The 72089-nt window shown below is 41.1% G+C and overlaps 1 protein-coding gene and 1 non-coding gene across 2 annotated transcripts; one reads left to right on the forward strand and one right to left on the reverse strand.

Annotated features, from left to right (window-relative positions):
* The first annotated feature begins 8398 nt into the window (after positions 1 to 8398).
* On the forward strand, positions 8399 to 8471 carry trnar-acg (transfer RNA arginine (anticodon ACG)). Its single transcript has one exon. It is a non-coding gene; the product is annotated as a tRNA-Arg (tRNA).
* A 9903-nt stretch (positions 8472 to 18374) lies between these two features.
* LOC143137928 (vertebrate ancient opsin-like) lies at positions 18375 to 55243 on the reverse strand. Its single transcript, XM_076298285.1, has 5 exons — positions 54880 to 55243; positions 36493 to 36703; positions 35790 to 35907; positions 35186 to 35425; positions 18375 to 18656 (listed from the first exon to the last, which is right to left on the reverse strand). Exons 1-5 carry the CDS (start codon positions 55241 to 55243, stop codon positions 18375 to 18377), a joined length of 1215 nt encoding a protein of 404 aa, XP_076154400.1.
* Between the last annotated feature and the right edge of the window lie 16846 nt (positions 55244 to 72089).

A 72089-nucleotide genomic window follows, 5' to 3' on the forward strand; every position in this document is an offset into this window, starting at 1 on the left:
TTCAGTTAAGATGTTCAGAACTGCACTAAATGTTATGTGTATGATTGACCTGGCATTCTCTGGGGGTATGCCAAGTTTTGTAGAATTTCATCCATGGGGGGGTCTAAAAAAATTTAGGTTATGTGTACATTTACTGACTGTACACTCATTGGCCTGTAGATGGCGGTGCACACATATACACATTAGAGCTTAGATCGGGCCCAAAAAATCAAGCCCGACCCTACCCGAGCCCGTGCACATTGTGCCCGAGCCCGACCCGACACGTTAACTGTAATTATGAGCCCGAGCCCGATTTAAACCCGACATTTTTTAAATACGTGGGCCATTATAACTGACGTTCTCAACTACAATTCCGAGCTGTTTGAGCTACAGAAATCCGTTTAGAGGACATTGAGATGACAAAAGAGGACATTGAAGGCTGGCTATCATTATTTCTGCCATGGCAAGCCTGCTTCATGTTCATCTTAAAGTATTTTTGCTGTCATAGGTGAACATCGTGCGCACTTAATGCACGCAACAAAGCATACCTGACAAATGCATACCTCCGACTTTTCTCCAAACTTCCTCGAAGTTATTTCTCCTGTTTTCATTTTTTTTCTTTACATCTTCAAGCTTCACGTTGCACTTAAGCTACACAATACAGCACAGCAGGCCCGGTGTGATGTGTGCGAGTGGAGAAGCTGCGCATGACACGTGTTGCGCAGATGACATTACAATTGACATTTTGTAACTCTGAGCCTAACTTGTATAACTTTGTATACACTTGTTACTTAGGCCTACTTTGATAAATATAAAATATTTCTGAGTCTGACTATGGCATAGCTTTAGCTCCCCACCCAAGTAGGCTAATGATTAGAAAGAAAAAAAAAGCAAGCTTGATCAAGGACCCGGCCCGGCCCGGCCCGAGGATAGTGGCTGGAAATATCGGCCAAGTTCGGGCTCGGGCAGAGAATCTAAACTCTAATACACATGCACATACACACAGGTACGCACATACTGTCGGTATTAGAACGGCCGATACATAATTACAAATTCAGTAGGATTAAAAGAAAGCCAAATATTCATCATCATCATCATCATGGCTGCATTTCCAGTATTGGCGATAAGTAGTCGTTTGTCCACTAGATGGCGCATCGTTGCAGTGAGACGTAATTTTGTTGGAAGTTAAAAGTGGGTTGGAAAAACAATGGACGCTTCCTACAAGGACTGTAGTTTACCGCAGAGAATGTCTAATAAGGATAGGACGATGTTCACATGAAATGTAATTCCCATTTCTTCTTAATGCCGAAATAAATCTGAGAATGTTTATCGGACATGCTTGGTTTTTACTGCAGGTACGTTATTCTTATAATATCAATAAGGACCTAGGTACAATAATGTTACCGTTAGCGTTGGTTGAGTGATGGAGGCCAATTTGATTGCATTTGTAGAAAACTATAAATGCGGTTATACCAAGCAAATTGATAGCAGCACTGTAATTGTATCTTTCGACTGTCATTTGTTGCACATGCTACAAAAATCATTCTGTGCAATGGAAGATTTACCAACGTTACACCGGTCTGATACAGTTTTGCCTATACATGCGTGAGACTGAGATGCCTGTTTATTTGTTTGAAGTGCGTGCAGGGTGTGAGAGGGGAATCGATGTGCTTTGATTCCAGCTTGGTAGTTGTAGTCTGTGAGATTAAAAAGCATGTGTGTGTGAAGTATCCAAACAATGACACCTTCATTTCATTATGGCTGCTTTAGCAACACACCTTAAGCTACTGTGTAGTGGGTCCCATTTAGAAGTGGCTACTTCATTCGCGCTTTCCTTGACTCATGGAGCTGCGTGAATTTTATTACAACTTTTCGCACGATATGGCAGTTTAAGTCCACTTGATACTGTAAGGCGTAAGCCATTGGTTTCCAAAGGAGATTTTATTTGTGTCGCCAGCATAGCCTATTGACAATTTATGTTGTAAATAGGCCTACCTTATAGGCCTACCTGTAGCTTAGGGAAGCTAACAGCTTTCTTTTAGGATCTAGTTTGTTAGTTACAGTTTTGTCATAACTCCCTGATGCCTTTTTGCATTTAGAATAGCCAGAGCGTGGATATCTCAATCGTAAAAATTAAACAATATCGGGCGCCTATGGACTAGGCTGGGTGAACCCAGCCTGATCTGCCCGCTATTTATTTTTTGATTTCTTAAAAGATTGAGCTTGGTCTGGTGAAAGCCAGACAAGCCATGGACCTCAGTTACACAATGCAAGGGAACATGAATCAGCCTATATTTGCACGAACAACAACGGACAACAGCTCTTCAACTTTGGCCCGTTAAAATGTGTATGAACAGTCTAGCGACGCATTTCATCAAGGCCCATTTGGACATGTCAGTTATTTGCACCACTGGTTAGATGTAAAACAGCATTTCGTTTCAGACTACTGTTACTTAATTTGTGCATTGACAATAAAGTATCACATGAAATAAAGATGACTAAAATCTTATGCAGAAGAAGAAACATTCACAAAAAATCCATCTATCCAAAAATGACCTTTGTTTTTGATAGTTGTTGAAAATGGCATGGAACTGACAGAGATGTTTTTGTTTATTTAATTTATGAATAAATAAATAAATAAATACATAAATAAATAAATAAAAATATAACATTATGCTGATACCTTTTGCTTTTCCCAAATACGATGTAGCCTACAGGTGTAAGTGACCTTTCATCAATCCAGTTGCAATGGATGAACTGTGATGAACTGCCCTACTTGTGATTGTTTAGAGATTTTAAAGGTTTTATAACAATGCTACAACTTCTTTGGCTATTCTACAATCTATTCACCTTTACAGCGCCAGTAGGCTACTTTCTGTGCAGCCGCACACACACACACACAGGCATGCCAAACAAGCATACACAAAAGTTTCAAGAGTGGGGGATGGAGTAAAAGATGGAGACACATTGATTAGTGTGATTTATTTTCGCGGAAAGGATGTACAGGACTGAGCGGCGGTCATATTTTGTACCGCTATGCGGTACATCTAGTTTATTAGAATTTTGCATTTCTTTCTTGGCTAATGTCAAGTTGTCATGACAACGGTTTACATTTTCTTGGCTAATGTCAAGTTGTCATGACAGAGACCCTCAAATAATGTCATCTTGCCTAATGTCAAGTTGTCATAATGATGACACCCAAACAATGTCAACTTGACATTCCAAAAACCAAATGACACTTAATGACAACAGTCATAAACATCAATACGTCATTAATGTGCATGACATGTGTCATGACATTCTTATGACGGTTACATGTCACCCTTGTGTAGACCCCTTCAAATAAAGTGTTACCGAATGTACTGAGTTATTAAATCTTTTTGCTTTGTTTTGTTTTGTTTTTTAGATGCAAAATGCATTTACTGTATTGAAAAACAATGAAAATTTCTCTTGGAGCTATATGAGCTGCCCTGAACACTGTGTTTTCCATTTTGTGATGTAGTGTCTAATGACTGCTCAGTAGTGTTTTCATGTTGATTGCTTCGTGAGATGATCTGAAGACAGGGTACAACTGAAGACAGGTACAACTGTTTTAGTGCGATTGTTCAGTTTTACAGAGGTTGACAAAGGTTTTGGGAATGTAGTTTGAGATTTGGGATTTGTGTTTATAGTTTTGAGAAAGGGGTGGCAGGTTTCAAAAAATGTGTTTTAGCAATTGTGAAAAACTAACTGTGCAATCGAAAGCATTATTCATTATAGTTTTTCTCGATTGCTTAGATGCGGTTAATGAAACTGGAATCCACTTGATCTTGATCGTCACCTTCTTAGCACAGCAAAAGTAATCTTTTGCAAATTATTTAATTTAATTTAATTTATTTAATTTAATTGTTTTGAAAATGTGATGTAAGAGTTGACACAAGCATTAAAGCGATCAAGAAACTGTCATTTTATCAAGTTGATGAAGAGGCATTATGAATCATGTATCAATATCCAAAAATATTTTACTGCATCTAAAATGCTACCCATCGTTCTACCTGTACTGAAAAACTAACTGTCCGCTTAAGTTAACAATCTTTACAACTCGCTGTGTCCTGAGCAGAGCAAAATATTGCTGAAAGATAAAGACTGGGTTATCATATTTCCCTGTTTTGAGAACTGCACCTTTGAAGCCAAAACCTTGATACAGTTTTCTGTAACCCAGATTCTTTTTTTCTTTCAACTTCGACTAAGCCAGCTGCAGCTGTCAGCACTGCTATCTATTATCTTATTGTAGGCATTAAAGCGCCGCAAAACAACACTCATTCCCAGCGTAAACAACATGCACAACCAAGAAAAAGCACACACACACACACACACACACACACACAACTCTCACACACACACGTACATACACACAGGCAGAAAGTACACACATGCACGAGAAAAATCCTACTTACACACATACACTGGTGGCATACACACACACACACACACACATACGCACAAGAAAACACACACATACAGGGGTGACACGTACACACACACACACACAAGAAAATATACACTTACACGCATACATACACATAGGCTGCAAACGCACACACACACTCACAAGAAAACATAAAAGGGCAGTACATACACACAAGAAGACACACTCTCACATAGTACACCCACACACTCACACAAACAAGAAAACACACTCACTCACGTACACACATACAAAACGACATCTCATAATTGCTTGTCATTTCTGCACATGCCACATGCTTTTTTTTTTGTGGTGCCTTCACTGGAGGGGTGGTGGGCGGAGAAAAGGAGTTGTGGCTATTTAAAATGTCTTAATGTGTTTTTATTTATTTATTTCTCTGCCTGGCTCATGAGCTGTGCAGTCTCTGGGCACTGGTGAGGCCGTGTGATCCTCATGCGCCCTGACTCTTCCTCTTTAAGTGCCTTTCTCAGCCTCCACAGGAAACAAGCCGCTCAGGAGTCACACTGCTCTGTGTGTGTGTGTGTGTGTGTGTGTGTGTGTGCCTGCACGTACCTCACCAACCCCCCACCCCTGCATCCACTGCCTCCCTCAACCCACCAACCCCCTCTCCCACCACCACCCCCGCCTCCACCAGCCCCTGTCACATCACATTGTGTAAACGATTAATTAATAGAGAAACTTCTTGCTGCTGTGGTTTGTTTATTGTCAGTAAATATCTTGGGACATGAGCATTTGACGATGCCAGGTTCTGCCCTACCCTTGGTCATGCCCGCCTGCAGTGCGATGCAGACAGAGGGGAACTAACGCCATTATGCAACGTGGGAGATCGGCCGTTGTTTGCTAAATACGTCCAATTATTTTGGGGGCGGCTTTTCAGTTTGTTGTTGTTGCTGTTGTTGTTGACAGCAAATGTTTTATGGCTTGATGGTGCTGTGTAATTGTTAGGCTCAGACAAATGCCACGCACAAAGATCGTTTCGCCAAATTGAACCGCGTTAATTGAATTGAGAGAGTAACAATGTGCCACTAATGACAATGGTGAGATGGATACACAGGCTGATACATTGTCAACTGTATTGTATGTCATTGCTAGTCTTTAATTGTCTTTAATTTTGCAGCCAAACAAAGCAATTCAGAGATTACTGAAACCTATTAGCTGGTCTGGATCTTCTCACAGTGACTGCAATAGAAATATGTTTTCTTACTTCAGAAAGTCTTCTTGCAATGTGATTTACTTGCATGAATAATAAGTGGCCTTGTGAATCGTATAATAAGACTGGTGATTGTAGCATGCTTTTACCATGTTGTTTGCTAAAAAAAAATAGGAAAAGACAGTGTGCCTTTTATTTTCTGGCCATAACAACTGACCGCTATAGCTGTCAAAGTTGAATTTACCTGAACATACAGCTTTGACAAAATGCAAACAAGGAAAAATGAAATCAAGAATTGAAGGTCAGTGCTTTAAGACGGAGTATTAGGGCCACACATGAAGAAAAAAAATATTTTTGCCATGACGAGATTAAACTCAACATTTCGAGAATAAAGTTGAAATGTCATGTCGACTTTAATCTCGACATTTCGAGAATAAAGTTGAAATATTATATCTACTTTAATCTCGACGTGTCGACTTTAAAGTCGACATGCAGACATTAAACTCGAAATACAGTTTAAACATAGCATGCAGCTTAAGCTATGTAGCCTACACTAACACACAATATGTGGCATGAATAATAGGCCTACTTCAAATAGGTGTTATTTCAGATAGATTGCTAGATTGCAGATATTCAGATAGATTGCGTCTTCTGTTAACTCATTGCCGTCATCGTGAAGCGCTGTATCTCGCGGTTATACTGTACCATGCACTATAGCTAGAATAATACATGTTTCCAATGATATAATGTTTCTATAGTAGGCTACAACATGTTATCTCACTTTGTTTTACGTGGGTAAGGCCACCGCACATCCAAATAACTGCCCTTCATGACCCACAGGCCGTCATTCTCCATAGGTTAACATGGAACTCATTTTTCTAAAACTGCTTTTCCATGTCTCACCTGCATAAGAGGCTATAAACCAACAACAGCACAGTAGATGGAAACTACTGTATATGGTCAATGAGATAGAAAGGATTACATTATTTTTCACTATGACCTACAGCACCTAAATGTGGACTGAGTATATCTTCCTACGCATTGACATGCTTGTCAAGGAATAAGGGATAAAATAAGTCAATGCATGTGAATGTAGATAAAATAAGTCAATGCATGTGAATGTAGGTAGCACAAGTCCAAGTAAAATCAACCCCAGCAAAGTTCCTTTCACTTTCTTTGAAATGCCATTTTCATCATATATACTGTATAGTATATAAAAAGCAGCATTGAAAAAAGTACATGTTCTTTGACCATCGCCACTGGGTCTGAGCATGTGCTGTTGAGGATTGTGGTGGCACATATCATGCCTTATTCTGATTGTATATGGCAAGCTCCCACACACACAATACACCCCCACTGCCATCACTGAGACAAATCTCTGGTTGAAGTGACATGAGTGAATGTGAACACCCCGATGGCTCTTCCCATCTATCCTCTTCCCTCCTCAAATACATTTCTATGAAATTCACAGCAGTGTTATTGTTGTGGTTGTTGTTGTTGTTGTTGTTTTTGGCATGGAGTAATGTGGAGTAAATGATGATTTAGGAGATGCGTAAGGAGGGTGGCATTATGGGTCTCATTTCTCATGTGAAAGTCTGCGTCTCTGAGCCAAACCTATGCCTCGAAGCTGATCAATTCTCTTTCAAGTCTCTTTTTTTCTCCCTCTTTTCAGTATGTTTTTCGTGATGTGTAACAAAACAGGTGACAGGATTTTGACATATTCCGTTGTTTTGTTATTTTTGACAAAACACATGTGCATAGATTTAGGCTTATGCACATGTACACATATATACACCGAAATACTAAGGAGCACACATACACACTCAGATACAAACACACATACAGTACACATCCTTTCAACATCTACAGGCTATGTGCATTCATACCCACACGGCCTGACTCCTCCTCCTGTCTGTGTCTCCTACAGGTGAGTTGGGCACAGGTGAGTCGCGCTAATCACTTCCTGGTCTGGGCCTTTAAAAGCGCTTCGGAGGAGACCGGGTTGTCCACCGCCGCCACTCCATCTCATTAGCACTGTTTTGGATTATGTTTTGCTTATTCACTGCACCACATTATACTGATTGCTTACACTTTTATTTTCCAAATCCAACACCACTACTGACTTTACTTACAGTGATGGCCAAAAGTGTTGGCACCCATGCTAAAGTTGACTGAAAAGAGGAATATAAAATCATCTTTTGGAAATTGATCTTAATGCCTTAAGTGAAAAATGAGGAAATATCTAACCTTTAAGGACACCAATTTTCTTAGTGAATGAATAATGTATCATAAATAAATAAATGTTCTTCCTTACAGGGGTCATAAGTATTGACACCCCTATGTTAAATTCCCATAGAGACAGGCAGATTTTTATTTTTAAAGGCCAGTTATTTCATGGATCCAGAATACTGTGCATCCTGATAAAGTTACCTTGGCCTTTGGAATTAAAATAGTCCCACATCATCACATACCCTTCACCATACCTAGAGATTGGCATGGGTGTTATTTCAGTTAGCCTATTAGCTGGTTTGATTTGCATTGAGCTCAATGAGCATCAAACCAGCTAATAGGCTAACTGAAATAACACCCATGCCAATCTCTAGGTATGGTGAAGGGTATGTGATGATGTGGGGCTATTTTAATTACAAATTTAATTATGATACATTATTCATTCACACCCATCTGACTGCAGCACATTTAAGAAGTATGCAGGAAAGTTTGCAAGAAACTTTTTTATTGTTATTTGGTATTTGTTATGTGGTAGCAAATTATGTTTACTATCAAGGAAATAGACCTTGTCAGGGCCAGTGGCGCAATGGATAACGCGTCTGACTACGGATCAGAAGATTCTAGGTTCGACTCCTGGCTGGCTCGGCAGCAACTTAGGGGCAGCCGTGGCCTACTAGTTAGCGCTTCGGACTTGTAACCGGAGGCCAGACCAGTAGGCATGGCTGAAGTGCCCTTGAGCAAGGCACCTAACCCCTCACTGCTCCCCAAGCGCCGCTGTTGTTGCAGGCTGCTCACTGCGCCGGGATTAGTGTGTGCTTCACCTCACTGTGTGCTGAGTGTGTTTCACTAATTCATGGATTGGGATAAATGCAGAGACTAAATTTCCTTCACGGGAGTAAAAAGAATATATATACTTATACTTACTTATACCTAATGTAGGACTGCACACAGATATTGCAACAGATAATGGTGTAGGCCTATCTGATTAAGACCTGAGTGGTTGAAACATACTTATTAATTTACACTGGGAGCAAAGACTTCACTTTTTTCCCTTTGCAACTGTCAAAGAAAATCCCATAAACACGGGAAGGCCTAGGGTAGCCTACATCAGATGGCCTAAAGATTAGGCTCTTCTGCATAGCATTAAGTGATTTGCATGCAGTAATTTGAACACTGACCTTGATCTAGCCTACTTTGACTATTTAAAGCAACACCTCCAATTTTTCCTCTGTCACACGCACTATTTGTTTATCCAGCACCGGCTTTGCAAATAACAATGTCCACAGACAAGGTAGAATAATTTGCATGATTTTATGAAAGTACGATGTATTGCGACATCAGATGCAAGTCAAATTTGTAGTTTCTCATGTCTCATTCCATCGAACTACAGATCCGCTACCCGATCCGGCAAACTTACATAGTGCGGTTATAGCCGATAGAGGGCCGCGAAGCGAATGCAGAAAGTGCCGTTTACCCTGTTACGAGTTGACGAACCACTGAAACGATTTTGGAAACATTATTTTAAGGTACAAAAAACTCTTTGGTGTTGCTTTAAAGGTAATTTATTGCCAAAACACCACACAATATAAATGAGCTATAACAAACAATAAAGGACTTAATCACACACAAACTACTATTTTACTCTCTACAAAAATAATAATTATGTAGGAAATTTAGAAGTTTAAAACCCAGAATTGACCAAAAGTGCACCAAATTCAACACAAATGACTCAATACAGTTAAAGGAGGCCTGCTTCCTTTCTTTTCCAGATATTTTAGGATTTGGATATTGTTTTAGTATCGAGTATCAAGATATTTATGGCAGGTATTGTATCGAAGTCATAATTTTAGTATGGTGACAACACTATGCCAGAGCCACTCTGTTTTCTAGATGTCTAGGTTTGGAGGCTCTACCACCAACAAGTGATGCTGCTCAATGGCATATTAGAAGAGCACATTATCAAGCTCTAGTATGGAGGCAAGCACACATACCAAATCCAGTGTTACTAGAAGTAAAATGTTTTTTACTTGTCGGTTGTTGTTGACAGTAGATGCAGTTCTGCATTATTCCCGCTATCTAAGATCATATGTACTGTAGGATATATTCTGAGTTAAAGGTTATCTGTGCAACTTGTTATTGTGATGAAATGCATTAAACGGCACATGAGTGCCTCACTATGTTAGCAATAAAAATATGGTTGTGTTTTGATTAGAATTTCTGAGTTTATTACATGTTAACTGTAATCATGTTTCCATTAAATACGTTAATAAACTATAGTATGGCTTCTTCAATGCTCAAACATGTATTTAGAGAACACTTTTATTTGGTTTTAGTGATTACTTTTGAAATCAACCCAAGCAAAATAAATCGCTGTTTTATGTTAAAATGCTGATTATGTGGCTTAGAACTCAGAATTGAGCTTGGTAAACAAAATATTCAGAATCAGCATCCTCTAATTAGGTAAGAAGGGTGGTTTACCAACTTTTCCTCAAATTTGCCATCAGAAGTTCTCTTCTGTGAAGCTGCTCTCCCTCTAAGATGCTCACTCCCCATCTATAAGGGCCACACCCCTCCAGCTCCGGAACATTCTCTTATGTGTCTCTGCATATTTCTCGTACACAAACGGACAGTAACAGACCAAACATATATACACACTCAAACACCAGTGTTGTGCGTGAACGTGCATTGAACACGCTCATTTTTTCGTGAACGTTGAACTGAACGCAACACATTTTTTAATAAAGAACTTGAACGTGAATTAGTTCACATTATGTGTCATGAACGGCAGACATCACTGTGAATGAACGTTGGAATTGGTTTTCCATTTAAAACTGAGTGACATCAGTTTTCTCTTTTATAACGCAACGAGAGAAAGTTCCTCCCTCCTGTATTCTCGCTGGTGCCGCTTAAATCATGTATCACCAGACAGAAATGGTTTTGACATTGTGTGCGCAATGCATTGCGGGCAACGTAGTGTCCGGCTGAGAATAGTTGGATAGCAAACTGGCTTCCGCACAACGTTACCCGTGATGAATTGCAGAAGAGCGGGGTAGGCATAGCAACGCCGCGTAGCAGGCAACGACGAGAGCGCGGAGGGCTGGATTTGCACTAAGTATAGAACTGGTTTACCTTGTCTGTACTGCTGCAAGTTTCATCACCTGGTAAGAAACCCACAATTGCAGTGTCTTGAGCAAATGTCTACAATGAGCAGCTTCAAAGAACGTATTCTAGCTCGTAGTGTGAAAAAAAGTATTTATTTGAATATCTCACGAAAAAAGTAAAATGAACTGAACTTTGAACTAGTTCAGAATTAAAATTGTGAACTTTGAACGTGAACTGTTCACTTTGAGCATGTATGAACTGAACTTGAACTAGTTCAGAAAAGCTGTGAACTGGCACAACACTGTCAAACACACACACACACACACACACAATTACACATGAACATGAGAATGCAGGATAATTTACAAAAGGATACACCCTTTCTCTCTGTGAAGCATATTCTACCCACTTATCTACTGATAGAAATCACATTGGCCTATGCATGCTGATGGCCCCTGCTGGTTTAACCTGCTTTATTGCAGTGCCAGTGCAGTGACATTCAGAGCAATGCCAGAGCAATCTGATGCTTGTCTGTCTAATGTAAACTCAGTCCAGTGAAGATGTGTGCTTGGACATCCCCTAAAACATGACCTGCCTGACACTGGCAAAGTACATATTCCAGGTCAGTTTTTTTAGGACAGGCTAAAGGACAGTACACTCTGTGGAGAAGAGTCCTAAGTGTCACACTTCTGTGCCACACTTCTAATATCTATTAGCACACATGAATCAAATACCAGTGTTGGGGAGTATAGTGAACTACATGTAATTTAATTAGTATTTTAACTACATTTTTATGTAGCTTGTTGGTAGTTCGACTACATTTTTTGTCATTTGTTGTGTAGTTAACTAATGAAACAACAAAGAGTCTGATAATACAATACCCAGCACTAGGCCTGTTGCAAGAAGCATGAAAAATATGTGGTCATTACCTCCCCCAAAAGACTTTGTTTTCAGTGTTGTTTGTTTGTCTGTTTACCTGTCAGCAGAATTACACTAAATACTACCTAACCCATTTTTAATTAAACTTTGTGGAGGGATGTAGCATTGGCTAAGGAAGCACCCATTAAATATTGGATCGAAATCACACAAACCACAAATTATTTCTCACTTTCATCCCAATTAAGGGGAATCAGGCTTTGGCAGAGCTCTGCACTCTCCAAGTGCCCTTGTTTATTTGTATCACATGTACATTGTCAAATGTATCTCTTTTTTCCATAGTTTTAGTTAACCAAGCAAACTTTCTCCCAAAGGTCGCTTTACTGTAGTAGGCCTAACTTCCTCTGGTGTGATGCTACTGGTATCAGCACTGTCAAATGGTGAATGTGTGTGTGTGTGGGGGGGGGGCTGATGTGCTACACCAGGATGCCTCCAGTCATAGCTTCAATATTGCACATCAATAAATCTGCTCTCTGCTCCTTGTAACTGTAACCGTGCAATCCCCACAGGATCAAAATATAACATATGCTTGTCAGTAATAGTCTCATAATAGCAGTATGACCCAGCAAAAAGCTTACACTAGCAAAGCAGCTTTTCCAGTAGTGCTAAAAACAGATTCTACTTCCTGAAATTAAAATATCATGCTCCCTGCAACTAATAATTTCCCTTTTATAATCAGGACATAAAGTTCATACTCTCTCTGCATGAAATACCCTGTTTTCAGTGAATTATTAATGGATTTGCAAGTGGATGAGGGTGATAAAGAGCCAGAGGATGTTCTCATTATATGATGTGCCTGTGTGGCTTCATTGAAAGGCATCAGGGAATCTGTTGCTCGAGAGACAGTGAACGATCGAGAAGAAGCGCATTGTGTAGGCTAGCCGTTTTGATGGCTGGACTTGGACTGGGGTTGTTCTCAGTAGTCATGGCAATCATTCTTAAATCAAGATATGTGAATATCTTATCTCATCCGAATTTCCATCATGTTCTCCCTATCACAAATGTTGACTTGAAACAGAGCATAGGCCTATTGACATCAGGTGACAACAAGGCACGCTGATAAAATCCTTTCAAGACAAAAAAAAAAGATGGCCTTAATAGTCATAAGCTGATAAGAAAGATGAAGAAGGGAAACAGCGCCATCTGCTGTCTAATAATAAAAACCTGGTAAAAGTCGTGTTCCATATGTGCGCCATCAAGTATTCTACCAGAGACAGAATACAGCAGAGGGCAGCAACGTCATTGGGTCAAAATAGGCCTACCGGCCCCCTGTTCTTATCCGCTAATGTAGAGCAATATTGCCTCAGCTTCTGTTTGGAGAAGCCCCTGGCTGCAGCTCTTACTTGTCTGTTTGGGTGGAGCATCTCTTGAACATTTGCTGGTATGGATTATTTGTCTGGTTTTGCCAGGGATAATTAGGCTAAGGCTGTCTCTAAGCAGGGATCCATGAGTAAACGAACAGGAATATTTACTTAGGCTACTGGTTGAAATGAGTCATCTGAAGCAATTCTGAAATAAAGAGTAGGCCTAGATGAAGAGATTAGATAGAGGGAGTATTTTCTGGGAAGGGGTGCGGACGATATTGGCGGGTGTTAATACCCCGAATTTTTTTTAAGTTCTGGTTGCTAAACACACCATTTTAATATGGAACAGTGTGCCTTCCACGGCACACCTCCTCCCTCCCCCCAACATTCTAAATCAATTTTATGCACCATATTGTTATGTAGCATAGTAATATTATACACCATTTGAAAGCTTGGACTTTTGGGAATACATGACAACCTTTTTCATGTACAATTTGTATGGTGCTTTACATCGTCAGATTAATGGGCGGACTGGCCATCTGGCATACCGGGCATTTTCCCGGTGGGTCGACGCACCTTTTGGGCCGATAGAATAGGCTATATATATAATTTAATTATTTTGGCCAACGATCGGCCCAAACGAAGGACAATCAGCGGCCCATTGGTTACATTTCAATATTGACACTGGACTGATCCAATAACAGCTCACGTCAGGCCCCACCCCTCCCATTTTGGCTTAGAGCCAGGATTCTGTGAGCGCATCAAAAGTTAATCGAAGTTGCCTACACGAAATTGCGGCGGGTGCCGGTAGTAACAATTGTGCAAAATGAACACCAATGTAGAAGCTTCAATACAATATAGCAAGTAGGGTAGCATATGTCAGCAACATGTTGAAGTTCGTTGAGTTTGAACGAGGATATACAGAGCAAGGGACAGTGAGCAGGTGGTGGAGAGTGCGAGCCTGAGGCTACATGAGAACTCAGTGGTGGAGCAGGTAGGCTGTGACATGCCATGCTGACTATGATGATTATGATGACTTATTAATTGCGATAATGTAATGATATGGTTGCCTAATGATAACATAGTAAAGCCGTGCTGTGATTATGATAACAAATAGCGCAATTTAAATTTTCTAAATGAATGATTTGCAAACCCGGACAGCAAAATAGTGTCATCGACGTTAATTGTTGGTCAGATTGATCAGTTTCCGTCAGACGCCCAAAATTCAACATCGATGGCATGAGTGGTGGTGGTTCTATCTTGGGAGGGTTATCATGGTAAAGAAGGGACAAAAGACTGTAGACTGACGGAAACGTAGGTTACAAAACGTCACGTCATGCACAAGCCAACTAAGCTACAGTATCCTATAACCTATAGGCCTAGGTCAGACACTAAAGACAATTAGTTCATGTAGCTGTACTGTTCCAAAATGTACCAGCAATGTAGGTAGGAAGTATAGCCTACAGGAATAAAATATTTCCAGCAACAGCCCTGTTTATTTTGTGTTGTTTCAGTTGTCCTACAGTGATAACATGGTATAAATTACATTAATGTCTAAGACAATCTGGGTAATTTAACTCTTTACACATAGGCTTCAGTAATTTTTGGTGCTGCTGTCAATTGTAGCCCATTGAATAATTTGAAATGATACTTTGAATTCAAGCAGAAACTCTTCTTTAATAATTGCTTGTTAGTCTACTTGAATATGGAGATCATATGCTCCATGCCTACCTCTGATCGATCAGTCAGAGAGATAACCAATGAGGCCTATATCACTTTCAGTGCTCCATGACAGTTGAAAAGATATGTATATTTAAGGGTAATGCAAAGATTTTATATTTAATTAGGTGTGCCCGACCGATTTGAGGGCCGCTTGGGCCAAATATGCCAGTGCCGATTTTTGGTGCCAGTCCGCCCCTGGTCAGATTAATCGAACTATGTCTCACTTAAATTTGATAAAAAATGCCCCCCTCCCTCCTCCGCTTTTGGTGCTTCCCTACTTTCTAGCTGCAGTGCAATAAGTAGATGCCACATATTGGGTCTTGACATATTCACAGGAATCCTTAGAAATGGAATATTCATGTTGTTTTATCCAATATTAGTTGTGCAGATGTATAGTCCATCTTATACACACCCATTGAAGCAACAAAGAAAATGCAAAAAAAGAGACTTTTGTGTAATTATTCCATATTTTATGTAGTCATTCTATATCAGAACCCCTGACATACAATCCAAATATTCTACAAGAAACCTCAGAGTGTTACCTTTCATTTGAGAACAGGATTATGCTTCTACACCAAGAGGTTGCCACACAGTAAGCCTTTTATTGTCAGTATGTATGTATTTTGGGAACCCAAAAGTCCTATGGGGAGTTTCCATAGGGCATTTTATAAAACGCATGAGCATACCTTGGCAAATAATGGTCCAAAGCACTCATTTTTTATTCTATATTGATCTACTTTTGCACACAGCTTCACAAGACCTGGTGCTAGGGCTCAGTTGTGTTTCTAAGTCATCTCAAGTGACCTAGAGGGCTGAAATGTGGTCAGTTCAGAGGTACTTGTTATCCGGCAGAAATAGAAAACAGTATTCTAGCCTCTGTGCCAGTACTTCCCACAGCTATTCTGATTGTTCCCTACAAAACTACAGCTTTCTAAAGAGACCAAGCATTTGATGGTAGGCCAAACTAGGTGGGAACAGTGGTCTCTGAAGTAGGCACAGTGCAATTTTGAGGGGGGAAAGTCTAAAAAAAAACCATCCCATATGAAGTTTTAATGCAGTTTGGGTGGGACAGAACAAGCAGTGCCCCTCTTCTGTGTGGCTCATGTGACTTGTAGGCCTACATTATATAGGCCTACCTGCTCTACGGTGTACATTTTAGGACATCCTCAGCTGTCAGACATCAGATGAAAAGGCATCAGGTCTCAGGAAAACCGCTGTCAAGTTTACAGAATTACAGCATGTCTCAGACATCAGATGAAAAGTTATCAGAGTCAGGTTTCAGACATCAGATGAAAAGGAGTCAGGTCCCAGGAAAAGCAGAGTCAGACTAAAAGGTCTCAGATAAAAAGTTACCAGAGTCAGGTTTCATAAATCAGATAAAAAGGAGTCAGGTCTCAGGAAAACCGCTGTCAGAAAAAGGGGAGTCAGACAAAAAGTTCTCAGATGAAAAGTATTCAGTCAGGTTTCAGACATCAGATAAAAATGAGTCAGGTTTCAGGAAAATAGCTATTTCTGTTAACTGGTACAACAAGCAAACTTATTTGTGATATAATAGGCTACAAATAGTTGTTTTCTGAAAGCTATCTATATAGAAATTAAATGGTCAAAAGTAAACTCCATTAGCGGTTTATTATATTAAAGAGTGTTTTTCATCTATAGGTTCGACTTCATGCTTATTCAGTAGACTATTAAGTGCTCTCCCCAATCCCAGACTTTCACATTGCATGTTTGTAATGGATGCAAAACAGCCTAGGCTATAATGCGGAATGTCTAAGGATGGACAAATGAGCGGTTTCATTCGTCTCGACCAAGCAACCCCATATATTCTAAATAAATGCACACATATCTGTTTTAGCTATAGGCTACTATATTATATGCAGGTGAGACATGGAAAAGCAGCTTTAGAAATATGTTAATATATTTGGGGCTATCAGGTAGGGGGTCGAGGTTTGCCATTTTAACCTATGAAGACTGACGGCCTGTGGGTCATTTAGGCTAGTAAAAACAGATTGAACATTTTGTATATATATATAGTATATACAATACATACATATGCTAAAGTTGACTAAAAAGAGGAATAAAAAAATCTTCTTTTGGAAATTGATTTTAATGCCTTGATTTATATTACTTTGTCTACATTACTCTCTTATATGTCCATATTTATTTTATGCTGGCCTCTAGAGTTTTTATTATTAATTCACATCGACCATACCCAACAAGGGAGAATGAGGGACATGTTCTAGACCAATGTCCAGCACTAACGAGACAGCTGCTGCCCTGGTGGTATCCATGTTCTTCCCAAAAAGACTACAAACCCCAGCGTTCACTCTAGCAACTCATTCGTACATGTCGTATGGGTGGGCGTACGAGGATTTGCGATCCAAAAGGAAAGGGCCATTAATTCCCGACGGCGAACAAGACCCCAAGTGCCAGCGGAGGCATCTTGCTTCGTCCTGAAGGGATTTATTTTCCCGAAAATGACCGCGCTCTATACAGTACATACATGGCTATGCCAAAAAGAAAAAATAAACTCCACATGATGACTCTACATGTATTTGTTACCGTTTCATCATGGCTTTTGCTGAGAAACAAATAGTTCCCAACACACACTGAACTTGAACCAAACATTCTTTAGAACTTAGCTGATCAACCGTTTGCTTTCACTTTTGAATGAAGTTCCATTGCAAAAATTGACAGGACTATTTGGGGAGTGATATGAAAGACATGAATAAGAAGCACAAAACCTATTTTCCTTGACAGCAGTCTGTTATACTTAGCGTCTGTTATGGAGAAATATCAGACCTCCTACAACTACTTCACAGAATCCTCCTTTGCCCAAGTAAGGACAGTAGTACTACAAGGAACAACAGTGCTCACTCGAAGAGTGCTCTGTGAACTGAGTAATGAGGATCTTACCACAAACTGCACTCAGACATGTTACAAAGATTGCCTTTAACAATCACAAAGCAGTACAAAATAGCATACAGGATGACGTGACACACATACACATAACCCATAAATAATAATCTGATAATATTCCGAAACAATTAACATTTTAGCTGAAAGACTTTCCCAGATTCAAAAATGTGTAACTCAGTGATAATGTTCCTAGTTAAACACCCAGTGAACCATAGAGACAGAGACAGACATTCGTATAGGACATTCACATATGCTCACATGCACACATGCTGCCACTGGTGGTCCGCAAGCTATCCCAAGCGGTCCGCGAGCAGACGAGGTCAAATATAATATAAATTAGTTGTTTGCAATATTAAACCAACTTGTATGTAAATCCAAACAGTTCTGCAACACTGCCTATGTAAGCTACACCAGTTTAAATCATATGAATCCTATGACACAATAAACAAGGTACAAAGACAATAAGTAGTTCATTAAGTAGGCCTATTGTGTAATATACTGTTGAAGTAGATCTACTGTTTGAAGCAGCGGTCATTAATCTATCGTCTCCCCTCCCTGCCGCAGTTCAGAGAGGGCACACTTTGTTCTCATTGACGTTGACGGGGAGCTTGTTGGTTCCGCCGTTGTTCTGTCCGTGCTTCTCCTCGCCCCTGGCCTCCTCTTCATCCTCCTCCTCATGTGTGCGCTCCATGTTGCAGACGGAGGAGAGTGGCACGCGGGCGGCGATGGTGGACATCTCGCCCATGTGGCTCTCGGCCGTGGTACCGCGGTCTGACGTCTGGTTGATGTGGGTCGAGTCCAGGCTGGCCGTGCCACCCTTGAACATGTGAATGAGGCACTTCCTAAACTGTAAGACAATGGGATAGAATTGATGTAAGTGTGGCAAAGAAAGACAAGATAGACTGTTTGCCAGAAAAAAGTATGTCGCTTAGTATAGGTGGGGAGGGGGGTTAAGCTAGACGCATAGAGCAAGGGAGAAAAACATCCACAGCATGCCAACATGTCTTGCCCTTGGACTTCTTAGAGAAACTCTACAGGCAAACCGATAACACTCCTATTCTCTTTACAACCCCACACTGAATCTATGCAAACACAGATCCTCTTAGTCCAGAGGCCCTGCCAATGAATATTGCTCCAATGTGTCATCCAAGTAAAGGGTGGGGGTGGGGGGGGGGGGGGTTATGTGCTACTCAGATCAATAATTCCCTTATTCTAGCAACCACAACGTGAATTCATTATCTTCAACAATACTGAATTCAGGTGCAGGGCAGCATATGCAAAAGCGCTACATTACAAATCAGAAGGAAAGGTCATTGCACCATATGTATTTTGCACAGACAAAAAAAAGGGCAGTTCTGACCCTAATTAAACAGGAAAAGGTCAGGCTGAGTTTTACACAATTCGTGGCATTTGTATATTTATTTCCTCAAGGTCCGAGCCGAGCCTGGATGGGAATGAGGCACCCTGGGTAATTACCGCGGAAGGTCTTCTACCGCTGCATTCGTGAGGCAAAAAAAAGCAAAGGTTGATGAATAATACCTCACAAGTCTGAATGGAAAAGGCTTTTCTTAATGTACACACACTTCCACTTCAGCACAGAACAGAATTTGTCACACAAGAGCTTCTCCTTTTAAGAATGCTCTATCCCAGGGGTGGGCAACTAATTTCCCCAAGGGGCCACATGACAAACTGGGACTGTTGAGGAGGGCCGGACCCAAAATACCGAATTCAAGTCTGAACTCAATTCTGTTCAATTCTATTCTGTTCTTGTATAACATTAAGTAAATCATATGGTTTTGTTTACTAGTCGTAAGAACAGATAAAAATGTGAGGGAGACAAAGGAAAAACAGCAATATTTAATCTATGTCCAGTATTTAATCCTCATTCTCGAAAATTATTTTTTGACATTGACATTTTTTTCAGTTTTTCAAAGACTGATATAAAAAAGTACTACAATATCTATATAATTAGGCTAGGTCATGAAAATGTGAAGGAGTCAGTACAACCGATAGGCCTGTGCCACCATTTCATCAACACTCAATATTTCATCATTAAATCATTACTATCATTAAATTAACTATATGCAGAATTTGACTACAAAAATGTGGAGCAGACAATAGTAGGCTGTCATTAGTTAATCAACATGCACAAAGAAAACTATTTTAAAAATGTAGGCTATGTTTTTGCTTTAACTTTATGCACATAACTGTGATTGGTCAACTCGCTCTGTGTGTTGAGCCGGCTGCTTCAAGCAACCTGTGGGTAGTAGCATCATACTAGCTCGCTAACATAAGCTTTGCAAATAAACTCAGACATATTTTGGTTACAATTACGGGGTTATCCGATTGTAAAATGTCTATCTGCCAGTAACGTTTTGAAATGAACACTTCCTATCGCCAACGAGCAGCAGTAGGAGTTCGTTCTAACAACCTTTGCGGTGGTGAGCGACGAGACACGGAACTTTAAAAGGTTTACGCCGACGTAAAGGCAACTGCATTGTGTCGACGAAGAAGCATAGGCTACATTCTATTCACCAGCACATCAGTGAGGGTGTTTACGTCGTATGCAACCACGCACAAATGTATGGGCGTACAAATAGCAGTCGCTTTCAAAATAAAAACAACGATATTGATTTGCATGCATTATCTCTATGCTAGGCTCTTGACTATTGTTCTTTCACGGACCTTACGCGGGCCGGTCAGGGAAAGCTCACGGGCCGGATGTGGCCCACGGGCCGTATGTTGCCCATGTATGCTCTATCCATATTGGCTGTTGGTACAGTTCTCAATTTTTTAAAGTTTTTTAAAACACTGGAAATTGAGTGCCTCTCCGATCATTATCACTTGTAACACTACCTTTTTTTTTGGAAGAAAGTACACTGTCTCTCTCTCATCTGGTCTGAACACAGTGCCGTCTAAACATTACCCCAACTTAAGGCTATCCTCCTCTCAGCAAACGTTCACCTTGCTATAATTACTTCCCTGTCCTCTCCACAGTGGTCACCCCTATGTCCAGCCTCCTCCATGTTTCCCCCCCCCCCCCCCTGGTGCCATCATTATAGTATCAACCTCCTGCCATTCAAACCCCTTGGCTGTGTTTCTGATCGGCATGTTGTCACACTGTCATCCTCCCCTTCTATTATCTCGCCGCTTTAAGTTCTGAGAATCCGCTGACCCTGTGACTCTGGTGGCGGTGGCTCTAGAGGAGGGGGGGGGGGTCGAATAGCTGGGCCAGAAATGGGTCAGTCTGGGGAGACGTGAGCAGCTCCAGGGGGCCGACAGCGAGGCACAATCCCACCTGAGACCACGGCCCTTCGGGTGCTCAGAAGCGCTAGCACCACTCCCCCCCATCCCTCCTCCTCCTCCGTAGAGTTAGCGAGCTCCTTGTGACGATTGAGGACTTCTAACATCTGTGGAAGTGGCTGGCAACGCTGTCAAGTTCAGTGACGTGAGAGTCTTCTGCATATGGCTACAGAAAAGTCTGTAAAAATTTGTGCTATAAGCAGGGTAGGAATTTCACGGCGGCCGCGACGGCCATGGCCGTCGTAGCCCCTTGCGTTGGCCGTGATGCCCCTTTGAAAATCAGAGGTTTACAGGCCACGTTGGCCTTGGTGCCCCCTTCTTTCAATATTCTGCTTTGCGTCCTACTAATAGCAGGCGCGGGAACCTATTTTTGACCAGGGGTGCTGAATAACAAAAATAATGGATGTCCGACGATTCCCCCTCCCCTGGACATGTTTCGGATTTTGACTGCTAAACAGCCTACGTCATTTTAGTGTGGTGTGCGGGTGATATCGAGAAGTTTTAGAAAAGTCCTGGGCAGCCACAAATTCCAATGTTCCGCGACAGCACTCCGAGTCCACTGCACCCACCCTAACCCCACAGAAGCGCACTTGACATCATTAGCCTATTTCAGTATAGCTAAGGAAAATTACTTTTCTGATCGTCAAAACCACACCAGAGATGTTAGGTAAGGGATCATGCCCGACGAGGTGCCCATTATCAGAAATAAATGGACGACGCGGATTCGGAGGCGTGAACTGTCCGACGCGAAGCGGAGTCCATTTATTTCTGATAATGGACGAATCGAAGGGCATTATCCCGTTTATACCATGGTCACTTACGAAATAAATAAATATGAAATCAATTATTAATACTAAATGAGTTTTAGAGTTAAAATCGTTAGTTTTTTCAGCTGTTTTTGCAATGCTGTGGAATGTTGATAAGTCACAGAGCGGACTAACTCAGGCATTGTCAAGCAACGTCATAATAATTGTATAGGTGTAGTATATGACTTTTTAAATGACACCCTTTTCAACCTAGACCATGGTATACGCTTTAAATATAGGCTAATAATCAGGCTGCAATGATCTCGCAAATAATTTCTGAATAGCCTATGTGTGTCGTCTCCACAGCAAGTATGTGTCCTAATAATTTCTATCTTAGCGACTAGGATAGTGAAATGATTTCACTAGCTACACATTTATTAGTTTCTTTCAGCTTATCCATGCTTTTTTTGAACGTGTAAATCGCATAGAATATGTAGGCCTATATCAACCGTAGGCCTACACACTTGATCGCTATCACATAGCTGAAACCACGCTACGGTTCTTACAGACTCACGTTCACGTTGATCTCTATAACTGTTAATTTTTAGTAGCCTATATTCGAACCTATCCATAACCCTTTTTTGCTATTTGCAGGGGGTGCTGCAGCACCCTCAGCACCCCCCTTCCCGCGCCCTTGACTAATAGCGATTTTTATTTAGCCTGTGGCCTGTCAAAATAATCTTAGCATTCACAGCGCAAATTAATTTAGTCTTTTACGCAGTGGAGAAAGTGACAGCGCAAGAAAGAAAGTGCGTCCAAATTTACCCAATCTTCTCAGTTGAACTACTCGCGAAGTAGGCTACTCATCATCACACAGATGTGAGTGAGTAGATTCATTTTTGCAGTCTTCTCCAGGTAACAGGTAAGTATAGTAAACTAATTTACTTTAGGCTTCAACAGGTAAATAACTACTTTAGGCTTCAACAGGGAAATAACAGGTAACTCATTTTGGAACAACAGTTGAATTACAGTGATTTTTTAAAAAAATGTTTAGGGCAGCGATCCGCCTACACCCTTTACATTAAAAGACAAGGACTTGTCTTGGCCTGGAGATGCGGCCAAACCTTGTTGTTGGTTTGCTAGTCGCGGGTGGTCCGCAGGTTCAGGGTGCGGGGGCTGTGTGTTGCTGGTGTGTGTGTCTGCATGTATCTTTTGCCTTGTCCAAGAAGCGCTTTGCTGTCTGGACAGTCTTTTCGGCGAGGCCGTTGCTTTGTGGGTAATGCGGACTTGTGGTGGTGTGGGTTAAGTCGCAAACGCGTCTGCAAAGCAGCGGAACTCCTCAGAGCTGTAGCATGCTCTACTGTTGCTTCGATATGTTTGCCCGTCCCGGGCCAGAACAGGAGGTCTCGCGCTCTATGCTTACTTTTCTCCACACCCATGTGTCTTGTGTGTATTAGGGGTGTAACGGTTCATGTATTCGTATTGAACCGAAACGGTACGGGCGTCACGGTTCGGTGCATGAATTTACATGGAGAATACACGGTATAAAAACACATAAAACTCTTGTGCGGATTAATTAATGTCATGCGCAATTACTGTTAAGTAGCGAGAGTTACGCGAGTTCTTTAGCGACACCTAACGCTAATCTGTAGCCTCGCCTTAGCTCTGAAGCTCTGATTGGCGCCTATGTTTTTTTGTCAGGTCGTCGGTCGAGTCAGTCAGTCATTAGCAGCACTAAGGTTAGACCCACAAGAGTTAGAGGATCCGCTAGTCTCTTTAAGATCGCAAGTTTGAGAACTTCAGTTACAGTAACGTTAGTACAGGCGAAAGAGTGGTGGATAAGATGAAACTGTGTGTCGGCGTTGTTCAGCAGTTGTTGGGTATGTGAGTGGAAAAAATGCTACACATATTCGAAGCCATCACCCAGATGATGTAGGCTACCAATCACTGAAACGAGGGGAAAAAACTTCCCCTGCGCTTCAGCAGCCTTTGGATACACATACAAATAGGGCCAAAACCTATGGCTTAAATTAAATTATTTCGTAATGACAGAAAGCTATGTAAATCACGTGGTAATTACCTTTATGTTGGGGTAACTTCTCACATGAGGTTCTGGTAGTGTTAAGTGTATAGAGTAAAATAAAGTGACAACGCTAACCAGGCTAATAAACAAACCATGCTACGGTGAGTTAACGTCAAAGGGCAAAGTCACGTGACTTCTAGTTGTAGTCTGTGTATGAAATGAAAGGAGCAATTTCGTTTTTGTTTTTTTAAAACTGTTGACTGAGTGTGATATTTTCACAGTTAGTAGGCTAGATTATTACTTTACACACAATAAAAAAAATATTGAGGCAAATTGTAGACCCTTCCATATACAACTAAACACAGATGTTGAAGGTCTTGCTTAAGTGGATTTTTAAAAATATTTTTTCTATGTAATTTGCACTTTCAGAAATAAGATATGCTGTAGGCCCAGTTTTATAGCTGATTGTCTTATTTTGTTTACAAGTTACAGATGGAGTCTGGGTACTTATTGTACTGTTTAGCCTACATCTTACACACTTCAGGCTGTTGCAGATAGCTCAGGGAAGAGACTGTATGACACTAGGTGGTACAGCCTGAGACATGTACATTTCTGCATTTTTGTTTTGCTTTTCCCTCCATTGTACCGAACTCGTACCGAACCGTGATGTCCGAACCGAGGTATGAACCGAACCGTGACTTCTGTGTACCGTTACACCCCTAGTGTGTATGCGTTGGTTGAATCATGTCTCCTCTGAGACTCTGGGTGGGCATTTCCTCCTTTCATCAGGCCATCCATTCTGTGTGGCCTCTCTGTGCAGTGAGCTGTACATCCTGTACCGTCACGTCTATGATCTCCAGTAGCTTTCTGTCCTTCCCGGACTCCACAATCACTCTCCGGCCATGCATATACTCATGGAAAAGCTTGCAGCCGAATAAAACTGCTTACACCATTGAATAGTATTCCTTCGATCTCGGAAATCTCGTCTCAGTGATTCCAGTATTCCTGGATGCTGGGCGGGCATTTCCTCCTTTCATCAGGCCATCCATTCTGTGTGGCTTCTCTGTGCAGTGAGCTGTACATCCTTTACCGTCACGTCTATGATCTCCAGTAGCTTTCTGTCCTTCCCGGACTCCACAATCACTCTCCGGCCATGCATATACTCATGGAAACGCTTACAGCCGAATAAAACTGCTTACACCATTGAATAGTATTCCTTAGATCTCGGAAATCTCGTCTCAGTGATTCCAGTATTCCTGGATACTGGGCGGGCATTTCCTCCTTTCATCAGGCCATCCATTCTGTGTGGCTTCTCTGTGCAGTGAGCTGTACATCCTTTACCGTCACGTCTATGATCTCCAGTAGCTTTCTGTCCTTCCCGGACTCCACAATCACTCTCCGGCCATGCATATACTCATGGAAACGCTTACAGCCGAATAAAACTGCTTACACCATTGAATAGTATTCCTTCGATCTCGGAAATCTCGTCTCAGTGATTCCAGTATTCCTGAATGCTGGGCGGGCATTTCCTCCTTTCATCAGGCCATCCATTCTGTGTGGCTTCTCTGTGCAGTGAGCTGTACATCCTGTACCGTCACGTCTATGATCTCCAGTAGCTTTCTGTCCTTCCCGGACTCTACAATCACTCTCCGGCCATGCATATACTTATGGAAACGCTTGCAGCCGAATAAAACTGCTTACAGTTCCTTTTCTATTTGTGCGTAGTTCACTTCAGTGCTGTTGAGTGACTTGGAAGCATAGGCAATGGGCTTTTCATTCTGGAGCATGACTGCACTGAGGCCACATTTTTAAGCGTCTACTTGGAGTCTCAGTTCTTTCTGAGGGTCAAAATATGCGAGCACAGGGTGATGTGTTATCAATTCTTTAATCTGTATGAATGCTTTGTCGTGGTTTTTGTCCCATAGGAACTCACTGTCCTGCTTTAGTAGTTGGCGTAGTGGTGCATTTACCTCGGAGACGTGGTGCGAACCTGGCCAAATAGTTTATTATCCCGCGGATGGTTTCCATCTCCCCTCAGCTTGTGGGTGGCTGCATTTTTCGTATCGCCTTTACCTTCGCCGTGTCTGGCTTGACGCATTCACGCGAGAGCGTGTGGCCGAAGTAGCTGACCTCTGTCACACCTATTTGACATTTGTCTGGATTCAGCCTTACTCCTCTTTCTCTTGTGCGTCTCAGCATGGCCCTGAGGTTGTTGTCATGCCAGGCAGCTTTGTCTGGGGCTTTTCTATGACGACGAGGGCGTTGACCCATTCTGTCTGCTCTGCGTCGTTGTTAAGGTCTCTGCCTCCGACCATCTCTTTGAGCTGGACTTGCGCTAGCTCGTGAGAGCGTGTGATGTCAACGGCTTTGTCTAGCATTAGCTCTGCGCCATGGCTCCATGGCTAAGCAACTTTTCCCACACTCGCGGTAAGTTTGTAGTGAAAACAATGCGGTCTCGTACCATCTCGTCACTGTTTGGGTATCCACAAGCTTCAACAGCTTTGGTTCCGTGACAAAGTGTTCAAAGGTTTCCCCTTCCCCTTGCATTTTTTCGTGGAAATGATATCTTGCGTATATCGGGTTAGACTTTTGTGTGAGATATTCGGTGTACTTATCATAATATGTTTTCAGTATCTTTGGCTCTTCATCTGCTAGTGTCCATGTGTTAAAAACATCCCGTCCTTTCTCCCCGATCCATAAGAGAAGGTAACTGCATTTGTCCTGTTCACGTTTCTCCCATAGGGGTCCGGAGAACATCAACTCTGCATGCTGCTTGAAACTTCAACATGCTTCAGGTAGGTTGGTTGAATCCCAATCCATCTTGGGTGCTGGGATGCCAAAACTATCCATATACTGTCTAAACGTAAGTATTCAAACCTCTACTCTGACACCATGTAATGTTTTCTGGGTTGTCGGCGTTCATTTTGACCGGTTTACGGTGTAATGGCAAGTGTACCCTGTAGCCTCCCTCTGGCCGCCGGGTGAATAAGGCGAATATCGCGCGTGTGTGTGTGTGAGAGTAAGAGAGAGCTGAGATACAGCGGGTCTCGGAGTGTGAGGTTGGTGGTTCAGTGATGGGGGCAGGGGCGCCTGTTGGACCACTCAAACTCTCCGGACTTTATTTTCAATTATTAACCTGCAATCCATTATTGAGCTCGGCAAAAAAGCAAAGCACATCAGCCTCATGGGCCGTCAACTGGAGACTTGTCAGGTGCCTGTCATTTGGTCCTAACCAGTGGTAGGTGGGAGTGAAAGACTCTGTATGAGTACAGGGTAGGAGTGGAAGTGGGGGTGGGGGTTGGGATCAGGATCGGGTGATGTGAGTTTGTTTGATCAATTGAAATCTAAAGAAAGTTTAATTAAAAGCAGCAGCACAGAGAATGTAATGGGATGAAATGGTATTCAGAAAGAGAGAGTGAGTTAATAAAAGAGTTTATGATATAATAAAGAAATGAAAACAGGACACGATAAATTCATATGAAGCAAACAACAGTTACACTCAGTGAATTAAATAAATGAAGGTTACACTTAGTGAATTAAATAAATGTAGGCCACACCCACAAGTACACCAATTACTTTCAGCAATATAGAAATATGGAAAGAATATTCAGTGAGAAAGCATGAATGGCATTTTGAAAACAAGATCATAGCATATAAAATCATGATGTGAGTGTCAACAAAAGCCTTTAGACAGGAGCAACACTTCCCACAGCTGTGTGAAGAATAGCTGCTGCATATTAACATTTATCAAATCCGTTGCATTTCAGACACTCGTATCACATCTTGCATATAAATAAGCAGGCTTATGTAACAGACATCAAATACAGGTTTATTAAAAATGCCAATATGCACCATTCTCAATCATGAATCAATGTCAGGGGCAAGAGATTATGAATATTCGTTTCAAAGCATCATACTGCCACAAATGTCATTCAGATTCAGACTGTTGTTTAGTAATACTAACCCTACCACAAACTAGATGTACCACAAAGTGGTACAAAATATGACCGCCGCTCAGTCCTGTTCATCCTCTCCCGCTTGTCAATTTGTCTCCATCTCCTACTCCACCCCCTACTCTTGCAACTTTTGTGTATGCTTGTATGTGCGTGCCTGTGTGTGTGCTCCTGTGTGCTTGCGCGCACGCGTGTGTGTGTCTAATTGTGTGGATGTGTGTGCATTTGGTGTGTTTATGTCAATTTGTCTCCATCTCCTAGCCTGACCTAGCCTGGGAAAAACCCAGACGTACTTCCAGCAAATTCGAGATTCGCTCTGAAAGTCGGTTTGGCCAAGAACCCATTCTAGCCCATTTCCAATTTTCCTAGATCGAGGCACCAATCAGAACCCTTGAGGCGGGCTTTACACGATGACAATAGCGCACCCTGTTGAAGAAGCCGGGGTTTTAAAAAAAAAAAAACATCAACGATGGCTGCTGCCGCTTGTTGGAAGCTGCTATCACGTTGGTTTAAGAGTTAGAAGTTTCTTAACTGCTTCCTTATGTTGAAATATGCAACATTGTACAAACACGTATGTAAGGAATGTGATCGATCTCTGCAACAGTGGTAGGCTACTGAAAACGGTTTGATATTCTGTTCATTTATAGGCCTACAGTAGCTGGACACGTAGCCGACAGAAAACACATAGGCTAGGCTACTTTTGAATTGGTCTGCTATGCGAGCATAACTCGAATGCTACACTTCAGTGTTTGCCTTAAAACAATTCCGGCATAATTGCTTTGAACGTTTTAGTCTCTCGTCCCCCGTTCCTGCTTTATATGTCCCGGTCAGCCAGAGAGGTCGAATGAAACAAAATGCTCGTTTGAACGTGAACGGTTTTGTTCAAAGCTGAAAATGCAATTGTGTTTGACAGAGGGCAGATGTAAATTGCTAGTGACAAAATATTAGCTTTCAGTGTGGCTCGATGCCTTATAGCCTACGTTTAATTAAAAAGTGGTTAATTCTTCCTACCAGACAGTGTTGTAAATTGTGTTTCCGTCACTCTGTCTCTTTCGTTGCTCTGATTGTTTTTTGGCCTCTCCTATTGCGTCCGAGGCATTTTGATCGGCGTCCGTTTGGGAACGCCCTTTGGAAATGGGCTGTGAACAAACCTTCCCCAGACCCACTTTCAGTTACGACTGAGAAGGGTCTGGTTTCAACTGGGCTAAGCCTGACCAATATGGGATTTTGAAGGCTGATAACCTACCGATTTTGATATTTGAGTTATTAAAAAACTGATAACCGATAGTCGTTTTTAATAAAAATGTTAACATGTGAAAATGTTCTCCCATAACAAGGTTGTAATCAAGGTGGGGCATTATGTATTTGAATAGGCTTAACTATCTAGATTCCTAATGAAAGGCTCTATATATACAGTAATTTGTTTAAAGAAATAAAATGTATAAGAAAGAAAGAAAGTTTATAAGAAATAAAAGAGTGTATAAAATAGAAAGAATAAGAATAAAATAGTTATTTGTTCTGTGATAACCGCATTGCCAAAAACTACATTGTGAGCAGTTTATACTTGCAGTGCCCGTTCAAACATGCTATTCCTGTAGAAAACCAATAGCCTGTAGGTAGGCATGCTTTAAAAATAAGATGATGTGGAAAAGCATCATTACAGCATTCAGAACAACGTAAATTTATATGGTTGTCAAAACGTACCCTAAGCATTAGAGGAGCTGATTACAGGGGTGTGATTGGCAAAGGTAAAAAAAAAAGGAAAATATACGTAGCACGGAGTGACCCCCCCCCCCCCCTGCCTGCCCCCTAACAGTCCTCTGGGCCTACGTACAAAATAGTGAATCATGTGATAGGCCTACTGATATTTTGATGCTGATTGAAGAGGTTGCAACTTGAAGGTTGTTGATATTTCAGTTCCAAAGAGAATCAAATTACATCGATTCCTCTCCTCCCGAAGTAACACTGTAGGTCATACACCTCTCCTCCTAAAATAAATGGTAGGCTCTGTTTTAAGCTACTGCACCAGGATTGTGTAGGCTAAGCGGCTACAACACTAGTTTTACAAGCGCACACACTAAATGGAGAGCTAGGGTTAAAATGCGGACTGCGCCTTTAAATTGGCGACTGGCTAATGTTAACTAGCATTACCAACCTCCCTGCAAAACTCACCACATAACTTCGTTGGTTTGATAGGTCTTGTCCCTCATGCTGGCCCTTACAAAACCCACAAGCTGACCCTCAACACACAACAGTCAATAATGTGACCCGATTTAAAGTGGTTTTCACCCCTTTGGACACTCTTGATTTCGTCCTTGAAACAGTGAAATATTCACGGGGGCATGGACGGTTTGCTAACCATTTTACTGCAGTGTAGCCGGTGGTAGCATCCAGCTTGTGCTATCAGCTAGCTAGCTAGTTCAAAGGTTTAAGTACTTAATAGGGATATACAGGGCTTTTTATGCCTTGACTAAGTTGATGTTTCCTATAAACAACAATTCATGTTCATAGAAACAACAAGATCACTAAAACATATGTAGCCAGTGGGACTTTAGGACCCAGGAGCGAGTAGCAAAGGCTTAAAGGCTGAGGTGTCCATAGGGGCGGGTTCTTGTGTTTTCAGTCAGCTGCTTAGCCAGGGAAACGGAGCGGAGTGGAACCGCGGTAAGTTTGAATTGTTTGGCACGCTGTTGTACTAGGCCAGCATTAGCTGCCTCATCATGGGTTATGGCACTTATAAGTCTGTTCGTTCTTGTAGATTACAGATGAGTGTTGGTGGCCAGTGTGCTGGCGTTCCGCGTGTTGAAGGGTTTGTGTGCAGTCACCAGTAACTGAATCACGGAAGCGTCTCTGGGTTTAACGCCGGTAGGTATGCTTCCCTTAAAGAGCGTGGTTTTGATGTGAGCCTTGATATATGCATTGTTGTGATTTTTATTATGACCTATGTTGTAGAATGGGCGTGTAAATAGAACGAATCTCGATATCCGCTGGGAACTCTCTCACTCTCGCGGCCAGGTATAACCAACAAAGCATTGAGACGGCCCCCCTGCTCTGCGCGCTGAGAATATTAACATCAAATGTTTTTCAACAGACTGTGCTGGTGTTACAGGGTGTGTGTATAATTGCTGCCGTGTACTGGGGCGGATGGCCTAGCCAAAGTAGGTATTTGTTAGCCAATCAAGCCTTACATCCCCAACCGCCCACTGCGGTCTTCTGGTGAGCGCATGTTGTGTCGACCAGTCATGAAAACTGGGTCTAATTCCAGACTCTTTTCTTCAGTGGTTCCATGTTGGTGGAATGAATTGCCCAGTGCTCTCCGTTCCTGTGGTAGTTTTGGGTCGTTTAAGAGGGGTCTAAAGACATTCCTATTCAACATATACTTAGTTGTTTAAGCGCTTATGTGTTATGGTTTGTATAATGTTGTTTTATTTTAATTGGGCTGTTAATTAATTTGACATTTTTGTTTATTATTGATATTCTATCTTGTGGGTATCCAGTCGCTAAGATATTTGCTTGTAGTCTTAGCATGTCATTGTTTTTATATTATTGATTGAATGGACATTATTGTTTATTATTGCCTTTCCCCTTTTTTTTCCATTGCTTTTTTATTAGGCTATTGATTGAATTGATATTATTGTGTACTATAACTATTCTCCTTACTATATTTGACCTACATTCTAATCTGTTCCCTGTTCAATTTTAAATATTATTATGTTTTTTTGTATTTATGTGTCCCTTGGGACAAAGGCGTCTGCTAAATCCTTAACCATAACCATAACCATAATTAACTGTTAGACTTTGGCCTTGCAAAGACTCATCCTTATTCTATGTGTAGCCCGTTGTTATACCAGGTCCCGTGCGCTCCGTCATACGTGTGGACTGGCTTCTGTGCGCTCCGGCGTCTGTGTGTGTCTGTTCACACGAGGTTATTAGAAGCCTTTTGTGAATGAACCCCGTCTCTCGTGAGTGCTTGAAAGTTTACAAGTTCTTTCAATGTATATCATCAGAAAGGTGAATGAGTGTGTGTTATGTGGATAAATTAATAAGTGTATGTTTTGTCTTTTTAGGTCTTGTTTACTTTGTTTGGACATCCAGCCACTGTTTTCTCATGTATGAAACTTATGTATGTTTTTATCATTCATTGATATCATGCCTATGAACTTATATGGTTAATGTCAAGCTCTTCCGGTCATTAATATTTTACCATTGAGATAAATTGTTGTGTTTGGGCAGTGTGCAATATTACGGGGGACAGGGGAAAGTGCCAGAGGGCATGTGCAATTTGGATAGCTTTAACTGATCATCATAGTAGCACTCACGCACTTTACTTGTTCTCAAATTTAAGTGGCCATTGCTTGGGTTCTCGTAGCTAGTGGGCAGAGCTCAATGCTCAATGTATTAAGGTGACCACTGTGTGGTGTGATTAGAGTTTGTGTGTACTAACAAAGCACTTTATGGTTAATGCAGTGTAGCCTTGGTTGCTGTCTTTGGTGTGCTGAATCCTTTTGGAGCCTTCTGCTCATGATGAACTAAATGTGGATTTCCTGTCAACATTGAGTACTGTGGTCTGGCCCAATATTTAGTGTAAATCTCTCCTATGAAGGCTTGTCTACGAGAACTCATGTATGTGTCCATGATGTATTACTACCATTAATGTTGTTCCTGTACGAAGCACCTATTTTAATAACTCTGCAGACCATAAATAAATTGTCTACATTGCTTTTGCTACATCAGCCTCCAATTGTTTCATTCACTTGAATAGTACTAGCGTGGGGTACATCTTTAGTCTACTGTAGTTGGGTCTCTCATCCCAGTCCAATAAATGGGAGTGGCGTAGTCAGACCATATTGTGGTATAATACAACTGGGTTTTAACTCCCAACGGCCACACATAATATATTTCATACCTGTGTTGCAGCATGTAGGCTAATGTTAGCAGCATTATAATGACATTCTAATGTTAGCAGCATTATAATGACATTCTGAAAGGCTAATGATTAGCCTATCGGCTACCTGAAAAGTTAAGTGTTCAAACTTTACATTTATGTTTACAGTGTTCTTTTTGATGGTGTATTGGCCCTGACTAAGTTCGTGTGATATATAAACCACAATCCTTGTTGATACAAGTACCAATGTTCGTCTAGAAAGTTTTTATTCACATTAAGAACTTTTGGCGTCTATATGAGCATACACAATCGCTTACAACCGTAGCTGGTTTTGAGTCTCATGTGCAGTTAAGTTTTTATGGCTTATACCCAAATTGTCAATGGAGAAATTGCATTGAATTCTTACTTCCGGAAACTCCTGTGGGCGGGACTGTGATTTCATGAAGGCCCTTTTGGACATGTCAGTTATTTGCACCATTGGGTAAAACTGCATTTTGTTTTAGACTACTGGTATTTAATTTGTGCATTGACAATAAAGCTGAATATCAACTAGATGACTAAACTTATGCATATGTAGAAGAAGAACATTCACAAAAATCCATGACATGACCTCTCTTCTTGATAGCTGTTGAAAACTGCATTGAACTGACAGGGATTGTTTTGTTTAATAATAAATAAATAAATACATTATGCTGCTACCTTCTGCTTTTCCCAAATACAATGTAGCCTACAGGTGTACCTTTCATCAGTCCAGTTGCAATGGATGGACTGTGATGAACTGCCCTACTTGGGATTGTTTAGAGATTTTAAAGGTTTTATAACAATGCTACAAATGTTTTGGCAAATCTCTTCACCTTTGCAGCGCCAGTAGGCTACTTTGTGTGCGGCCCGCAAACACACATTCCAAACAAGCATACACAAAAGTTTTTAAGAGTGGGGGATGGAGTAGAAGATGGAGACAAATTCATTAATATGATTTACTTTCGCAGAATGGATGTACAGGACTGCACGGCAGTCATATTTGTACCGCTATGCGGTACATCTAGTTCATTTTATACCCCCTACGAAACTTGGCATAACCCCAGAGGATGTCAGGTTAATCATACACATAACATTTGGTGCAGTTCTGAACATCTCAAATGAAGATAGGGGCGATTACAGCAGAATAATATTACATTTTAATTTTTTACCGGGGGGGTGCAAATGACAAATGAGTGATTATGGGCTAGGTTGATGTGGGCCCTTGAGACCAACATACCATAAAAATGTCATCCTCGGTGCCATGGTTCAGGTAGTTATTTAGGAAAAACTGAATTGTTGGGGTTTCGGGGGGCCCAACGTGGGGGAACAAATTATTTTTTCCCGTAAAAGTCTACATGCCCACCAAATTTCATGTGTCCCGGTGTTTCGGTGTCCCGGGTATCATTGACCAAAATTTCAGGAAGTAGATGACGGGGAAAAAAAAAAAACTTTGACAATCCCTTTATGACCGTGGCAGTCATAATAAGTAAGGGATAATGGACAACACGACGTCCGGTTCATAGAAATAAATGCACGTTCGAGGTGGTAAAATGGCCCGGACGTTACTGATTTTCTCTCTCTCTCTTTGTGGAGTGGGTAAGACTGTTTTTAGTGGCAGGCTTACACATACTGCGCTAGCGCTAGCCTAGCACCTGCGAACTCTGCAACTAGAAGGACTGGATGAAACGTGTTCAAAACGGTCTCCACTGATAAATATCACACTTGCTAACTTGGAAATGTGGTCCTATGTACAAAAACCTGAACCACACCTTTAATAGCACGCAAAGGAAACAAGCGGTCCCGTTTAAAAAGAAGCCAACTTGTTCACTTTGTTGTACAACTTTCTTTGGCCCTTAAAGCGATAGCATGGACAGTTGGCTTGTTTACAGTTGGTTCCATTTTTGCGAAGCCTGCTTCCAGGCTCAACCATCGTCCTACTATGGTTGTTATAGTTACCATTCATAAGCATTGATATGGAACAGTAATTAAACTTGTTTTTACCAGATCTAGCCTACTTCATAGGTGTCCCGTTATTCAGAATTTAATTATTAATCAGAAAAGAGTATTTCTATTTAATGACAAGAAAAGAGTATTTTATTTAATGACAAGAACTTGAGTGAAAGGCTTGAAGCTCTAAACGAAAGAATGAAAGAGTTAATGAATAAATTAACCCATTTACTCCTAAAATGCCTGCTAAAAAACGCCTATAGAATCCTATGGCATTCTAGACTAAATAACCTTATTTCCTGAGGGTTTTCTGAAAAAATACAAAAATTGTCAACGTCTACCAAAATGTAATATCTAAGCCTCTGTATACCTAGAAACATGAAATAAAAAGCATGCTGCGCTACGCAGCAACCAGCGGGAGATTCAATGTTGTGCTATGCAGCAACCGTTGTGCAGCATCAGGCGCGAATGGGTTAATGAAATCTCCAAAGGTCTCACCTGCTTGTTCATGAACACGTAGATGATGGGGTTGTAGACGGCGGCAGTCTTGGCAAAGAAAGCGGGTGCCGCGGACAGCCTGGGGTCGATGTAGATGGTGGGGCAGGCGGTGACTGTGATGGAGAAGGCCGCGTAGGGTGTCCAGCCGATCATGTACGCGGCAATCATGACGATGACCATGCGTGCCACCTCCCGGGTGGGCTTCCTGGTGTGGCCCAGTCTCCCATGGGTGTTGGACACCTGTGGCACACAGACAGCGGTGGCGTGCACGGACAATCGCGCCCGCCTACGGTGACTCACAGTTTGCTTGCTGACTTTTTAACTATTTCCAGCTGAACAAATTTCATTTTCCATTTCACAATTTATGTATGAAGAGCAGAAATGATGCACATCATCCACAAGACACTGAAAAAAAAGAAGAGAAGCTGCTCGATTTTCTGCCCATATGACCCTTTTCAAGAAACCTGCACTTAAGGAACTTAAAACATTGAACTGCAAAGCCCCTGAAATGGGACATACAGTGGCAAACGCCGAAGCCTCGATTTGAAGCACCCCATCTGTCACCAGATTATCAGAATGGTGGTTTAATTTGAGTGGAACCTACCTTTCGGAGCTTCTGCATGAGTTTGCCATAAGAGCCGATGATTACTCCCAGGGGCAGGATGAAACAGGTGGTGAAGAAGGTGATGATGTACGTGTGGTCTAAGTATTCCATGGAGTACCTGCAGAAGAACAGGGGAGACATAACAATTACTGATTTTCTCTCTCTCTCTCTCTTTCACCGTTTGCTTCAATATCTTGCACCAGCATGTCATGAACACAATCTCTCACAAACACACACACACCCGACCAGGCACCAAGTTGCTGAGATAATTCATTTCAATGCTTGGGGGAAATCAATGATGTTGAATGATGGTCCACCAGCCTCCACCAGTGTCAGAGGCTTGATACAAAAGATTCAAAGGCTGAAATTACCTCGAAAACTATTATGTGGGTTTTTCAGGGGTAAGGGGGTGGGGTCAAGGAGGAGAGAAAATCGACACATCTGCTGTTAAGACATCTGGCTGTGTCTCTTATTTCCTTTATATGGGACACTGTCACTGATTTATAATCATCCAGAGTGAAAGCCATCACAGGTTGCAAGAAAGCTTCATCGTTAGATCAACTAAGAGTGTGGCAGCCTGATGTAACTACATCGATAACTTTAGTGTTTTCAGTTTCATATTATTTCTTTCATTAGAATTTTAATTTTAAGCTTTGTATTAATACAAAACCATAATGACATTGTTCTTCTGGGCTGAGCTCACCAGTTGGGTTCACAGGTGGTTCCAATCTTGCTGACCGTGTAGCTGTTCCAGCCTAGCACCGGCGGGATGGTCCAGATGAACGAGAAGGTCCAGACGAACAGGAGCCCCAGACCAGCATGCTTGACCCCGAGGCGCATGTTCTTTAGGGGTCGGCAGATGACAAAAAAGCGCTCAAAGGCCAGAATAGCCAAAGACCACAGAGCCACTATGCCTGCGTGAAGAGAAACCACATCCCGCAAGATCAGTCAATGAAGTGGGTGCGTGTGTGTGTTGGGGTGTTTGTGACTAGATTGCCTACGCATTTGGTGTGTGTGTGAGTGTGCACAGTTAGACCACATTTTCTGGACCATGTACTGTGGTATATTCATAGAAATGTTTCCATATCTATTGGTTCACTACTGGCTAACTGCTGGAGTAAATCCTCATCACTCTTATTTGCACTTTGGCCTGTGGGTACATGAGGCGGATATGGGGAGTGTGTAGTGAGATCGATGATGAGTGGACTTTAGGTTCGATGTAATGACTAAAATTGGTTTAAGAGATGGCATTTAACACTCCAGGGAGGAACGAGTGTTGAACAAGCCTGCCCCACGAACCTGAAGACCAGTGTGTGAGACCTTGTCAGCCATGTCCACACGACGACCGTTTTCATGGAAATGTTTTTTTTTTATTGTTTTGGTCTTGCTTCCACACCAACACAGCGTTTTAGGAAACTGGGTTCCAAGGTGAGTTTTTTGAAAACCCTGTTTTCCTTGTGCCATGTGACCATCAAAAACATTGTTTTAGCAGAGAATGTCTACTTCCGTTTTTTTAATTGGTTGCAGTTCCTTCTCTGGCTCCACGTGAGGGCGCTCGTCCACGAGTGCAGAATGAAGAGGCCAATGGTAGCCTGGTCCTACCAGACTCTAGTATATTTCATAATGTACAGAGAGTCTGGCCACTTTCCATTGCCAAGCGTTAACTTCCTTGAAGGCGAGTACTCTGTTGAAGTTTAAAACTATTGGATCTGCCATAACCAATTGTTATCGCTGATTAGACAGGTAAAATTTGGCCTGAGAAAACCCGCGAATATATCGAAATCGGAAAAAATAAATATCAAAATCAGTTTTGACCATGAGGCCGTTTTTTAAATGTTCTACTTTTGATCTGGCCATGAAATCAAAAGTCTGAAAAACAAAGCGTTATTATTAACGTTATTATTTGTTTGTTTGTATCACATTCATAAACAAATAATGAAATAACAAGTATTTTTTTTATTTTGGATTCTCAATTGAATATCAAATGAACGAATGATACACGGACCAACATGACTTGGTGAACAGTATTTTTCCTATGTGTTTTCTCGATACATTTTAGCTACTGTCAGTGACTGACGTGAAAGAACTAGTCAGAAGTTATTAGGGAAGTGCGGTTTAAGTTTAAATAAATTTGTGCATAGTGCCGGTGTCATTCATTTCTTTCACATGTCTTACAACATAAATATATGCAGTCATAGTTTTGTACATTTCTAAAGTTGCTTAGAAATTATGTTAAGCCTACATTAGATGCACACTAAATGCGAATGCGCGATTTGATGCAGGCAAAAAGTATCGACTGTCGACCAGCCTCAGACGAGTCCAGGAAGTGACGTCAATTCCGGAAATAAGTACATAATTTACTTTACTCTTTACGAAGAATACAGCGGGAAAAAACTTGTTTTCTTTTACAGTTCATGAAAAAAAAATAGTCACATTAGGTATAAGCTTTTTATTATTATTCGTAATTCACATTTATTTATTAAATAATCGATTGCGACGTGATCTGCCAGAGTCAGCTGGGAAGAGCTCGTGACTCACGCATAGGGACTCACGGCAGATATTGCGCGAAATTTTTCTATTCATTAACATGAACATGATGACTGACGAAATAAATTACTATGATGTTTAATAAATCATTGTAGGCATACATTTAACAAGTTGTCATTATATCACATCAATCAAGTGTTTTCTGTAGGCTAGGCTACTGTGTGACATGCTTTACACTAGCCTACAGCATAAAAATAGGCTACAATAGGCTATCAACACGTTTGCAGTATCACTGTTGCAGAAATCACATACAAGAAGGCATCCTCTTGATTGTTTGTACATTTTTGCACATTCCAACATAAGGAAGCAACATAAGAAAACTTGTCGTTTTTCTGCCTTATTTTCTAACTAATTTTACAAGCCTGCCGTATCACCAAGTACAGCTGTTACACAAGGGTCTGGAATCCCTTTGTTATGACGCACTTCCTGCAACGGTCATTCCGTCTCAAAATTACTTAACCAAAGATTGTTAAGGCGGAGCAAGATATTTCATCAGGAGCCACTTCCGGGAACCTGGATCGCACGAGGGGGGGGTCAAAATCCCCCTTTATGCAGAGTAGAGGCAGCGACTGCTCCATTGAAGTCCATGGCCATAGCTCAGAATTTCACCACATATGATAAGATCTTGGTTCTATTGAGTTAGGAATGTGAATTTTGGGCACGTTTTCATGATCCTCAAACCCTTCTGAACATTTTTGAGCATTCCAGTCTGGAGAAAATCGACCTTATATCAGGTGTGCGCCGGTTATTTATGCTGCTGTTAGTTATTTATGCTGCCGTTAGTACGCTCATCAATACGTCATCGACACGCCTCTTTATGCAGACAGGATTCGATCCCCATTTCGCGCCCATAGACATGAACTACGACGAAGTATCTTGCTCCGCCTTAATCTTTGACTTAACTCCCTCTCCTCCGAGAGAGAGAGCTTAGTTGCCGGAAGTAATGAGTTCTGGTTTCAAGAGTGGTCATTCTACTGAAACTGCTCTTCTGTCTGTGACTGAAGCATTGAGAGTAGCTAAGTCCTCTGCTCAGTCATCAGTATTAATTCTACTAGATTTATCTGCAGCCTTTGATACTGTTAACCATGACATTCTCCTATCTATACTATCTGAACTGGGAATTTCTGGAAAAGCTCTTGACTGGTTTGAATCTTACCTTAAAGGGCGTTCTTTCAACGTGTCATGGCAGGGACAGGTATCTAAGTCTCATGCCCTCACCACAGGTGTGCCTCAGGGATCAGTATTAGGACCCTTGCTTTTCTCTATTTACACCACTTCCTTAGGTGATACCATTCGCTCCCATGGATTTGACTATCACTGTTATGCAGACGACACTCAACTTTACCTGTCTTTCCCACCTGATGACTCTAGTGTTTCCCACCGGATTTCTGCATGCCTTAAGGATATTTCAGCCTGGATGAAAGATCGGCACCTTCAGCTTAATCTCTCAAAAACAGAGTTTTTGGTGTTTCCAGCTAAAACAGCTATTCCCCAACAGATTAACATCCAGCTTGACTCAACTTCACTGACCCCAACTAGATCGGCACGAAACTTGGGCGTTGTAATTGATGACCGACTTAACTTCTCTGAGCATATAGCTTCTATTGCAAAATCATGCCGGTTTATGCTTTACAACATTAGGAAGATCAGACCTTATCTGACACAAGATTCCACACAACTTCTTGTTCAGACCATGGTCATCTCTAAGCTGGACTATTGTAATTCACTATTAGCTGGCTTACCCGCTTGTGTAACAAGATCATTACAGCTGATTCAAAATGCTGGAGCACGCCTGGTCTTCAATCAGCCAAAGAGGACACATGTAACTCCTCTCCTAGTTACTCTCCATTGGCTCCCTATAGTAGCCAGAATTAAATTTAAATCTCTCACTTTGGCCTATAGGACACTAACTAGATCTGCTCCTAGTTATTTTAATTCAATAATCAAGCCTTACATCCCCAACCGCCCACTGCGGTCTTCTGGTGAGCGTATGTTGTGTCGACCAGTCATAAAAACTGGGTCTAATTCCAGACTCTTTTCTTCAGTGGTTCCATGTTGGTGGAATGAACTGCCCAGTGCTCTCCGTTCCTGTGGTAGTTTTGGGTCGTTTAAGAGGGGTCTAAAGACATTCCTATTCAACATATACTTAGTTGTTTAAGCGCTTATGTGTTATGGTTTATATAATGTTGTTTTATTTTAATTGGGCTGTTAATTAATTTGACATTATTGTTTATTATTGATATTCTCCTTAATGTAGTCTTAGCATGTTATTGTTTTTATATTATTGATTGAATTGACATTATTGTTTTATTATTGCCTTTCCCCTTTTTTACATTGCTTTTTTTATTAGGCTATTGATTGAATTGATATTATTGTGTACTACAACTATTCTCCTTATTGACCTAGATTTTAATCTGTTCCCTGTTCATTTTTAAATATTATTATGTTGTTTTGTATTTATATGTCGCTTTGGACAAAGGCGCCTGCTAAATCCATAACCATAACCATAACCATAACCAAGTAGTTTCCCAATCATTTCTCCCATTGACATTTTGGAAAAATAGTATAGGGTGAAGCATATAGGCTATACATTTAAACAAAATTGTTGCCGTGACTCAAGGCATTCCAGCCTACGAATTTAATAAAAAGTAAATTATGCAATTAAACAATAACTCAATGTAGGCTTCTTGGCTACGCCAAAAGTTTTCCATTACAGTTACAGTGCACTTTTTCAACTGCATAAAACGTAATAGTGAACAATCATATACCGCCCTAGATTTCAGTGCCCATCAGTCCCACCATTTAGCAATATCATCAAACAGTCCAAAAGTAAATTAAATCCCAAACCAAACCGAAAATGTTATGCTTTTGATAGCCTATGGTATGCCGCTCCAAACGAAACGCATGTCTAAACACAGCAGGTTATAAATAAATAAAAAAAAAGCCTGCCTTGAATACCAGCCTGCCCCAAAATAAAGGTCCTGCATTGCGCAGCCTAAGTAAATAAAAGAACCAGCCATAATTTGAGGATTTACGCTAAGCAAGAAGCCTGGATTATTTTATGATGGTTGGTGAACTGGCTTCAGATATCCAACGAGTGAATACGAGATTGTGCAGTCTAGATGGCTGTGGTTAGTGATGTGATGCTGTTAACGGGGAGTTTTACATAGCGTAAACCTATAGCAGAGTTTCCGCTAGAAAAAAATGGTGCCGGTCAAAGTGACCGGCAGAGGTTTCGTTTTCCGGACATTTTTATGATATGCCGGTCAAATATATTATCGCTTCTTAATTAGGCCTAGTCAAATTGAGGAAAACTGGAGACAGGCTACTTAAAGAATGACATAATCAAGCTAGAATGCAACATGTTCATTAGCCTAACTTAAACATGCCTAACAAGATCTAGCCAGTATCTTTTCATGGACAGCAAGAGTCCGCTTCGTTCGTTGTTTAAAAAGGCTACGTTGTTTGTTGCTGCTACCCACGTTCTCCACATCTCCAGTAGGGGTGTAACGGTACACAGAAGTCACGGTTCGGTTCATACCTCGGTTCGGACATCACGGTTCGGTACGAGTTCGGTACAATGGAGGGAAAAGCAAAACAAAAATGCAGAAAGCATTTTTTTTGTACATTTCTCAGGCTGTACCACCTAGTGTCCTACAGTCTCTTTCCTGAGCTATCTGCAACAGCCTGAAGTGTGTAAGATGTAGGCTAAACAGTACAATAAGTACCCTGACTCCATCTGTAACTTGTAAACAAAATAAAACAATCAGCTATAAAACTGAAAATAGGCCTACAGCATCTCTTATTTCTGAAAGTGCAAATTACATAGAAAAATTATTTTTCAAAATCCACTTAAGCAAGACCTTCAACATCTGTGTTTAGTTGTAAATGGAAGGGTCTACAATTTGCCTCAATATTTTTCATTGTGTGTAAAGTAATAATCTAGCCTACTAACTGTGAAAATATCACACTATTTTGCCTTTTTAAAAAAAACGAAATTGCTCCTTTCATTTCATAAACAGACTACAACTAGAAGTCACGTGACTTTGCCCTTTGACGTTAACTCACCGTAGCATGGTTTGTTTATTAGCCTGGTTAGCGTTGTCACTTTACTGTCTATGCACTTAACACTACCAGCTCCTCATGTGAGAAGTTACAAGTTACCCCAACAGGTAATTACTACGCGATTTACATAGCTTTCTGTCATTACGAAATCGTTTAATTTAAGCCATAGGTTTTGGCCCTATGTATCCAAAGGCTGCTGAAGCGCAGGGGAAGTTTTTTACCCCTCGTTTCAGTGATTGGTAGCCTACATCATCTGGGTGATGGCTTCTTATATGTGTAGCATCTTTTCCACTCACATACCCAACAACTGCTGAACAACGCCGACACACAGTTTCATCTTATCAACCACTCTTTCGCCTGTACTAACGTTACTGTAACTGAAGTTCTCAAACTTGCGATCTTAAAGAGACCAGCGGATCCTCTAACTCTTGTGGGTCGCTACCACTTGCTTAGTGCTGCTATCTCTGACTGACTGACTTGACCGATGACCTGACAAAAAAAGAACATAGGCGCCAATCAGACCTTTAGAGCTAAGGCGAGGCTACAGATTAGCGTTAGGTGTCGCTAAAGAACTCCCGTAACTCTCGCTACTTAACAATTGCGCATGACATTAATTAATCCGCACATGACTTTTATGTATTTTTGTACCGTGTATTCTCCGTGTAAATTCATGCACCGAACCGTGACGCCCGTACCGTTTCGGTTCAATACGAATACATGAACCGTTACACCCCTAATCTCCAGTGGTGACTGTTTAACTTACACAGATGCGCAAATACAAGAATGAGCGCTCACACCACTGCCCCCTAATACTATGCCTCTTTATTTGATAACAATAAATTAAGAAATGTTTCCTATTCTGGGAAATGTTTAGTTTCTTTTTCTTTCGGCCGCGGTTCAATGATACCGTTTAATTGTGCCAGAAATTATCCGCGGACCAGTAATCTCCTCGTTGAGGAGGCCCTAACCCTGCAGATCATAGACAGAGAACGCATAGGCCTACTGTAGGCTATGCTTTGGGTAAAGAACACTTTGCATGTCCAGTGTAGGCTACACGGAGAATGACAGTGTCTTGGAGCGGCCGCATCCCCCGCAACTCCACTTCCAATGTCACTGATTCCGACAGATACGCCCGACACTTCTGCTTTTTATCTGGTGGTGGTGGAGTTGACCGGACATCTGAGGCTCCAGACGTTACTAATTTATCATCATCCATCGCGTCTGGTCTCTGAAAAAACTTTTAAGGCTAGTCTGCCTGTAGTAGGGGGGCCTATGTGTCTAATTTGGGGGCCTGTGGGATTCGCATGTTAATTTTTGGAGACTATTATATCTTTGTTCTAGGTGTTCTTAAGAGTAAAAAAAAACATGTCTCCATTTTTTTTGAAGGTTTTGAAGGACCCAAATCAAAGGTCAAATTCAGAAAAGGTCAAATATGGTGTTTTGTCCATAAACCTCACATTGCTGGTATTATAGCATAGGGTTTGGTGCCTACAAGGTGTGCAAAAGTGGGCCACATAAACAATACAACATTATAAAACATTTTTAGGCTGATGATCTCTTTAACAAGAAATTGTGCCTAAAATTCTCGAAATTGTCCGCTAAAAAAATAATACTTCAATATCAATACAATCAATTCATGCCTATTAGTGTTCTTGAGTGTAGGCCTAGCCTGCTCTGTCAGTTCTTGTCTACACCCATTCAGAGCACAAAGTGCAGAGATCTCTGTTAAATCAAGTTTAATAGACTTAATAGACTTTTACATAGTACCAGCTGAAGTCTGTAAGGCCTTCTGTAGCTTATATAAGTGTGATGAAAAGAAAGGGTAAAGGATCAGATAGACAAACAGACAGGTGTGTGTGTGTGTGTGTGTAAGAGAGAGAAAGAGAAAGTGAGACACTACCAGCATGGATGGATTATGAACTTTCAGGCCCCTGGGCCCAGATGTATTAAGGGCCACCCACTAATTGTTGCGGGGGACATTTAAATTTTTTTATTTTATGTGATTTCCTATATTCTGGTGCATTTTGGGGATGGCCAATACTTTAATTCAATCAGATTCATAGCCTATATGTTGATATGATGTGTTGATATTGAGGCAATGATTCCATGCAATGGCTTGGGCCCCCTGACTCCTTGTCTCCCCTGGGCTTGGGCCCGGTAGGCCCATGCAGTAATCCATCCCTGACTACCATTGACAGTTGGCTGATGATAGCTGGCAGTGATAGAATTTAGAATATCGAATAACCTGAAGCACATAGTGCTCTGTTCTTCATGGTTGGTGATATTAGTGACCTTCTAGCCTTCTACATTTGAGCAAGAACATTTTCATAGTCCATGGTGGCACAGTCTAGTTAGGTTATATTCTGAGGTGTGTCTTTCTGTTAGTCAGGTGATGGCACACATATTCTAAAAGAAACAGATTTTGGGGACTGGTGAATGAACCATCACTAGAGACATATGCCAAATTTCTTGTTTTTGTCCATGAGAGAGTATAGAGATGGGGATCACAGATCAGCGAACAATTACATTGTTACAGTGCAGTTATCTTACAAGAGAACAAAGCAGTTTGGCACAGGAACTGCTACAAATCCATCTGTAACAGTGAGCATCTGCAGCATGCTAAGATTCGCTACTAGAAATCATGTGAAGCAGGCAGGACTCAGTGTCTTCAGAAAAGACGTGGTAGACCATCTTCTGAACCTGCAGCAACACCTGCAACTGCATCAAGTCCATCTAGAGGGACTTTGTAGACTTGTTCAGCAGCAGCTGCTGCCAGCATAGATAAGTGCTTCTTCTGTCAGAAGCAGACAAAAGAGCTTCTTCATGAGGTGTCCTCTATCAATGCAGGCAACCAACCAAGAACTATAAGTAATATTTTGAAGTCAATGACTTTTAACAGGTAGCCAGTGTAAAGATGCTAGGATGGGGAAAATATGTTCATATTTTTTGTGTGTGTGAGCAGCTGCATTTTGAATAAACGGTTAGCTCTTTAGACAGGTATTATTACAGCCAGCATAATAGCATTGCAATAGCATTGCAATAGTCTATCCTTGAGATGACAAAATATTAATTTCTTGGCATCTGGTAAGGACTTCCTTATCTTTGAAATGTTCCTTAAATAATAAAATTAAGTTTTGGTGATCTGTTTTATGTGATTACTTAGTGCTAGGTCCTGGTCAATTATAACTCCCAGGTTTTTAACACTTGTGGATGAGGTCAGTGGAAGATCACTATATGTAGCCTGTGATGTGGATAGGATATCCCTCATCTTTTTGAACCTAAAACCATGACTTCTGTTTTATCTGAGTTCACAAGCAGGAAATTATTCGTCATCCATGTCTTTATAGCTCTTATGCATGTGTCAAGTTTGGCTAACGGGGTTAATTCATTAGGTTTTATGGAGAGGTATAGTTATGTATCATCTGCTAAACAACAAGGAGCCCCAGTACTGAGCCTTGAGGCACTCCATATTTTACCATAATCTGGGTAGATGGTTTATTATGGACCTGTACAAATTGTTGACGGTTAGGAAGGTATGATCTAAACCAAGCGAGTGCTGAGTCTTTGATGACTATCAAATTTTCAAGCCTAAGTAGTATGTCATGGTCTATGCTGTCAAAGGCAGCGCTGAGGTCCAGGAGGACCAGTATAGATACAAGGCTAGGTTTTTTGAGGGAGAGCTTAATAACAGATGTCTTAAACGACTGTGGTACATGCCCTGACAGAATTATTTATAATCTTGAGCAAAACATTATCCAGGAAGGGGAGACCAGTCTTAAGAAGGTGAGTACAAATAGGGTTTAGTTGTAGATTTTGATGAGGACATTGTGGAGGTGAGATCTAATATGTTGTGTATATGTAAATGAATTAAATGTTGTTTGAGGTCTCATCTGTGATTCAGTGATTTTGCTATCTTTCAGCAATGGAGTATGTGTATTTGGTGAAACTGATTGGTTATTGATCTTATCTCTAATTGTTTGACATACAATCATAATACTGACATACAATCATACTGTTGAAAATAATAAAATAACTGTTTTGTGAACTTTATTCAACATAGCCAGTGATCAATATTTATGGTGTTAATTATAGTGAAATATACAATTTCACAAAAATAGGGTTAAAACAGGTAAAAAAAAATGGAGACATCATTTTTCTCCATGTTCAATGACCTCTAAAGACAGTCCAACCACTCTCCAAAAATTAACATTTCAATCCCACAGAAACCACATAGGCCCCCTGACTACTGGGCCTGGCCATGTTTGAACCCCCTCACTCATTTGTTCGTTGTTTAACATGGACGATTTAAGCGTGCGCTTCCTATTTGAAATGCAGCATATAGCTATGCGTGTTGTTTAATAGCTTACTTTTCAAACGGTAGAGCCTGTTCATTTAAAAACATAGACAGAGGACGTATAATATAGGCTTACGTATTAAGGCTTATTCTCAAATTCAGATTGCGTTAGGGGACGGGATTATTAGCCAATTTCAATCGGACAATTTGACCGGAGAGATTTAATTTTGTCGGACATTTAATTTTTTTTCCTACAAACGGAACGGAAACCCTGACCTATAGGTTATTATTATGGAGGGATTATATAGGGATTGTCAAAGTTTTTTTTTTTTTTTTTTTTTTTTTTTCCCGTCATCTACTTCCTGAAATTTTGGTCAACGATACCCGGGGCACCGAAACACCAGGGCACATGAAATTTGGTGGGTATGTAGCCCCACTAGACTTTTACGGAAAAATTTCGTTTGGTCCCCGGGGGCCACTCCCCCTCCGCGCTGGGCCCCCCGAAACCCAAAAAATGCAGTTTTTCCTCAATAACTACCTGAACCGTGGCACCGAGGATGAAGACATTTTTATGGTATGTTGGTCTCAAGGGCCCACATCAACTTAGCCCATAATCACTCATTTGTGATTTGCACCCCCCCGGTAAAAAATGAAAATGCAATATCATTCTGCTTTAATCGCCCCTCTCTTCAGTAAAGACGTTCAGAACTGCACCAAATTTTATGTGTATGATTAACCTGACATTCTCTGGGGGTATGCCAAGTTTCGTAGAATTCCATCCATGGGGGGGTCTAAAAAATTAAGTTATGTGTACATTTAGTGACTCTACACTCATTGGCCTGTAGATGGTGGTGCACACATATACACATGCACACACACACACAGGCACCCACATACTATCGGTATTAGAACGGCCGATACATAATTACAAATTCAGTAGGATTAAAAGAAAGCCAAAATAAATATTCATCATCATCATCATGGCTGCATTTCCAGTATTGGCGATAAGTAGTCGTTTGTCCACTAGATGGCGCATCGTTGCAGTGAGACGTAATTTTGTTGGAAGTTAATCTTAAATGGGTTGGAAAGACACTATGCTTCCTACAAGGACAAGACTGTAGGCTACAGTAGTTTACCGCAGAGAACGTCTAAGGGTAGGATGATTTCTGCATGACATGTAATTCCCATTTCCTCTTGAAGCCGAAATAAATCTGAGAATGTTTATCGGACATGCTTGTTTTTTACTGCAGGTAGGCTAACGTTACGTTAATCCTATCAATAGCAGAACGTAGGTAAAATAATGTTACCGTTAGCATGGTTGAGTGATGGAGGCCAATTTGATTATTGATGTATTTGTAGAAAACCATAAATGCGTTTATAAGCTACCAAGCAAATCGATAACAGCACTAATTGTATCTTTCGACTGTCTTCTCATTTGCTTATGACCATAACCTAGGCTACTAACAGGAGCTAAGTGAGTTAGCCACAACACGTTCGCTACGTGATGGTTTTTTAATGGAAAATATATAGGCTACCTGAAAGATAACCTGTCTATGATCCCGTGATGATCTACAATCTCCATTTAAACCAGATGTTTTAGAGCGCACGTTGAGATGTATTCAGGGCAGGGCTGTACCTACACATATTTGTTGCACGTGCTACAAAAATCATTCTTTGCGATGAATGATTTAGTACCAACGTTACAAGGGTCAGATACAGTTTTGCCTATGGCTATTCCGTGAGACTGAGGCGCTTTTTGTTTGTTCGAAGTGCGTGTTTAGGGTGTGAGAGGGGAGTCGATGTGCTTTGATTCCAGTTTGGTAGTTGTAGTCTATGCGATTAAAAAACACGTGTGTGTGAAGTATCCAAACAATGATAACGCTTTCATTATGGCTGCTTTAGCCACAGACCTTGAGCTACTGTACAGTGGGTTGGGTTCCGTTTAGAAGTGTCCACTTCATTCGCCCTTTCCGTGATTCACAGCTACGTGAAATGTATTACTACTGATATGCAAAACTATTAACTTTTTCGCCAAGAGGTGGCAGCTTGATACTGTAAGGTGTAAGCCATTGGTTCCAACGGAGATTTTATTTGGGTCGCCAGCATAGCCTAGCGACAATTTGTGTTGTGTAATAGGCCTAGCATAGGGCCTACCTTATATAGCTTATAGTTTGTTAACAGTCACGGTTTTGTCATAACTCCCTCTATGCATTTTTGCATTTAGAATAGCTCTAAAACCGGGGGGCGAACACGTCGCAGGGGGGGCGCCAGTGTGTGGATATCTCAATCGCAAAATTAAACAATATTTCTATCGGGCGCCTACCATGGACTAGGCTGGGTGAAAATCAAAAGATTGCGTCAAAAGATTGAGCTTAACCATTGACCTCATGGTTGCAAAATGCAAGGGAACATGAATCAGCATATTATTTGCACAAACAATAACGGAGAGTAGCTCTTCAACTTTGCCCGTTAAAATGTGTATGAACAGTCTCGCAACGCATTTCATGAAGGCCCTTTGGACATGTCAGTTATTTGCACCACTGGGAAAAACGGCATTTTGTTTTAGACTACTGGTATTTCATTTGTGCATTGACAATAAAGCTGAATATCATTTGAACTAGATGACTAAACTTATGCATATGTAGAAGAAGAAACATTCACAAAAATCCATGACATGACCTCTCTTCTTGATAGCTGTTGAAAACTGCATGGAACTGACAGGGATTGTTTTGTTTAATAATAAATAAATAAATACATTATGCTGCTACCTTCTGCTTTTCCCAAATACAATGTAGCCTACAGGTGTACCTTTCATCAGTCTAGTTGCAATGGATGGACTGTGATGAACTGCCCTACTTGTGATTGTTTAGAGATTTTAAAGGTTTTATAACAATGTTACAGATTTTTTGGCCCAGAAACAAATCTATTCACCTTTGCAGCGCCAGTAGGCTACTTTGTGTGCGGAATGTGTGCAAACACACATTTCAAACAAGCATACACAAAAGTTTCAAGAGTGAGGAATGGAGTAGAAGATGGAGACAAATTCATTAATATGATTTATTTTCGCGGAATGGATGTGCAGGACTGAGCGGCGGTCATATTTTGTACCGCTACGCGGTACATCTAGTTTATTTAGTATTATTTATTTAGTGTACATATTCATGGGTTTCATCAGGTCCCTTTCCACAGGTGTATTAATCAAGCACCATGCAGTCTGCATTGATAATTAAGGTGCTTTGATTTTATACACCTGTGGAAAGGGACCTGATGTTTTTTTTCCTTATCAAAAAGTGAGGGGGACGACGGCCGTCTCTTCAGCACTGTGGGGGACATATCCCCCACGTCCCCCATGCCGCCAGCGTGCCTCGGTACAAGACTGTGTACATATTTTCCAATCGAAGGAACTACTCATCCCATAAACCACCGCAATTCGCACCGGTTGTGCCTTGCTATATATATTATTCAGTGAGGCGCGGTGGTTTATGGGATGAGTAGTTCCTTCGATTGGAAAATATGTACAGTCTTGTACCCAGGCACGCTGGCGGCATGGGGGACGTGGGGGATATGTCCCCCGCAGTGCTGAAGAGACGGCCGTCGTCCCCCTCACCTCACTGAATAATATATATAGCAAGGCACAACCGGTGCGAATTGCCATTTGAACAACTTCGCGAACCTTTTCCTCCAAACAATGATTTTTATATAGTGAATGTGCCGTTAATAGCAGTTATTTCAGTAGTAATCCTGTAAATAATAGTGTTTTGGTATTGAATTTTATATTTATCATTGTGTATTTTATATCATGTGTGTGTGAAAGCGGTTAACGTTAGCAATATGGTGCAGTGCTTCGTACCTGATGCCATCACCGCTCAGTCGGGCAGATGCATGGACCGGTGCATGGTCTGCTCTTGGACCACCATATTCAGTTTATGAACCGTGAATTATTACACAAAATGTTCATTAATGCACAAGGAAGTATTCCTAGGTTAATGATTGATATGACTCATACATTATGAAGGCTACAGTAGCCTAGCTAATGTTAACTAGCATTACCAACCTCCCTGCAACCACAACTTTGTAGGTCTTGTTCCTCATGCTGGCCCTTACAAAACCCACAAGCTGACTCGGACACACAACAGTCAATAATGTGACCCGATTTAAAGTGGTTTTCACCCCTTTGGACACTCACTAAAACATATAATTTATACCTTTGTTGCAGCATGTAGGCTAATGTTAGCTGCATTATATAATGACATGCAATGTTGGAAATGCTAAAGGCTAGCCTGTCGGCTACCTGAAAAATTTGAGTGTTTAAACTAACATTTACAGTGGTCTATTTGATAGTGTATTGGCCCTGACTAAGTTTGTGTGATATAAACTTGTTGATACAAGTATCAATGTTCGTCTAGAAAGTTTTAAATCACATTAAGATTTTCGCCATAGCATAGGCAGTAAAAGACTCCACCATCTTGGTCAGCGATTTTCGCTGAGAAGAAAGTTTCAAACTTTACCATAACGGACTTTCCACCAATCAAAGGCATCACTGTGGGATTGTTCAGGATTGTGGGTAATGAAGTACTTATCCACGACATCGCGAATAAAAGACATTTCTCTCAAAACAAGGTTAGTGCCCCATGAACATCGGGGTCAGCCCTATGTTCCCACATTTCTAAGGTTAGGATTAGGGTTGGGGTTAGGCCTGAGGTGTGGGTGGGTAGGTTAGGGAACAAAGGGCTGTGGGAACATAGGCATGCTCCTGAACTTTTGTCGTCTATATGAGTATACAATCGCTTAGTCCAGCCGTAGCTGGTTTTAAGTCTACCATGTACAGTTAAGTTTTTATGGCTTATACCCCAATTGTCAATGGAGAAATTGTATTGGATTCTTACTTCCAGCATCGGCTGTGGGCGGGACTGTGATGGTCGGATGAAGTCATGCCCTTCTACTTCCGGTCCATGGGACCTATCTTGCGAAAAAATATGAACGGGAGTCAATGGAGAGATAATAATTATTTTTTGGTCCCGTTCAAATTGTGCCATGAATTTCACATATGATCTGTGTGAATTTAAAAGATACATTTTCACGTCAAGAAAGTACTGTTGTTCAATAGACTTTAAAAGTTATGTTAGGTTTATGCGAATCCGCTCAGTGGCATCTCTCGTCTCGAACGATGTACGTCACCAATGTAATGAAACGATACGACTAGCTGTTATGCTAGGTGACGGTTACATCTTGCTGCCAGCTAGGCCACTCACCTGTTTCATCCTGCCCCTGGGAGGTGTGAACTTTATTTGTAAGTGTGTGCATATGTGTTTGTGTGGTTGTGAATGTGTTTGTGAGAGTCAATGTGCATAGATGTGTGTGTGTGGTTGTGAATGTGTTTGTGAGACAGTCAATGTGCATAGACGTGTGTGTGGTTGTGAATGTGTTTGTGAGAGTCAATGTGTATAGATGTGCGTGTGTGTGAGAGAGAGAAAAGACTGTCCAACGTGGAGGGTGGACAGTGAGCAACAAAATGTAAAACTCATGAGGACAATAACTAGTATCAACTAGTAGCCTTAGAAACTACCTCCGACTACAGGAGCTGCAGCACTGCACTCTCTGCGGGCATATCTCCAGACCAGATATTGGCTACTGCTACAAAGTCCGTCACTAGATGTCCTTGAGTGTGGATAGAAACAAGGAGAACATGGTTATGCACCAGTCCCTACAACAGATCCCGGACTACCTTCTTAAGTTTGTCAGCTGCAACTGTGCAGGGGGACTGTGACACTCTCAGGTGCTGCTGTAAAAAGCAAGGAGTCAAATGTATTTCTGCTTGTGGGAACTGTCATGGTACTCTTGCCAGCATCAACCAGCCAGATGATAACAGGAGTGAGGGAGTGCAGGAGAGTTGGTAACCTGACTCCAACAGATGGATTGCTTCGCATTTGCTCCGCATATCCATCTGGGTACTTTCCGTTGGAGAACGTAAGGGGCGAAAATACTGGTTAGCTGATTGGATAAACCATCTTTTTATCACCACCTATGTTGGTGATAGACGGTCCAAATCAACCAATCAGATAAACAAAGCGTTCTTCTAATGCATATATGGGCAACATACGGCCCGCGGGCCAAATCCGGCCCGTGGGCTTTCCCTGACCGGCCTGCGTAAGGTCCGTGAAAGAACAATAGTCAAGAGCCTAGCATAGAGATAATGCATGCAAATCAATATCGTTGTTTTTATTTTGAAAGCGACTGCTATTTGTACGCCCATACATTTGTGCGTGGATGCATCGACGTAAACACCCTCACTGATGTGCTGGTGAATAGAATTTATGCTTCTGCGTCGACACAATGCAGTTGCCTTTACGTCGGCGTAAACCTTTCAAAGTTTTGTGTCTCTTATGTCTGCATCGCTCACCACCGCAAAGGTTGTTAGAACAAACTCCTACGAAGTGTTCATTTCAAAACGTTACTGGCAGATAGACAGTTTACAATCGGATAACCCCGTAATTGTAACCAAAATATGTCTGAGTTTATTTGCAAAGCTTATGTTAGCAAACTAGTATGATGCTACTACCCACAGGTTGCTTGAAGCAGCCGGCTCAACACACAGAGCGAGTTGACCAATCACAGTTATGTGCATAAAGTTAAAGCAAAAACATAGTCTACATTTTTTAAATAGTTTTCTTTGTGCATGTTGATTAACTAATGACAGCCTACTATTGTCTGCTCCACAATTTCGTAGTCTAATTCTGCATAGAGTTAATTTAATGATGGTAATGATTTAATGATGAAATATTGCTGAGTGTTGATGAAATGGTGGCACAGGCCTATCGGTTGTACTGACTCCTTCACATTTTCATGACCTAGCCTAATTATATAGATATTGTAGTACTTTTTTATATCAGTCTTTGAAAACTGAAAAAAAATGTCAATGTCAAAAAATCTTTTTCGAGAATGAGGATTAAATACTGGACATAGATTAAATATTGCTGTTTTTCCTTTGTCTCCCTCACATTTTCATCTGTTCTTACGACTAGTAAACAAAACTATATGATTTACTTAATGTTATACAAGAACAGAATAGAATTGAACAGAATTGAGTTCAGACTTGACTTCGGTATTTTGGATCCGGCCCTCCTCAACAGTCCCAGTTTGTCATGTGGCCCCTTGGGGAGATTAGTTGCCCACCCCTGTTCTAATGGCATCTTTTAACATACAAGTTAGGTAAGTAGCTAACGTGTTTAACTTACTATTGTATGTGACATGAACCTCATCAACGAAAATCCCCACCAAGTTTTCATGGTAGGCTACATGTCTGAAGAAAGCATATTCCTTCTCGTTAAGTAACTAAGATTCAGTGCTACTAAACACTAACTTGAATTGGCCGTCTGTGTCCTTCATTCCTCCCAGCTACATTTCAGAGACTCCTAGCTTCCCCAGGAATACTCAAATATTCGGATAAAACTTCAGCGATAGCTATGCTCATCTCATCCATGGATGTCGCGTCAGACCTAAACCCACCTCAAAACCAACGCTGATTGGACGTTCGTTTGCTCCAAATTTTCTCTATCGGAGAGATACCAGACTGATCTGCGAGTGAAAATCTGAAGCTCGTGAGATCAGGTTGGTCTCACAAGGCTAGAGTTGGGTGAGGTTTGTTACATTTTAAACCGATTAAGAAAGTTTTGTTTTGTAATTGTTCAATAAAACCACTTGTTATGGATTTTTTTATGGACTTGGAGTCATTTTTACTCAAAACTAATGGCTGGGATATATTCAGCACCCTAAAAACCTCTAGTTAGACATCTCAAAAGCTAATATTGGTTAAAAAAAAGACACCTATAGGAATACATAGAGAAAAAAAAGCTATATTGGTAAGACATTTTTTTGCAGATTGGTGAAAAGAAAGCCTAACTTTCCCTAACTATAAGTAAAACGTGCTCACAATTTAGTAAAATGTATGCATGACTAAATAAACTGAGAACTCAGTTTAGTAAAATGAGCACACTATTTAGTAAAACCTGCGCACGATTGAATAAAATACCCGCGCAGTTTAGTAAAATGATCGCCTGTTTTCTGGATGTTCACCAAAAAAAAAATCTTACAATGACCCCTCCAGGTTTCCGTATGCCGCCCGCGGGTATATCTGCCCGCTTCGCCGTAGTGGTTTCGCATGGCAAAAACCACTACTGCACTTACCTAGGTACGTGACGACGAATCCTTCGGTGACACAAGCCCAGTTGCCCAGAATGAAGTAGCCATTTGCGTTGTTAAGAAAACTTATGCTCCCTCCGATGAGTGACACAAAGAAATCCGCTACTGATAAGTTTACGATGATATAATTTAAGGGTTTCCTAAGCTGTTTGTATTTAAAAGTAACAAGCATAACGGTGAAGTTCTCAAAGAGAGATAGCGAGGTCACAACGAACATTAAACACGCCAAAAAAGTATAGGTCCATGGCGAAACATATGAGAGGGGTCCTTTGAATGGGTTCTCGGGTTCGAGTTTCTCCGTAGCTTCAGTGAATGAAACCCCGTTCACTGACAAGACGAAAGACGCCATGCTTCAAGACGAGGTCAGGTTCTGCCAAAAGTAGAGTACAAAATCTCTACTGACAGTTAACGGAGACCACACTGAATTAACCAAATTTCTGTTGAAACCTCCCCTTGCTCTAAGGAAAAAAACATTTGCGTGTAATGCTGTGAGCATACATGAATAGGCTATCATACCATGTTCAAAGAATTCTTTGCAAAAGTGACAATGTCTAACATTGTCATCATCACCAATTGTCTATGCAGACCAAACATGTAGCCTGTCCAAAGCTACTTCTGAAAAAGTCGTTTGGTCAATCAAAAAATATTTACACATAGAGAAGTATTCATCCATGGATATGGTCAGTGGTCCAATGGACGTTTCATAGATGTCGTTACGGTGCATGCAGTTAAAGCACCGATTGTCTCTCGCGCATCGTCCAGCGTTCATGTTGTTTGGGCGCTCCTTTTTATACCGAACATAATGCGCCCAGAGGAGTGTGGCAGCCTTGTCTTTATGTAAGTGTGCTAAGCACACGCGTTTAAGCATCATGATGCTGTCCAATGGTGCCGCAGGTTACAATCACGGTCACAGCGGAAGTTGGATAGGGTCAATTCCACGCAAATGTCATCCTTACCATGGGAAAAAACTTGCATGTGCACACACAAATAAAACTGTTGTTAAAATGTTCATTTAGGTCTGTGTGTTATTGTTTGTAACTGATCTGATTGAATTTGATGGATACATATTTAAAAAGTGGATAAATGGACTCAAGGTTTCAACAAATTGTTATCATTTGACAAATTCCAGCCATGTCTCATCCATAACGTTTTATAGGGAAAGTTAATGTTACACATACAGTATTGATGCGGCAATGTCCAAAGTCTCTGCTCAAAGCTGATCTATATTAATGTAAAGTGGGATGAACAAATTGTGCCCCTTTCTTACTTTTAAAACCTTTCATGGTGTGTTATGGATACTCTATCCCCCACCCATCAAGTTCTCCTGTAATAGCACATATAACATTAAGTTACAGCCACATAATACACATTAATTAGTGTGTAGTGGATCTGGTAATATTCCAGTAAGGTACTATAGGCCTAACGCACCCTGTTGAAATGTTCAATGCTCAAATTAGATTCCTGGTACATCCTGGCATCGTGTACTGGGCCCTGACCATTTCGCCTCCACGTTTGTGATAAGATGTGAAGCATCACATATCATCTGGCAATTATTAAAATAAAAATGTGTTTTAAACACCAACACCATTAAGAGAGCATCCAAAAATAGAAGTGGCCTATAGCCTATCCATTAGACCTTAATGTGAGGAAATTACTAAAAAACTAAAAAAGCCAAAGCCCATTAATTGAAAGCTCACCAGCAAAGATAGCCTATTGTCGGTGCATATTTGGAAAACTTAAATAAGTGAAGCTGACCTGCCAGTTGGTGAAACTACACTTTAATGATCCTCATGGGTTTGTGGCCAGGAAAACAAATGAAGTTGCGCAAGAACTGCTTTAGTACAGGGCAAACTTTACGCACCAACCGACAGCTTGCCGATATACTCTGTGTCTCCAACACTATAAAAACCCAAATGCCATCAGTATTCTTAACCAAACTTAGGGACAACACACATACCTGGCTAAGCTGTTTATGTAGCCTATATTTAAACTTATTTATTCATGTTCTATATGTTTTCCCTTGTTTGTACTGTACTTGTTTAAATGATATCTTCAATGTGTCTGAGATGTTGTCTGTCCATCTGTCTTGTATGTCTGGTGAGCCAAAGACAAATGTCCACCATGGTGTAGGCTACCCTGGAAAATCCATAGTTCTCGCAAGAGCACAATTTGAACACTCTGGCAAAGAGTAATGATGCACGTTACTTTTGTCACTTGTATCACGGGGAGCCAATCACATCGGTGTATCTGATATAGGCGGCCCAGAGGCGAGCTAAACAGATGACAGCCGTAGTGTTATCCAATTGCATGCGTGTAAATCACAAATAAGTGGGTATGGGCTACATAATGGATTGTATTGCATTGAGGTGCTACTTCAGACTTGACGAACTCCTATGGTAGGCAACGGAAATTTCTTACTGCAGAAATATTACATTGATGCTCCTGTCAACAACAGTATTGGTCTGGGCGTTCTTTTTTAAAACGTAGGCCTAGGCTAAATGTTTCATTTAAAGCAGTGCTTTCTCGTCTGCCTCCTTCAGTCACGATAGCCAGACTGCACTGGGTCAAATGTCACTATGAAATGCGATTAATCACATGTTAATTACCAGTAATGATCTAATCCTTTATAACATTGTGTTGTAGGCGATGATGGACATCTTCCTCACACATGGCTCTCCTGAGGTCATCTTAACGGACCAAGGTTGTGAATTTTGGAACAGAGTAACGTTTCACTGTAGTCGTTACAGTTAACTGGTGTTATTTGCTTATAGTTTTTTTCTGATTGCTTAAAGTGTAAGTTCAGTGTAAATTGACCCATAGTCTTGTTGTTCAAGTTCATCACATGCAGCCCATAGGAAAAAGAATGAGACAATTTGGAACAACATAAGTCAAGTTATGGACAGGCAGCTTAAAGCAGACTCATGGGGCAGTGGGGAGTTACTTTCAGTTTCCGTTTTGATGCCCCATGGGTCTGCTTTAAGCTGCCTGTCCATAACTTGGCCTACGTTGTCCCAAATTGTCTCATTCTTTTTCTGATGGGCTGCATGTGGTGAGCTTCACAAAATAGCAATTTCACTGAGAAAAAAAAAAAAAAATCAGTCTACATCCTGTCGTCTCTCTCAACTCAAAATGTTGTCTACATCACATGCCATGTCCTCCAGTCAAAGGCACCGGGGAAAATATATTCTGGAATGCCGTATCCAGGCCTGACATGAAGCCTGGTCAATATCCCCACATGTAGACTGTAAAATGGCTATTTCTTACTCTTCTTAACCTTCCTCTTCCCTCTCCTCGTCCTCCTCCTTGTCCTCTTCCTCTAACTTCACCCCCTTGTCCATGTCATTCTCTCCCTCTCACTTGTTCACCTCCTCCTCCTCTTCCTCCTACTTCTTCACCTCCACGTCTTCTTCCTAGGCCTCCTCTAATTCTCACTCCTCTTACTCTTCCTGCTCCCTCCATTGTACTCCACACGGACAGCCTACCTGTGGCTTATTTACACTGCTTAGGCTGATTGCAAAGTGAACTAATTATCTAAAACAGTTTTCATGATGTGACTGTGTGCCAGACAGTTGGCAAAATAGTGTAAATAATAGGCATACATGTGTATAGTTTTGCTAGGAGTGTGTTGGTCATTTGGAAATTGAGTGTAAAGCATATGTATTGTGTTTACAGTTCTGCAAAAAGAGTGCTGTGCAGTGGATTGTACCTACAGTTTTGCAAAGTGTGTGTTACAAAATTGCAAACTGAGTGCAAAGCAGTGTTTGTGCTTTTAGTTTTGCAAACTCAGTGAGTGGTTTTGCTATACAAACTAAGTTTTAGAAATTGTGCTATAAGAATCACGGTTAGCGTTTAAGCATTCAGAAAAAAACTATAATTGGTTATGGTTCTTACCAGTAATAATAATGATAATAATACATTTTATTTGTATTGCACTTTATATTTAGCAATCTCAAAGTGCTACAGAGCAAAATTTTTTTTTTTAATAATCTAATTTAATGTGTGTGTGTATGTCTTTCTGCCTAAGGTTAATCAGAAGATGTTCGAAACATGTGGGGTGAAACACTGAATGTCATCAGCGTACCACCCACAGACAAATGGTATGCATAATTAGTGGTAGTGTTGTTATTGTAATTGACTGCATGATTGTTAGTCTAAATGTAATTTATTTCTTGCAGGTTTAGATGAACGCACAAATCAGACCCTGAAAAAAGCTATTGGGAAAACCCTAAAGGGATATCAGGAAAGTTGGGAGGACAAGCTGAAAGAGAATGTGTTTGCCCATACTTCCTCTTTTCAGGCATCCTCCAAATAATCTCCTGTGAGGTATGTTGTAATGTATGTAATTCATTCATGTTTTGTTTGTTGCCATGTTTAACTTACTGAATCTTAAGTATCAACTTTCACTTTGTGAAATAGATTACTGTGGTGATCCATTTGGAAAAGTTGCAGCTGTTGCAGAGGAGGACATCGAGGCTTTTGTTCAAGAATGCACCGAGGCTGATGCGGATGTGTTCAACAAAGTAATGAATTGTATTACTGAAAACTGACAGAATGTCTCATTTCTTTCTGTGTAATCTTACAAAGTACATGAATCTGTCCAGGTGCTCGTCAACATCGAGAAGGGCAAAGAGAGGCAGAAGGCAGCCTATTGAAAAAAAATGACATGGACCAAGCACTTCATCATCACTCCTGGTATGGAGGTGCTGAAAAAAAATGAGAGGAAGCGTGGCAGACCTGGCATGACTATGCTTCCTGACTGGCCAAACAAGTATAGGTATATTTAGCTTTTGAATGTTGTTGATTGCAAATGATCAATTGATGATTGGTGACAAAGCATGTAATAACTTAAATTGCTTATGCTTGAAAGGGTCATCAGTGTGGAGGACAACCTTGTACAGTTGGAGACAATGGAAGGCAAACCCCTGACTTCTAAAACACCCTATGCCTCTCAGTGAAGCCTTTGCTGAAAAGTATGTTTAAGTCACTATATATATTTATTTTATGATCGTGACTATGACAACAAAGTTATACATTTTATTTTTTATCTTAGGGTCCCAGACTGACTCCCTTAGTGACAGAGCTGCTGACTGCTCAGAGTTTGTGGAGGACACTCGCAAGGTAAGTTAGTTAAGCTTAGTCAACATTTAAGGAGTGTTAGTGACTTAATTTTATGTCTGCAACCTTCATGATATTGGTTATCTTACTACTTTGACAATGCTTTTACGGGAGTTGGGATAGCGCAGAAGCCAGAAAAGTTGTAGGGGACAATGGCCCTTGTAATATAATCCACATGTGTGTGTCACTTTGGATTTGTAAATACAAATGTACTTGTCTGTCTACAGGTGACGTGCAGCAGAACTTCAAATGATCTTACCAGCTCCAAGACTGAGCAAGACACACTAGAGGTAAAAAAAACTGCTATTATAGTTTATATTGGAAGCTATATCCTTAAATTGTGAACAGGGATTAAAGTGAAAAAAAATCGTTTGACTGAACTTTTTTCAGGCCATAAGTCATACGTTGTTCATATCTACCTATAGAGATAGCACCCCTTTTGCGGTCGCGACCTATTGGTTTTTAATGTACAAAAAGATGCAAACAGCAAAGTAAAGGGAGTATTCGCCTTATTCACACAGCGGCCATTGTTTAAACCAAAACGAGGCTACAGGGTACACTTACTATATAATTAATGCCACCTACAGGTGAATGCATAGAACATAACAATCCTATGGTTTGTGTACCCTGTAGCCTCGTTTTAGCCGCCAATGGCCGCCATGTGAATAAGGCGAATTGAGAGTGTAATTGATTGAGATTGAGTTTTCCTGATGAACAAAAATATATTTTAGTACCATCCCTGACCATTGCTGATTAGCCATTGCTGTTCTTTTCTACTGCAGCAATATTGTAGAAAGGCTTTAACACACTCTTATTTAATTACTTCAGGCCAAAAGTGTTTAAAGGGGAGATTTTTTTCTTGTTAATATGCAATTCAACACCAAGTAAAATCTATAAAATCAAGTTTGCAAGACTTCCCATTTCCTCATCAAAGTAACAAATCAGAACATTCTAGATATTGTTCATATTTCCATTTGTTGCCTCATCTGCATTTAATGAAAACATGGTAATTTTGAGTTTTACAGACAACTCAGTTTTCCAATGAGCAGCAATACTGTGTGTGCTCATGCAGGAGGTCTGCGCATTTGTAACGACAATCTGGAGACGGCGCTTTTGTCTTCAGCAACAGATTGTATAAGGTTGACAAGAGGTTGCGATATGGTTAAGGACAGGTCGTGTTGCGCTATGAAAGAACATGCATAGCCTACTTTCTAAACGTAAAAACGGTCAGCCATAGATAAACGTAGCCTACATCTGTCGTGGTGGCTAGTTGCACCAGGTAGGGAAGATGTCCTGAAGTGCACGAACGTTAACCTTATGGCGGTCTTCTGATTGGTGGCGTGCTAAAACGTTTTCCTATTGCATCCATAAACAATTTTCTTGCAGCGAACCGCGCAAAAGCAAACTCCTGGCACTTTAATTTCTTTACACCATGGCTTGTTAGTTCTCCCCCGTTTTCATCAGCTGCCCATCTGCATTTATTTTTTAACTTTTGACACCTGCCTTCCTTTAGCAACAACGCATCCATGACAGCTAGTGGCCTTGCCAAATAGACGCACACAAATCATGACGCTAATATGCGAGGTTCTGGTAGGCCCACTGGTTATGGTTTTGTGCTATAAATTAATAATATTTTATAGCAAAGTTTTAAGTTGACTATTTTAATTGTATGGTTATTTTTTGTCAACATACACTCACAACCTATTGTCGTTAAAAGTGAGGCCTAAGCAAAATAGGCTACAAGGCTGTCTGTGCGTCACAAACACGACTGACCCCCTTACTCGACACGCTCAGTCAAAACCTTCCGTCGCAAATTGTGAAAAACATTGTTGTATGTCATAACAGACGGGATAATAAATTGCATAGGCTACGGTTTATATTGCGTCGCTTTACACATAATGTTAGTTGCATTGATTAAAAACTGTAACAATAATAGTAGCCTACATCGGGTGGCATAGCAGGCTATCTGTTCAAGTCATAGGTGACACCCAAAATGAATGACCTCCCCTGACAAGAGTTCGCGATAGTAAGTGTCTACATTGATGCACGGAAAGAACAAAGCGTCCGAATTCGCACATAGAGCTCACAATATCATATCCAAAAAAGTTAAACGGATTGGCCAACCTCATCAACTGTCTCGATTGTGTCACTATAATCCAACTTTTAGACCGTTATAGTCCTCCATACGTGTTCTTTTTTTTAAGCAAACGCCCGAGACAAGTGTGTAGCTACAACATACAAAGCGAAACTCATGGCTGACGTAGGCCATATAGGACGTATCTTCTTGAGCGGTCACGGATTGAGACACAGAAAGTTCTCAAGAACACTATTAGGTCTTTAAACATTTACCTAATATTTGTAGTTGCCTTAAAAAAGGAAAAGCAAAGGTGACAGTCCCCCCCCCTCCTATTTTTTTTCTCATCGGATCTGCATCGATCTCAAATATGACATTTCTAAAATCAAATTGACGGAAATCCGTCCTATGACGGAGAACTTTAATCCTTGTGTGAATTAATCATTATTTCTAATGTTTTAGGAGGATGGCATTGTCATCACTGGTATCCAGTCAGGGCGGACTTTGCCGGTTCCGGTAAGTGCAGAGCCCATACGCAGGAGTTCGAGGTTCAGGTGACAGGTTTGCTCTGTTTTCCTGGGAAGAGTGTGACACTGCAGTGGCCCGTTGTCCAGCGGCAGGAAAGTGCTCTTGCACATGCAAACAGTCTCACCATCTGCAGAGGTGAGGATCCATGCGTCACCATGTATGATCAGAGACTCATGCGAGACCATCTTTTTGCATGTTTTCAGAAGGGCTTCCTGACACCATTCCCGGGTTCTGTGGAGAGCCCCCCGATGACCTCAGGCCACGCCATGGAGGTGGACATCCATTGTCTCTGCTGCCGAGCAATCCGATAATGAGTCTGGGGGTGTTTGACGCACCAGAGTCAATTCCAATGTCTGCAAAAGTAAGATGCAAAGAATCAGCAGAGATAGAGCCAGACATCTTAGAAAAGAAAATATTGAGGGCATAGAGAGCTAGCAGGTCATGAGGAGATGTCACAGTAAATTTGTTCCGGCCAGGGAAAAAGTTCCGGATGACGTAACAATACCATTCTAATCAGCTGTTCGGCAGCGTTATTAAAGGAACACGCCACCCAAAATCAGTAGTGATATATGTTCTTACCGTAACTTTCACGAGTTGAGTCGTACCTCTCCCGCGTCGGTAGGTGCACTCAAACGCTCTGTCGCGCGGCGCGAATGTGTTGGCATGTTGCTATGCTAGCGGGCTCTGCCGTGGCCGTAGAGAGAGGCACATAGCAGTATTCAAACACCTCCACGTTTTACCTACTTAAATACAGTTGCACGAGTAGTTGATGAAAAATGTTAGGGCACACAACATGAAACGTGACGATTTTCCAAGCGAATAAACATGAGAACTACAATGTGTGGCGCAATAGCACTTGGGAGTACTTTGACCTAGCGTGGTAATATTATTAACACCTAATTGTAGATCCTATCCACCACAGAGTTTAGAATCCATGCTGGATCGACCCTCAGCCTCTCCCTCCCCTCTGAGCGAGAGAGGCACACACACTAGAGATGCGCTGATGGGCTATTATTTCAACCATAACTGCATAGCAAAACTTATCATCCATCAGCCATCCATCAGCACCAAAGTTTGTTGACCAATTTTCAAAACTACACCTGCCCACCATCCGCTGGTTGTTTTAATGTAGGCTATATGGGTGATGCAGCGCTGCTGACGTGAGGCTAGAAAGCCCTTGCCTGTTCTAGAAAGACTGATCTAATGCAGCAAATATATTAAAAGGCAAAAGTCGTACATTGGCTAGGCCTATCCCCAGAATATCAGCAGCAAACTCAGTCTCTGTCGCGCAAAACAGTCTCCAAATAAAACGCACATCGGCCTGTTGCCTATTCTGCCAGCTTGTGACAATATATCGTCCAAAATGCTTGATTGCATTGAATTCTCCACATTTTTAGCTACATTTTCATGTACCACATCAGCATTTTTGTTCAGTGAATCTTTTGTAAATTGCTTTACAATTACCGTCGGGCCTATAGGCCTATTGCCTGGCTTGCCTCAGCTTCGGTCACGTCCTTTTACAATTTTATCATTGTAATAAAAAACGCAATTTGCCACATAATTTCAGCATGCTCCTGGCCTACTAATTAATGCCTATTGTACTTTATTTTTTGCAAAAAGAAAGAAATCCTTGATAAAATAACAAGTCATTCACATTATAGGCTACTTTACACACTGTTATGTCAGGTTGACTGACAAGCCTGTTCTGAAGACTCCCATTCATTTTGACTGCACGAGCGCGTCTTTTTCAGACAGACATCGCAATTCATTTTATAGCAGGCCATCAGACAAATATGACGCCTCGATATTAAAGAAACTCCGACTCCATTCATTCTGAAAGTCCACCGCACAACAATGCAACGTGCATGTTCACATTTTTAGTAACAACCGCCAAACTTGCTTGCTTGCCTTACACATCTAAGTTTTCCGACTATTTTTCTTACCTTCTTTTTCCGCTGTGGATGTTAGTGAGTTTGTAGAAGTTTTAGCTCTTACGTTCTGAACATCTCGCACTGCCATCGCATCGCCCGATGTCATTTCTTAGTCATATCACTCTCTGTCTCTCTTTTAAATGCCTATTCCCTGAATGGTAGGCTACAATTATGTGTTTTATATATAGGCTAATATCTAAACAAAATAACCCAGGCAGTCTCATCTAGGATATAACACAGGTTGAAGTTGGTTCTATTTAGGGAGGTGAGCATCTGTAGATGACTCAGAAATGACATCGGAAGACAAGGAGTGAATATGGCAAGAGGCAAGCCGAAGTCTGCTGACAAGGGCCCGACGGTAATTGTAAAGCAATTTACAAAAGATTCACTGAACAAAAATGCTGATGTGGTACATGAAAATGTAGCTAAAAATGTGGAGAATGCAATGCAATCAAGCATTTTGGACGATATATTGTCACAAGCTGGCAGAATATAGGCAACAGGCCGATGTGCGTTTTATTTGGAGACTGTTTTGCGCGACAGAGACTGAGTTTGCTGCTGATATTCTGGGGATAGGCCTAGCCAATGTACGACTTTTGCCTTTTAATATATTTGCTGCATTAGATCAGTCTTTCTAGAACAGGCAAGGGCTTTCTAGCCTCACGTCAGCAGCGCTGCATCACCCATATAGCCTACATTAAAACAACCAGCGGATGGTGGGCAGGTGTAGTTTTGAAAATTGGTCAACAAACTTTGGTGCTGATGGATGGCTGATGGATGATAAGTTTTGCTATGCAGTTATGGTTGAAATAATAGCCCATCAGCGCATCTCTAGTGTGTGTGCCTCTCTCGCTCAGAGGGGAGGGAGAGGCTGAGGGTCGATCCAGCATGGATTCTAAACTCTGTGGTGGATAGGATCTACAATTAGGTGTTAATAATATTACCACGCTAGGTCAAAGTACTCCCAAGTGCTATTGCACCACACATTGTAGTTCTCATGTTTATTCGCTTGGAAAATCGTCACGTTTCATGTTGTGTGCCCTAACATTTTTCATCAACTACTCGTGCAACTGTATTTAAGTAGGTAAAACGTGGAGGTGTTTGAATACTGCTATGTGCCTCTCTCTACGGCCACGGCAGAGCCCGCTAGCATAGCAACATGCTAACACATTCGTGCCGCGTGACAGAGCGTTTGAGTGCACCTACCGACGCGGGAGAGGTACGACTCAACTCGTGAAAGTTACGGTAAGAACATATATCACTACTGATTTTGGGTGGCGTGTTCCTTTAACATTTGCAAATGTAAATCAACCTTTGAAATCAATAGCTTGTGGCATCTCCTTGAACAGCAATTATTTCAACTAGAAAATGTAATTCTGAGGAATTACCAGTGCATGAAAATGCAAGTTATGATGTACAGTAAAATATCATGTATAGTTAAAATAGATAATGCAGAGATGGTTACTAAGGTGATGCTAGGATAGACATGGTGGTTGCAAAGCTTAATAAAAGTTGATAGACTGTTTAAAAGTTGAATGTAGATAAAGTGGTTAATAGACTGATAGTTTAATGCATGTTGATAAGCAAATAGTTTAATGGATGTTGATTGGCAGATAGTTTAATGGATGTTGATAGACAATTAGCTTAATGGCTTTTTTAACTAATGTTGCTAATTATCTAGCCATGCTAACAGTGTTATTAAAGTTAACTTAAAGGATACGTTCGGTGTGATATTGACCTAAAGTGTGTTGAAACATGATACTGAGTGTGAACTTTTGTCTCATAGCCCATCATGGCTTGTCTCCTGCACTCCGACAGGGTACCCCCAGAATTGTCAGACCTAAATTTAAGACTTTTTAAGACCTTTTTAATACCACTTCAGATGAAATTTAATACCTACATCGCACCCATTCGGATAGAATAAATAATATTAAAGGTAAGATTAAACCTCAAATAATTACTATTTACAAGTGTTTGAACATGCCAACATGAACATGACAGCAGTGCAGTGGCAACGCAAAGCTTTGTCGCGGTAGTAACGTGACTGAATGTCCCGCTTCATGGACAAATTTACACGGAATAGAACCTAGTTGATTTCAGGGATTAAAGTGAAAAAAAAAATCGTTTGACTGAACTTTTTTCAGGCCATAAGTCATACGTTGTTCATATCTACCTATAGAGATAACACCCCTTTTGCGGTCGCGACATATTGGTTTTTAATGTACAAAAAGATGCAAACAGCAAAGTAAAGCACCAAATAAACACCAAAACGAGGCTACAGGGTACTAAGTTACTATGTAATTAATGCCACCTACAGGTGAATGCATAGAACATAACAATCCTATGGTTTGTGTACCCTGTAGCCTCGTTTTAGCCGCCAATGGCCGCCATGTGAATAAGGCGAATTGAGAGTGTTCTTGATTGAGATTGAGTTTTCCTGTTGAACAAAACAATATTTCAATACCATCCCTGACCATTGCGAGGCCTAAGCAAAATAGGCTACAAGGCTGTCTGTGCGTCACAAACACGACTGACCCCCTTACTCAACATTTCGCGATATTTTTATTTTATGTTAACATGCTCAGTCAAAACCTTCCGTCGCAAATTGTAAAAACAGACGGGATAGGCATAGGCTACGGTTAATATTGCGTCGCTTTACACATACTGTTAGTTGCATTGATCAAAAACTGTAACAATAATAGTAGGCTACATCGGGTGGCAGCAGGCTATCTGTTCAAGTCATAGGTGACACCCAAAATGAATGACCTCCCCTGACAAGAGTTCGCGATAGTAAGAAATTGTCTACATTGATGCACGGAAAGAACACAGCCTCCAAATTCGCACATAGAGCTCACAATATCATATCCAAAAAAGTTAAACGGATTGGGCAACCACATCAGCTGTCTCAATGGTGTCACTATAATCCAACTTTGACCGTCCTCCAGACGTGTTCTTTTTTTTTTTAAGCAACCGCCCCAGGCCAATGAGACAAGCGTGTAGCTACAACATAAACAAACTCTTTTTCCTGTTTCCTCTTTTCTCCTGCAGAAGCCTTACTCCACAAGGGTTTACTTACGCCCACCCCTAGACCCCCCCCGCCCGTGCTGCACATGGCCCATTATATCCCTATGCTTCAATGCTGATTGAGCTTGCTTAACTGCCTGCTCTGGGTTCCACTTCCTCCCTGCATTAACTTTCCTCACCACTGGGTCCTTGGACTGAGTAAGAGTAATTTCCAATTTAGCCTTAGCACACTTAAAGATGTATTATACTTAAAAGATGTATTATACATTCCAATCTAGCCTTAGCACACTTAAAGATGTATTATACTTAAAAGATGTATTATACAGACAGTATCTTCACAAAGGTAAACTATGCTAACAATGCTAACAAGACTTCTTCACTAGCTAGTTAACATTGTTAGCATAATTATAGCAAAATAATTATTTTGAAACAGTTGTGGGCAGATGGTTCCAGCAGCAACTGGAATCCATGCATTTCCACGGAATTATTTTTGGAATCTGATCCCTTATCATACCTGTTCATTCGTACTTGTCGCTCGACTTATCGTGACTCGAACGGTAAATTTCCTGAAGGTACTGTCTGTAAATCGTCTTGCAAATAAACTACCAGTGCTTTTTCAAAGTTCTCAATGTCTCGTTTTTAAATGTCAGGGCCCTCTGAAGTCTACCAATGAAGTGTGGAGCTACTTTGAGCCTCGTAAATGGTGTAAAACAGTGATTTGTTTGCATGGCTAGGCCGATGCCCGAGGCAGCCCCTTTGAAAACCTGTTGGTAGCATCGGCTAGCTAGCGCCAGATTTCGGAGCGCAGGGGACAAACCGAGATGAGCTATGAGATATACGTTCACACTCGGTATCATGTTTCAACACACTTTAGATCAATATCACACCGGAATTCTCCTTTAATAAAAGTTGATAGTTTAAAAGTAGACAGTTTAAAAGTTGAATGTAGATAAAGTGGTTGATAGACTGATAGTTTAATGCATGTTGGTAGGCAAATAGCTTAATGGATGTTGATTGGCAGAGAGTTCAATGGATGTTGATAGATAGATAGTTTAATGGCTGTGTAAAGGTAGTTGACGATAACTGATAGTTGAATAATGGTTGAAGTGATTTTTTTAACTAATGTTGCTAATTAGCTAACTATGCTTACAGTGTTATGAAAGTTAACTACAAAGCTAACTAGGCTAACAATGTAAACAAGCTAACTGAGCTAACAGTGTTACTTAGCTAACTTAGGCAATGTTTGCTGGCAGTTATGCTAACAAGGTCACTATGCTAACCATGTTACTTAACTAACTTAGCTAATGTTTGCTAGCAGTTATGTTAACAATGTTAACTAGCTAGTGAGGACTTATTTTTATAAACAGTTGTGGGAAGAGGAAACAGTTGGCGGGAGTCATAGTTGATGGTAACTGACAGTTGGAATGGCTGAACAGTTAAAAATTGAGTAGTTTAAATGGTTAAATTATTTAATAGGGAATTATTGTAGTGCAGACTTTTATTTTGAAACAGTTGTGGGCAGAAGAAACAGTTGAACAGGATCTGTAGTCTTAAGAGAGCCAGATTGTATGCTTAAAGCCTGAGAGTAGATAGTTTCAAAGTTGAATGTGTAATGGATGTTGATAGACAGATTGTTTAATTGATGTTGATAGATAGTTTAATGTCGTCAATGATGTACTGGCGTCATCAAAATCAAAATTTCATTTAAAGGAGACTTGACCGCCAACCTTTTCCGCCACCTTAGGACTATGCACCCCACAGTACATGCTAGGCTATTGTTGGAGCAGAGGGGACAGGAGGGCGCTGCTGCTGCGGTGATCCCGGCACAAGCACCACCATCTACGACAGGAGCCTCACCGCCACCACCGTCAGGACCAAGACTGTCTGGACAGACCCTGACCCGGCTGACCAATTTCGTCCACCGGCCAATGACGCCACTGCAAAAAAGGTCAGTTGATGATGCTCTGATGCTGATGTTCACCAAAGACCTCCAGCCCTTTTCCATCGTGGAGGAAGCAGGATTCCTTGCCTACTCCAAAGCCCTTAATGCTTGGTATGTCCCACCTGGCCGGAAGACCATCTCCAAAACCATGATACCCAGCCTGTTTGAAAAAAAAAAAGTGAAGGTGGAGGACCAAGTTCGTCAGACGACAGCAATATGTCTGACGACTGATGGCTGGACTGCACGTAACACCACCAGCTTCCTCGCTGTGACTGCACATTTCATACATAATTTTGAAATGGTCTCTTTCATGCTGGATTGTTTTGAGTTCACTAAACGCCATACAGCAGAGAACATGGCAGAATTCATGAGGGGGATAGTGCTGCAGTGGGGTATTCAGGACAGAATTGTGGCCTGTGCAACAGACAATGCCAAAAACATGGTGTTGATGGTGAAGCTGCTGGGCTGGACTCACCAGCCATGCTTTGCACACACGCTCAACCTGGTGGTGCAATTGGGCCTGAAAGTCATCTCTGCCACAGTTGATAAGGTGAAGTCCATCGTGGGGTACTTCCATAAGAGCAGCCCATCTGGCAAAAAAACTCTGTGACACCCTGAAGCAAATGGACCTCCCCGACCTCAAGCTCATCCAGGATTGTCCCGACCTCAAGCTCATCCAGGATTGTCCAACCCGGTGGAACTCCACGTTCTACATGCTTGAAAGAATTCATAAGCTTAAAGATGGGGTTATAGCAACTGGCTCTGGTAAACCCAAACCAGACCCAACTGACACAAGAGGAATGGTTGGAGGTTGCAGGAGCCTGTGAGGTGCTGAGGCCATTTGAGGAGGTCACCAGAGAGGTCAGCGCTGATCAGTAAGTACATTGTCTTTAAAATATATAACATTGTGTTCAGGGTAGGAATTTCACGACGGCCATGGCCGTCGTAGCCCCTTGCATTGGCCGTGAGGCCCCTTTGAAAATCAGAGGTTTACAGGCCACGGTGGCCTTGGTGCCCTTCTTTCAATATTCTGCTTTGCGTCCTACTAATAGCGATTTTTATTTAGCCTGTGGCCTGTCAAAATAATCTTAGCATTCACAGCGCAAATTAATTTAGTCTTTTACGCAGTGGAGAAAGTGACAGCGCAAGAAAGAAAGTGCGTCCAAATTCATCCATTCTCAGTTGAACTACTCGCGAAGTAGCCTATTCATCACACAGACATCACAAGTATCACATGAAAGAGCTTTTTCTCAGCTTTTAAACGATGTTAGCCGATAATTGCTGTGTTGAACGGTTCACGAGAAAAGTAAATAATATAATTCAATTTAATCATACATTCTACTGAAGGTTTTGCGTCCCATGATCTCCCTACCCATTCATCTCGGTGGAATACTTTACGAACCCTTCTTTTAGACAAACCATATATCAGAATAAACAGGAGACCTTACCGAACACAAAGGTGTAAAGCAGTCCCATGTACAGTTAGCCGTTCCAGAGTAATCCATTTGCAGTAAAGTTTGACATACATGGATGTCTCCAAATTTGGGCTTTAAGTTTTACAATGTGCTTAACATGATTTCATAACGGGCCAAATACAAAATAAATGTTACAAATATCGCCTAGATATTGGTAAATCAGAGCAAAAATCTAAGTGTGCCGCCTTCACGTACCGGAGATCACAGTATCCACTTGAAGGCAGAGGACAAAAGTGTGTTCAGGAAAACGTCTGCATTTCAGACTTTTTCATCCCCACGAGGGTTTAAAATCCCCATGTTATTTTCCCATAGGAAAAATTGCCAGATACCGGATGTCAAAGATGGCTGCTTTGTTGTAGGCAAACTTCAGAGGTCTATTACAATTAGACTGACATTAGTGCTACTTAGCCATACATGTATACACTAAAAAGTTAGCCCATCTGCTAGAAGCTAATGGCTATAACGTTAGCAGAGATGGTTGAGAAACGGTCTTATCACTTCATTGATATTTTTTACATAATTTCTAAACCATACATTGACTTAAAAGTACAGAAATGCCATTTGCAAAATGGAGTAATTCACACAAAAACGAATAACTTAAACAGAATCAGATTATACCTACAAGATCCAAGAAATCAAGCAAACCGCTGTACTAGTTGAATGTACCGACTTCTATGGCAAATTTCTGTGTGACCCATCTATCAGACAAGTTACAGGATTCAGTTTGATGGCTGACAAGATCCAAGAACTTAAGCAAACGGCTGTACTAGTTGAATGTACCGACTTCTATGGCAAATTTCTGTGTGACCCATCTATTAGTAGAGTTAAGGGATTCAGTTTGATGGCTGACGCCACAAAGTTAAAGGACAAGTTCGGTATTTTACACTTAAAGCCCTGTTTCCAGATAGTTTATGATTAAATAGAACATTTAAGATTGAAATTTGGACACATGCTGCTGTCCTGAGAATTTTCGGTTCCTGTGGTAGCACCCCCCCCACCACCACAACGCTGCATAGGTGCACTGGAACAATGGGGCGATTTTGTGCAGTTCCGAATTGCGGGAAAATTCGTGGCAAAAAAAGTTGTCACAGACTTCCTTTCAACTA

This window comes from Alosa pseudoharengus, unplaced genomic scaffold (genome assembly GCF_046254945.1).
Source record: "Alosa pseudoharengus isolate Yale_2024_CS ecotype anadromous, Long Island Sound unplaced genomic scaffold, YU_APseudo_1.1 YU_APseudo_1.1_scf_21, whole genome shotgun sequence".
NCBI classification, from domain to species: domain Eukaryota; kingdom Metazoa; phylum Chordata; class Actinopteri; order Clupeiformes; family Clupeidae; genus Alosa; species Alosa pseudoharengus.

Bases quoted from the DNA above. Each gene is read 5' to 3' on its own strand.
- LOC143137928 (XM_076298285.1), bottom strand. From the start codon at position 55,243: ATGGCGTCTTTCGTCTTGTCAGTGAACGGGGTTTCATTCACTGAAGCT. The intron at 36,704-54,879 runs GTAAGTGCAGTA...CTCTTCACGCAG, and splicing joins ATTCGTCGTCACGTACCTAG to GCATAGTGGCTCTGTGGTCT. The intron at 35,908-36,492 runs GTGAGCTCAGCC...GTTCTTCTGCAG, and splicing joins ACCACCTGTGAACCCAACTG to GTACTCCATGGAATACTTAG.